General features: G+C 43.3%; 2 protein-coding genes across 2 annotated transcripts; one reads left to right on the top strand and one right to left on the bottom strand.

Annotated features, from left to right (window-relative positions):
* Positions 1-2,593: 2,593 nt before the first annotated feature.
* T265_06136 (hypothetical protein) lies at positions 2,594-2,995 on the top strand (the record flags this gene model as incomplete). Its single annotated transcript, XM_009171329.1, has 1 exon — positions 2,594-2,995. One exon carries the CDS (start codon positions 2,594-2,596, stop codon positions 2,993-2,995), a length of 402 nt encoding a protein of 133 aa, XP_009169593.1.
* An 11,233-nt stretch (positions 2,996-14,228) lies between these two features.
* Positions 14,229-33,144, bottom strand: T265_06135 (hypothetical protein; the record flags this gene model as incomplete). Its single annotated transcript, XM_009171328.1, has 4 exons — positions 14,229-14,470; positions 19,018-19,237; positions 22,478-24,168; positions 33,087-33,144. 3 exons carry the CDS (start codon positions 23,288-23,290, stop codon positions 14,433-14,435), a joined length of 1,071 nt encoding a protein of 356 aa, XP_009169592.1.
* Positions 33,145-72,089: the final 38,945 nt, after the last annotated feature.

Raw genomic sequence — 72,089 nt, 5'->3', positions numbered from 1 at the left:
CCTTGATTTACCTTGATTTACCTTGATTTACCTTGATTTACCTTGATTTACCTTGATTTACCTTGATTTACCTTGATTTACCTTGATTTACCTTGATTTACCTTGATTTACCTTGATTTACCTTGATTTACCTTGATTTACCTTGATTTACCTTGATTTACCTTGATTTACGCACATTCTAAGCTATCTTGATGATGGACGTCAGGAGGAATATATGGATACCTTTACCAGGTGTTCAAAACAATACCGTGGCAAGCTAGTTCAGTTTTGGATGCCGAACTGTGGTGATACTCAACTGAAGATTCGCAGCTATTGCTATATCTGTTGTGGAGATGGGGGCGTCTGTATTGATATGTTGTCAGTATAGTGTCCATTTGAGTTAGTATAAAAGTGCAATTTATTCCCAGCCAGGACTGAACCAAGCTGTCGTTTCTCAAAACCCGGATTAGCTCACTTCTTGAACCAGAACTTCTAACACAGAGTAGTCTGTACACTTTGTAAGAAGCCTAGTTCAAGTCAATGAGTGGTTAGTTGGTTGTCCGAGTATGCGGTGTCAAAGTGGCTGCGCAGAACAAGCCTACATGTCTGGAACACGTAAACAGATAGGCTTCTGATAAATCTACAGGTTCCTTTACCCTTCATTGAGGCAAATCATTCAAGCACAGATAGCCGAGTAAGTAAACAATAAAATCTTCTGTCTTACATATGATTATATAGTCATCTGAAAACAGCGAGCTACTAGGTGAATAACCTTCTAAACCGCAATTCGGTGGAAGTTCAAGTAGAAAACATTACGAAAAGCAATGACTTATACACTCATCTGCATACAAATTTGGTTTTGACGGCATATTCAGCTGAATCTGTTGTTTATGCTGTTCTAAATCAACTGAATATGCTACAACCGACTGCCTCATGTTTCATTTGGTAAGATATTTGGGTTCAAATAAGTCGTGAGGGTGACAGATACCCGGGAACTGAACCTATCTGATGAGCCCCAGGAGGGGCGAAACTGGTCGCGGGCTGTCGGAGAGTTTCCAGCAACCTTATGAGTAGTGTATTACTTCCAAACTTCTAACAACGAATCCTACTTGATAACCAAAACTTAGTTCATTCCATCGATAAGTAAGAGATTTATGGTGAAAGGAGTGGATGATTTCATAAGTGTCTCAGATGTGAAAGAAACAATACAGTTCTACAAGATTCGGGTGTTGAAACATTTGTAGATAATCAACTCTTTTTCATGACAGCAATGGCCTAACCCTCTTCCGCCTTTGCAATCACTATGTTGTTCACCTGTTTCAGTGTGTAATATTTGGAACATGGGGCTGCTGAGACTGTGACCAGCAGCACCCATAGCTTCTCTGCCTCCATTGGCGGAAGTTTTGGAACACAGAAACAGCGCCGGGGATAATTCATTCCGCCCCTGTTACCCATTTGCTTGCCACAAAATTCGAGCACTTCTCTAACAGACACCGTTCTTCCTCACTTAGCGGTTGCTTTGATAAATTTGCCACGCTACAGCCACTAGGCGGCTCACGCATCGTTATGAGCCTACTAGAAATCCGAGTGTTAGAAAACGAATTTTTGAACTTACATATTTGTTTTCCTTAGATGACCTTCACTTCTGTGGCTTAGGTTTTGCGTAACTGGAAATTCGCGGGAAGGTGTACGGTCTGAAGATCTTCGTTGAGCCCACATGCATCGTGACTGACATCAGATAGGCACCGAGTAGTCGAGTAGAGCCTCTGTTTGAGGATTGACTTGACCGCTGAGAGTGCTATTCGAGCAGAAGCAGGCGACGTGTCAGGTGGCCTAACCACTAAATATACGGGGATTAAGTCATACTCCAAGCATCTTTTATTGAATACGTGGTGGTTTGCCTCTAACCTCGCCATTCGGAATTAGTCACATACCAAACCGGAAGATCAAAGAAACAAACTCAATAAAAAATAAGTTGAGATTCTCTCAACCCACCAGCTGTGAGGTTTAGGCAACAACACTAACTGACAAGACCCTTTAACTGACACCCAACAATGATCTAACGTGCTACTCGGAGGAGGTTTTGCTAAGTGGTTCTTCGTCTGCGCTAAAAACTGGCAAATTTGATGACCTCGCATTCAGCCTGGTGAAGCTTTTGTGTCAAAAGCAAAACGTTGTTCAATTAACACTCGCCAATCCTTCTGAGACGAAACCATAAAATTCAGTGTGTGCTTAGGTTACAACTGAGATTATTCCAGCCCGAAAGAAGACAGCTTATCGGTTTATACTTCTGTTCTTGCCCTCACGTTTGCCTGCAGTAATAAATGTAAATTGGTGGCACGGAATAAAATCTCGTTGACTGAAAGCGACCAGTAACTCTTCTCGATTTTTGTTCCAAATTGAAAATACTGTTCGTTAAAACCTGGGCACTAATGGCGTTTGGTTAGATGGATCATATCGATTTACAGTGTTGGCCCAGACCGCTTGGGGCTGAATGATGCTCACCCATTTTAAAATGACCAACCAATTTCGACTGGTCTAACATGTGATGGATACTTACTTGGACGTACTGGACTGATTAAGATTCTGGTAGTTGGTATAGTCCTTCATCGGAATGGATAATTGTTACCTCTGTGTCCTGCTGCTTGTTGTGATATCAGGCAATATTGTAGATGGCCTATATCGGGCAAACTTGCCTCCGGCAAACCAAAAGAGAGCTTTACCGAATGTCTTCGAATCTGAAAATCATCTAAATCCCAGTTACGAAACCGATGTGTATGCGATGTTTGTGCCACCCATAAGAAAAACCGTGCAGCACATAGCGACCATCCCAGATGAATATGAGAGAATACCTCCAGAACAGAATGGTCCGGCATCCGGAGACTTTGGAAACCTCGTCAAGGTCGAAGACTTGGACAGGAAACAAATGCTCCGTTACCCTTGGGAGGAAGCGGTTGAACGTTCCCATCACTTGGATGACGTTGAGCCAATATTGTCCCCGATTCAGATGTATTGAGCACTTGTGGCTTAAACCGTGTGACAATACAATACAGCTGAATGAGTTTCTGAGGATATATTGTACGTTGACATCGTCCGTTTGGGAGAAATGTTACAACACCACCATTCTGTGACAGTATTTTCAACTTAGGTGGACACTACTCCAAACATGGGTAAGCTCATTATTGCTGTTCAAAATGAATTCGATCATACACCAAACTACTTGGTGGTGTCTCTGTCTCCAAACCTGGGGAAAAAGTAGAGCTGGACGAAACTGTCTATAGGACGTTTTTATGCTACTAGTTTCGGTTGACGTTGAGTAGCGGCAGGTATTCCAGGCAGAAGGGTCATAAAAGCGCTGAATCCTGCAAGATTTTATACTTAACTTCTCTAAACCTTTTGTCTTTCAAATGGTTTTGGGCCCAGGTAGTCCATACTCGAAGTTTCTGACCGTTTATGAATTTTGCTATCAAAATCAGGCGCACCTATGGTATTACATGCACAGGTGATTCGGAAGTACCACTTGATACACGTACTTGAAATTGCACTAGACATCTGTATTGCATTAACTACGAGGGAACTCGGTTATTTCAGTACTGGACTTTAATGACCTGTAGATACGCTGGGTATTTAGGGTTTGAGATATATCTGCTGAATTTTTACTACTGAAAAGCTGATACACAACTAGTACAACTAGTTACTTGCATAAAAAAGGTAGGGGGACTTCCATTCGATTGTGTAAGAGATGATTACTGTTTTTTGACAAAAAAGCTGCGCTTAGGTGACCTGCTGAGGGGGAGAGTAATCGGCGGAATCAATTGGGGGACTTTTTCAGCCTATGTCGAGGTGACTAGCTTTTCTCCCAAACGTGTGCGTAAACCATTACATAATTTTTGAAAATTCCTTACTAGCTAGGACCTTTGGGTACGGGTGAAGGAATGGGGTATTTTGAACCAAATGGAGAGTATTCTGATCCTTGAGTGAATACCCAACGCTATCACTTTTTCCTTTGCGGATGGGGCATTCGGTCTGCAGCTGGTTGGTCTTTGGAACCATTCCCGCTATGTATGTCAGCTTCTCGACCCGATAAGGACGGACACCGTTCCCCGGTCATTCCAAGGTTGGATGACTCAAACGATATTTTCTTAATATTGCGGAAGCACTGCTGACGGTTCACCATAAACGTCAGTTCGAAAAAGATTTTAAAAAAGGAATGGGGTCACGTTTTTTCATCCACCCTGATCTAGTCGAGAGTAAAGGAATGCCTGGATGATACAACGGCTCACTTCTTACGTCTTATTTGCTCGACTGCCTCACATCAGTTTTAGCGGAGTCAAGCGACTCAAGCGACATATCGAACTAAATGGAAGCAAAGCGGACGCTGTTCCCACAACTTTCCACGTCTTTTAAAAAGGTGGCATTTCAGTGAAATATTTCTTGTCTCTTGACAGAGCCCTTCACATCAGTCCCAGAAATGGTCGTTGGCTTGTTCGCTGAGCTGGGCAATTTGGTTGCAAACGTTTCATCACCAATCGAGGTGACATCATCAGTGCGTAGTTGTGCGTAGCGGTGGGTTAGTGGTTGTGCACAATCATCTCGATTGGTGATGAAACGTTTGCAACTTAATTGCCCAGCTCAGAGAACAAGCCAACGACCATCTACGCTACCTGAGCTACCGACATTCTCCTCTATAGAAAGTCCCAGGAATCGTTAGATTCTGTGGAAAGGAACTGATGGCCATTTGAAAAAGAATACAACACACTCAAGCTGCTATTTATCTTGCAATTTTCCAGATTAGTGCATGAGCATTTCAGAGTTCTAAAATTTAAGATGTGCTCCATCAATGAAACGAAAATTTTCCGCCTAATAAGAGAGACAATGTTACCTTGACAAAAACCTCATCTACCCTTTGGAAAAGATTTGAATCCCAAGTTAATATGATCGTTGTGTGCTGGGAAACCTGGATGACTCTCCAAATCTGACGGAAGAAGATATTTGTAAACTTTGCAGTGATATCCAGAATTTCCTTTTGAATGTATATTTCTGACGCCCACATTAATAACAAGGCCATCGACACTAGACTAAATGGATTTCCGCTAGAGGGCAATGGCGTATCAATTGCTATTAAACAGAAAATCAACTAACAAGCAGCCCGTCGGTTCGACGCAGATCTCCCTTTACTGTGGATTGATCATAATAAGCACGTGCCTGGGCATAACACTGTAAGCTGTCAATTGGTTGTTATCCATGGTCACAAGGTGGTAGCCAAACTTCGTCCTAAGGCATGAATAAGGCAGTGAACCAGAGTGAGAGAAACACCAACGCGATGGACGGTTAGATGTATTCAATTTTCCACACAGTTGACCGTATAACATGGGACAGTATGATAGAGTCCCCAGTGCCGGATTTCACTGTCACTGAACCTCACACAGATCCGAAGCTAGGAAGGAGGTCGGTGGGGTCAAATCTGTAGTTGAGACATTGGGCAGCCACAGTCAACAGGACTGTGGAAAACAGCATGTGGGAAGCACAGGCCCAGCTCTAAAACATGTCCCTTTAGGTACAGTATAAGAACGGACATACGGTCAATAAAAGCAAAGTGTAATAATTTGTGGGTCTGAAGGACACGGTTGTATCCTTCATTGTGACCGTTTGGAGTGGCAACCGAGTTAGTGGCTCAATAATTTAGGTGAATTTGGCGGATAAAGAAAACCGTATGCAGATGGAGCAGAGGACGGAAATGATCTGTGAGAGCCAACAGAATATTGGGAGGAAACAACTGGACGCTTACGAATGAACGTAAACCTACAGAATGGACAGAAATACTGCAACCGAGTACCGCGAAGCAAAATGTCACATTTCCAGCGTATGCAGTACCATGTATCGTTACACCTAAAATTTGCGCGAACTGCACCAGTGTCAGGTTGGAAAACAAACGGGCCAGTAGGGAACGACGCGCAGCATGGGACGACCTTAGGTACGTCCGAACCGAGGGGAATGACCTCGGTCACACGGCTTGTGGCCAGGTGGGTAGCGGCTTGAGTTCCTTCATGACCATACACAAGACTAACTTTCCCCTACAGGTGGCCCTCAGCGACAACGACGGCAAAAGTAAACAGTGCTGAACAGACACATGGAGCTGGCAGCGAACTGTTCATGCTATAAACAACCAGTCGAAGTACGCACTGGATACAACAGGGGAACCGGAACAGCAGTGTGCTAACAAAACACGAAGAATCCATACCATTTGCCAGCGGCCTGAGTGACATAAGGTTAAATTTATACCATTGTAACGTGTATTTACGACTGGTGCTGGGAAAGGTTGAAAAACTGCGGAGTATCGAAGGCCAAGGTGATTTTTTAAGCACTCGGTTTTTTGGGAGCTGTATAACCTATTTTTTCCTGCCATCTTGATGAAACCGTGATTTTATTGATCGTTTTTATATCTTCATCTTATTACATTTCAATTATATATTAGGTTAACATAAGTGAGTAGACTGATCTGATCAAATGATACGAACATAATTTACCGAAAAAGAAGTAGTTCTTGTAAAATATGCGGCTGATCATTATCCTGCCACCTAATTAATTCTCCATTCGAAATTCGCCAGTGTTGAAAACCACGGTTCGAATGCATCAGATCATGTTCTGTACCATCACTATAGAGAAAGAAGGAGTAAGAAGTCGTAAGAATCCGACAAAGCCCAAACGAGGAGTAAAACAAACTAATAAATAAGCAGCTCTACTTATGCGAAAAAATTACACGGCTTGTTTGGAGAGAGACCGGCAGCTAACTTGAGGGAGTCCGCAAGGAATGATAATCCAAAATCTTGGGTGCTACGCCGATATATGAATCGACCATGCACTTTCTTCTTTGGGAAGTGTGGGGATACTCATATGTTGTTTCAACTCAACACAAGTTTGACAACACTTAAACTGTTTCATCATTATTCAAAGGTAATCCTTGCGCATCCACACATCATAGGAGGATCCGTAAGTTATAAGGTTTTACGGCAGCCCTGTTGGACTTCTGGAGTGCACTGGCCTTGGAGACTACGACTGACGCTTCATCTTAAGAGCAAGTTAATTAGGTAATATGAAAATCTGTATCTATTGCAGAAATTAAAATTCAGCTGCATACTTTCGCTTATTGAACTATGTTTTGTACGCGCATAACTCTGGTTGTCATTGCTATGAAGTTGAAGCATGTAATAATGTTTGCGGGAACAGCCAATGCAACATCCGCATTCTTATCAAAGAATATAGCATTTGAAAAAGCAGAATTGGTGCACTGACTAATTTGTTTTTCGACATTGTCATTTTTTGAGCTCGTACATAAGAAAAACCAGGAAAAAAACCAGAGGTAGTGAGAATACACTGAAATGCCGAGCAGCACGTGACTACGAAAGGTAAAAATGCAGGATCAGAGATGTTAGAGAGCCCTCGACAATTGAGATCGTTTCGAAGAGCATATGATGAACATCTGGGAGCGAATATAGTTTAATCCCCTTCTAGGGCCACTCGTTACCACAGCACTATATCCTTTTATCATCCATTTGTTTGTACAAATACGCTTTCTGACCCTTTTCATTTATGGGGTCGAGGATATACGGCACCAAAATGCGGCCTATTCCCTCACCAGGACCGCCCATCATTGTGATGGTACTTATGTGTTGCTGGATTTCTCATCAACTATGCCATATATCCTTTTATAGTTTCGGTCAACGTCCGTAATTGGATGTTGACAAACTCGCTTACCGAATTGCCTTTGTTACCAGTTACAGTAACCCCTCGAAGAAAGTCAATACCAAAGGAAGGTCATTTTGGTCACCTCCAAAAAGTTGGCTCATTTCAAAAAGTAATATCTTTGAGCAGCGAAGCAGTTGTGAAGTCCCCCAGGAGTTTTTTTACAAACTTCTGGAAGCAGCATTTGATAACAAATTCGGCCATATGGTGGCAAACTAGGAGTGCGCCAAAATTCTGATAGGTCACTTGTGTTTTGTTACCACTGGGATTAGATGTATGCACCTGGACATAATACAGTGGGTAATTATCGCATGTTTCCAACGTAGTATTACTGCACACTGTGACACAATCCATTTAACGGTAGAATAATGGTACTAGCTTTCCATTTTTTGTGTCTGAGTAAATTGTTGATCTAGGTTGATCAGGTTTAACGGGTTCAAAGCACAAGAGAAGCTAATTACATGTTAGCGTATGCTCAAACACTGACGTCGTTGGGAACTAACTTTCGGCTCTTAAAATATGGAGTTTTTCTGTTAGTTTAACATGAGATTGGATTCTTTGTCTTGTGTGATGGGTGGAATGATAAAAAAATAAGCTAGGAATATTTTAGGGAAGTCAGGGTGGCATCTCCGAAAGTGGAAATTGTAGAAATCGGATGGAGATACCCTCTCAAGAATCTTCTGGGAAAAGGTCTGTTCCCTGCGGGAGGTTTTCCTCTATTCAAACATTCTCGTTCAATCAAACGTATTGGATCAAATAGTTTGGTGTCGGTTGATCCAAAGGTGGGTGGGATAGCTGGATGTGACGTTTTTGCTTGGTTATCTGACATTAGCGGAAGAAAAGACACGGATGTATTGACCGCAGCCACCGTAACATTAACGTAAATGTAACAGATTTTGTCTCCGTATGCGAATAGTGTTTGTCTGCGCAGACAAGAATTAAGCAATACCGCAAAATTGGCAATATGTGCCAGCATATTGTCAACACAGCCCCACGACAATCATCTGGCGCTAAGATTAGAATAGACAAAAAGAAAGGAGGAAAAGACATATACCATTCATATGACTGACTCCAAATGTATATATTATGCGGCTAACGATGGTTGTGCCGACTTGTTTTGTTGTTGCACTGTCACCACATACCTTCTTGGTCATTATACAACCGGTGTTAGGCAGGAATCCACACGGATCCCACTATACCGTACGTGTTTAGGCGCTGCCACGGCCGAGAAGCCTGGCCCGCTCCAGGTTGGCCCAGAATTCGGGACGCCTGCCGGTCCGGCATCAAGACGAGATCTGATTGGTCAACAATCTGGACCCAACAGCCAATCATGACCCAGTATTGGCCAAACGCCGGTTGCCAATGTCGCATCCAGAACGCGTCAGAAATTCCAGAAAGTTATAACCGCTTACGCTATATATACGAAGCGCTGTACAACTGTTCTTGACTTCGTTTTGGGCATTATTAGACCTTGTGCACCTTTGGTGGTTGTTTTGACGTGAACGCTAGCTTGGGAGGCTCAGACCGAGAACTAAGCTGAGGAAAATACCGTTACTACAACCGGCCGCTTGGTTGGCATCACAACAAGCGTCTTTACCGAGGCTGAATCCAGCTCCTCGTTCAACAACAGACGGACGACCTTTCTAATAGCACAATGATAGGTTGCAAAAGGTCACCACTTGCCTGTGTTTGCGTCAGGTTCAGCCCTCAAAATTAAAAGGGAACAAACCAAAACAGCACTGGGGTATCCACTGATCTGGCCATTAGCTCAGTGTCAGAACTTGTGGTCACCTCAAGCCACGATAATGACACTAGGACTTTCGATTTGCGTGCTTCCTTTGGGCGGTATGGCGCCTGGGTACCGAAGGGGTGTTACAGCTAAACGATTTTTTAGATTTAACTTTGTGTTCTGTTCTGTCGTAAAAATGTCCGGACTTCAGCTGCTAGACACACCAGGTATAGCTGAAATTAAACATTAGGACAGAGACCCGACCAAGAAAACCTTGGCTTGATCTGCATTTCAGGACCACTTAGCCGGTCAACAACTAGTTGTCACTTGTTACGAGAATTTATAAAGTCGAAATACAGTGTAGCGGAGTAAGGCATTGCAATCGGACATTTCCGACATGGAGCTCAGGCTCTTCTAACAATGTCCAAGCCCAACTTGGCCAGGAACTCTGCAATTGTTGCTTGATTCATATGACGCTCGCACTAGTGAAAAGGCTGGCTGGTACCTAACACCTTCGCTTCATATTGTACGATGGTGTACTAAACTGTATTTCAGTGCTGTCGCGCTTTCTTCTGCTATTTGACTCAATATATGCTACACTTCCGTAAGAGCTCAGAAGAATTCTTCTCTGTACGAATTCTTTCATTTCAATGAAAAATGGGCATCTACTGGTTGTTGATCAGATGGACAAGCTTGGCAATCGAATAGCAAACGTTTTATCATCATATGAGATGTCAGTGTGTATTTGGGCGAGTACTTCCTGCTTGCCTGCGTGGTTTATATAACATTCGAAGACTACCCGTTATCTCATAATGTGATGTACTAGCTGGGTTACGGAGATTTTCGTGAGTTTATTGATTCATTCGTGAACTTTATTACGTTTCCGTCTGTGTTCCTTTTAGTCGATTGTCTATCCCAATGCCTTCCATTTTCAGCAGTTTATTCTGTCGCTCTGACTCGCTCCATTTGTCGATTTACATTGCGTTGTGGTCTCATCTCGAGATTGATTGGTTGGTTGCACCGCTCTATTGTCTGCAGCGTAAGGACTGGTGTCCCTGCATCCACGGGTTAACTTGGCTATTTGGTTTATTGATTGGGCGCTCAAAGGCACTTCGAATACCTTGAAGAATAACATGTGTACAGTTTCATTTGAAAATTTTCTTGGTGGATTAGGCTCAAACGCAAACATAAGTGAATAGTTATTTCAGTACTGGTGAGTTACATGCTGTTTATCCGCCTTGTGTATTCGGTCCCAAATTAAACAAGTCGGACAGTATCGTGAGGCTAGATAACTGTCAAAACAACTGTCACAGAGGTTTAGACGCTGTGGCTGTTCGTGCAGGAAGTTCTCTAGCCTTTCAGTGAGTGCCTGGTCTGTCGGGATTTGTGGCCGTCACACGAACCGGTTCACTGAATGTTCAAGCTTACTGTAGTGAACGTCAGAAAGTTAGTTTCTTCATCATTAGAGCGCAGACCTAATTGCCCGAAAAACACCACCTCTGGAGCAGAGTCTATCGGAACATGAAGCTCGTTGTCAAAAGATTAAGAGCGTATCCTCATCTGATACCTACACCAGTTTTTTTGTCATTATGGATTGGGTTTTCGACAGAAATTACCGGTGCGCTTGATAAGTTTCGTGCTTTGAGTACTGAGCAGCTTGACATCTATAGTAACAGTCCTTAAATAAGCCCAAAATTTTGTGCATTACGCACCTGGGTGGGACCAAATCACACACTGAATTGTCTGGCACCCGACTGACCCATGATGGAGTAATCCAGTGAGAGACTGGTCCGAAGATGCATTGGTTCGCGATCTAACCGGCTGCGGTGAGTAAATATTGCAATGCCCGTCAAACAAACTCAAAATCATAGCGAGCAATTTGCACCTATGCATTGACGAGCTATACACAGTAGTTCCATAGTGGAATGCCATTGCACAGGTATATTTGCTGGTGCACTGCTGATGATTCCTGATGAAGATGAAACTGCTTCTCGGCCTTTCAGCATAAACTGGCTTCGCTGGAAGGACGAAATCTCAACAGAAAAGCAAAGTGATTGAAGGTTGTTCGAGAAAACTGCTTCCGGCCTTTCAGCATAAACTGGCTTCGCTGGAAGGACGAAATCTCAACAGAAAAGCAAAGTGATTGAAGGTTGTTCGAGAATGCCTAAATCTCCTCACGCTACCAGAAAGGCTTGACTGCCTCACAAGCTACTTGTGGCCAGCTGTTGCCCCAAACGTCATTACTACTTATCAAATACCGTTAGATGTGTTTAGGAAAATGGGCTCACAGGTTGACGCGATTACCTGTAGATAATCAATGGGGAACCCGAGGAGTAGTTTACATGATAATGGACAGCCGCCACCCGCGCTCTTCGATGATGAATACCGTAAAAGGGAGAGTCGACAAGACAAGCTAATACTCTGCCCGGTAATCCTGACGTGAATTCACCTCAAAACTGAGAATTGATTCGCAGTAAACTAAAGTCCTGTTTGGCTCCAGCTGGTAATGCACGTGTCTCACACAATAGTGCTATTCACTCGCCAGGCGCTGTATGGTGTCTGGGTGCGACCGGTATAATGGCACTGGGTCAAATACTAGGCTGATTGGTTACCTTAGATTTTACGGTTGGAATGACAAAAGACTGGGCGGAAGCCTGTACCACCGTAAGGTGGAAAACCGTTAATTAACTGTTGAGAGTAAGTCACAGAGAAACTATGTTGATCCTTCGCACTAATCTGCGGATACTTTCTCGCGTGCACCTACGCCGAATTCGGAATTATTGATTGTGAAACAGTAATACGAAAGTTTGTATCGCCTACTCGACACACCATAATCGTATTAAAACGTGGGAAAGACGAAATATCACACCGATCAGTTCGAGTGCTTCATCGTTCAGAGATTCCTTGACCCGGTTTCGTTTTTCGAAGATTGAACCGATTCGACTCAGTGTGGAGCGCGAAGTAACAAAATGCCCCTGAGCTCCTTTCGGTATCAGTATCTCGATTCGGTCAACTGCATTACGTGTTCTGTTGCAGCGGGCGGTTCTCTGAAGCCCAAATGAAATAATCTGTAACCACGATTCTGGCTATCTGGACCAGACTACTACGCGTATACACACGTAATGACTATCAGCCTAAGGTTTTCTGCGTTGGCTGGAAACTAAGACATAACGGGAAATTATGTAAAAGAACACTCGCTTTCAACTTACCACGATATTGGCGGGAAACTAAACTGAATCACTAGTTGTTTTTCCTCTCTAACTGAATTTGGTACACAAAGAGCGCCTCCTGTTCCGATTGGAACGATGTAAGCTGCCATTTTATTTACTTCATGAACTCCCAGACTTCTACTTTTTGCGACCAAGTCCTCGAATCAACAAAAACACAAACCCAGTTTTCAGCACCTGGTGTCGTGGCTTATTTAATTGGTTCACCTAGGTGTTCTGACGGGAATGTCTTTCGACATGGTGAACCGACTGCACCTTTCGTGGCGTCAAAATCGAGATAGATCGGTAGCTACTTTTTCGCGTTCACAGTAGGTAGAAAAAAAGAACAATGACATTTTGAAAAATGTTAAGCAGTGATCAACAGAATCCGAAAATACCACACGGACAACCCACATAATCCCATTTATAGTTCTTGATGCGAACCACGGCTGAGAATCATATTCTAGAAGACGCACCGGCCGAGTTTTGACAAATCACCTACATTATGTTTACCTCCATTTACACCGGTAGGGGGGGGGTTCCCGAAAAAAAAACGTGTAAATTACAAAAGTCCTCGGCGTGGTGCTTCATTGGTATGCGTATCCGCAGTTCCGTTCAGCTGTAGCACCCTTTCGGTGCCTAGCTGCCATGCCACCCGAAGGTTGGGATACTACCAGGTTGCCCAAGCCTAGACAGGGGAGGTCGAGAGGCAGAGACCGGTAGTTCACCATATTCTAATCAAGTTTTCCCGAGAAAATCAAACTGAACGGATAGCAAAAAGGTAAATCCGACACTCCTCGTCGATTAGAGCTCCGGCAACACAGATTCATGATAAAACTTCCCCAGTGAAGAAAACTTCCCCGGGTAATTAGAAAAGCCGCGATTTGTGTAAACCAGGAGATTCCGAAAAATCTACTCGATAAAGCAAAGTTGATGAAAATTTCATAGCAAGAAACCAGTTAGACGAACAGAAGACTTCTCTATTTAGGCTCAAGGGCTTGCAAGTATTCCGAGGTCCTTTGTGTTAGCATCATATGAAAACTAGGAAGTCTTCTTCACTTACCGGAAGGTAGGCATAGCAAAAGGTCAAGTGAGAGGGTCGCACTTTTTTGGAGACAGTATCAGAGAGTAATACAGGGATCGCATGTAGGATTAGATAGCGAATGACTTTTAGGCTAAAGCGTCAGCCATGCTAGCGAGAAAGCGGTGTTTAGATTATCATATTCTCTTCACTTAGAATTGCGGAGTCTAATCCGATCTATGTCAAGTACAAATGCAAGCATTCCAACAATATTGAAAAATAACTATTCCTAGCGAGTGGCCCTCTGCCATCACTATCCCGCCACGCATCGGTGTGCTTCACTACGAAAGAAATTTGCCTTCCACTTTATATTGCCTTTCAGCTACCCATTCAAAAATGCAACTCAGCAGTAACTTTTTAGGGCGATTGGGGTTTGATTTTATCCTGAATCGTCGTCCAGATAGAGCACCAGCAAGAGGACGAAGCTTTCAATCTCCAATAGGGATTAACCACCCGAACAAACAGACAGAAAGAATAATTATTAGACATGAGTATATGTTCAACAGTACAGGTTATGGAAAAAAGCGGGCCACCCTGTGGAGAGGTTGCAGGGCACCTTGGCAGACACCAAGATTTTGGCATTGGGAAGACGGTATGGAACAAAGAGGAGTGTTAGCAAGGGCGACAGCTGGCTAACACACTCCCAACTAGCACGGATATCAGAAGGGAGTGCTGATCAGGTAGTAAGTTCAACTCAAACGGATCGGTTGGGCGAAGCAGTTTTTAGTGGATCTGGAATGAAGTACATTTAAAAAGAAGGCACAAGTTGAGAAAACGGCAAAAAAAAACGAGTGGATTAGCACACTGACGTGCACACAGCAACGGAGCTTATCAGCGAAAAAAAGTACTTTATTCACCTACTTATTATCGAAGCGTGTGTTACCAGAAGTAATTGAGTCTAGACATGTGCTTAAGCGTGACAATAAAGAAACACCTTGTTACAGTCCCATTTGTAGGCGGAAAATTCCCTTAAAATCTTCGCCCAAATCATCCCCATCCAGCCATTATACCTGACCTCTTCACGCTATTTTTGCTAGTCCCCTTTTGTTGTTGACGAATTCATCCCAGAGTGTTTATCGGTTCAATCACTAGTCACACGTGTATGCCGATCCGACCCTGGACCGATGGGTCCCCATGAGCCAATGACCTCGTGCGACCCATCTCATCCCTTGTGTGTTCTAACCATCAACTACTGGCCTTCTTTGTTTTTCTCTCATTGGTTCGTTGGCATTCACGGTACTACCGGCCGTTCCTGTGTTATTTTCGTTCACGATCGCCCTTCGCATGCATTGATTTGTTGGGCTGTTTCGAAGACCGTTGGACCCATACTATCATAGCACCGCGGAATTTAGGTCGGCTAGTATTGATTCGACTCGAGCCACTTGTCTACGCGTTAGTCGGTACCGATAACACACCTGATCTAAAGGGACCATCGTGCTAGACAAGCCAAAGTATGCGCACTTAGTGAATTACCGGGGACTGAAATGATAAACCACCACATCGATTAAAAAACAAATGCAAAAGTATATAAATGAAGTGGCGAAAATGAGTGGAAAGTTGAAAACACGGATGACCACAGGAAATCATTGCATCCTTCCTGTTTGGCTTCTGGCAACCACTAAGTAGTAAGTTGTTATGCATTACTTGTAGGACGTAATCTCGGGTGCTGCTGGAGGACAAAAAAGATTGACGGGGTCCACGGCATCATACGAATACACAGTGCATGACATCACCGCAAATTAAGGGTACAAAAGGTCAGGAATAAGAAGTATCACAGAGAACATCCGTACATTTCGATGTTTGCTTAGTCGCTTGATGTGCCACTGTGCTGAACACAAGACTGAGGCAGTTGAAACGCTCAGTCCGTTACCGTGCCAGAATACCTAAGCCCTTCACAGGAGCTAGTCTAATATAAACAAACAGCCGTCACGCTTATCATGAGCTGTTTCGTCTCCACGAGATATGAATCCAGCAGACCTCAGGTATATAAACCTCCGAACATTCACTCAGAAAATCTGGACAGAAAGTGAGAACATAAACGCAGCTTGCAACATACCACAGGGATGATCATAAGGACCGCACGTTTGGAGCTTAACAACCTGGGCAGTACACCGAGCATCATAGGACCGACTAGAAAACATAAAACTGTAAAAATGACTGAAGCAACCGTCAGCTCAGTGGTTAAGGCATGAACATACTATCTGGAAGGTCCGTTGTTCGAGCCTGACCCTTACATCTTGACTGTCCCAATGTGTGGGCTTGGGTATATCAACTCTCATGCTTACTTCGGGTGGCGTGACAGCTGATCAACCATTAACACTACTATCAGCGAAAGTGCTACCGAACGTTGGACAACGTGAACAGTGTAACTATGCATACTGCATCGATTTTACACAGTTTACGCATTGTATCTGTCCCTCTAAATGAGGACCAAACGTGAAACACCAAGTGCGCAGTGACCTAAATATACGGGATCCGGCGAAGTATGGCTACTATTTCAGTCTGTAGTGAAAAACGTATCGCCAGAATACAGCCTGCGAGCATATGGTTTTGATGGCGTCCCTTTGGAACAGGATTATAAATCCGTCGAAGGCCTTACAAAGGTTTCAAACAAGGGTACTATCTGATTAGTTTGTTTGGGATTAGTGGACCAAGGCGGTCCCAGGACCTTCAAGTGTCTTTTTTGGTGAAACGGCCATGGATCAAATGGCCGAACAGTAATTGCCTAAGACATTTCCAATGCTCACTGATGCTCGGCTTTAGAACGATTTGAAGGCAATCAGGAAATGTGTCAGAACGATTCCGCCGGATTGATCTGGTGGTTGGTATCGATCAGATGAGCAACGATTGCACTAATCACGTGTCTGACCAGTCCAGTTCTCAAGCGGCTCTATTTGGGCTCACGAATTCTCTTGGATAGGCGCGGAGTCGCGCGAACCACATAGTTTGCTGAACGTTGGCAAACAAACGAATAAACCACCATTGGTTAGTCACGGACGGGCAATCTATCCTTGAGGTTGGTGCTGATCAGTAGACTGTTGCTGAAGTGTATCTCTAACTGGGCTACAATAAACGCCAGTTCAAGGCAGTGGAGTCAGACGACCGGTCAATTCTTCGGGATCCATGTCGTCTCTAAACAGAAGGCGAATGGAGATGGTTATGTATTGCGACTGATGGGCTTCTTTGGGTTCTGGATTAAGCATTGAAGTACCTCCTTACGAACTGCTCCGGATGTCCGTTTTCCATAAGGATAATAAAAATATGCTAGCGCCAAGCGACAGCTTGTACATAGGCTATGGTCTGTTGCGCTGAAGATCTAAGTGGGAAAACGAGAGCCAGTTTGATACTGTCTTTCGAAAGGCCAATGTGACACGAAAACGGGAAGTACATTGCATCAAACGGCTTAGACACCTAATGAAGTTCGTAGATTTACCACCGCCAGAGCGATTCCATACCAAGTGTGACAGCAACTTACTCCAGGCGAAAACCCAGTAAAACGCTTACAGACTTTGATATTAAACCAGGTCCTTGATGGGAATGACATATTTAGCAGCATAGAAATACGAGACGTTTCTGTCACTGTTGGGGTAACAATGGGGTGATACAGGGGGATCATTTCGCTACACTAGATGACACTTTATGGGCATTCACCAATCGGTCGGTGTACCCCATTGGCAGACAAGCCTGAAGGACCTGGTCACTAAATTATGCAAGGCGTAGCTAGTCGCCTTCGTACTAGTCACAAGCTATTGGTTAGGTCCAGCACGTTATCTATTCACGGGAGCTGTAGTTGGTAATGCCCATCCACTCGTAATCCCACGGGTCTTGACTATCACTAGTATCTGCTGGTCCACAAGTGAGACTAATATCTGCAAACTGCCGATTGAGCAGTCATCAAACTTGGTTATCACTTAGTTCTTTTGCCTTACTCTCAGCCCCGGCGGGTTCCTGAGTATGCAACAAAGTGAGCTTTTTTAACACATCCTCACATCCTCAGTACTGATCAGCGCTGACCATTGCGTTTGCGAGACGTCATACTTAATTAGAACACTCACTGGTGGAGCTGTCAAGGGCGATATCATTAAGATATGACCATTAAATAGCTGTCCGTCTAACTGACAGCGCTGAAATCATGGGTAATCTGATTAAAAGAAATACCTTGGCAATGTCTATCGACTCCGCTTCATCTAACGGCAAAAGTTTCTTCTGGTGGAAGCACCACGACAGATAGTTTGGTACCGTCCTGATAGTAGTGATGTAGATGGTAGGTAACAGATAGATGCCATCGACAGGTAATTTTGATTCATATATGCAGTTAGCGCATAAACATCCGGTAACGAATTGAGTTACCGTCAAAATATGAGGCCTACATCTGAAGTTCTGTGGTGGTTATCAAGGGGTTAATTGAGCCAGCCGTTACCGACAATGACTGCTTGATGTGATTCTTGTTATTTAGGTTTTTTCCTACTCATCTGAAGGTTTCAAGTACCAAGCCGATCGATCTGTTGATCGGCTCTTCGGCCTCGAGCTACGTTTAGCTGTGTCTCTTGGAGAGAGCACTGGAACCAAATTTCTTGCTTAAACCCTTACTTCTTGATGCGTGCGATTCTCAGGTCTTTCAAAGCCAGGTTACTCTTACGACCAAATGCAGAATCGGGATGTGATGTCAGTAAAGTAGCCTGCAATGAAATCATTTCTCCCGCCACATCGACGCATGGAATAAGATTCCCAATTACTGAAACATCTATTTCAATCGCGACAGGTCCAAGACCCGGCACGCTTGAAACCAAGTAGGACGAGGTAAAAAGTCGAGTTACCGTCGCAATCAAGACGGTACCTCCAAGTGAGACGAAATATCTGGCAAAATGAAACCGAGGGTTGGTTTTTATACGGCGCTGTTATTGTGAAAAGTTTGCTCACAAAAACGTACAAACAAACAAACATCCGCACGCTCACGTTCAAGCACGTGAGCCACCGGCTCTTGCACAAAGGCAGCCACAAGGTCAACTAAAGGAAGATAGAACAAACTAACATGTGGAAAAAGAGAAACATGTGGAGACGAAAAAAGGGGAAATGACAGTATCTGAACAAAGGACAACACGACATTTGGTGGCTTGAAGAGATTATTTGTGTTGCCTTCCACTGAGAAGCGAATCTCGCTTCGCAGGGCAACTATAGTCAATATTTTAATCATAGCGATTGCTGAGACACCTCAGAGGGATAACGAGCAATTCAGTTGCTCGCACACAAACAAGCTTCAGAGCCAATAATATGTTTACCTGTGGAAGGTTGAGGCTGACTCGTTTCTGATGCCGCATGTACCTCAGAAAACAGATCACATGAAGCCTCCCTCCGCTGCCGAGAATAATGTTCTTTCACTGAGTCAATACGCGATACAACTGTTTGATAGAACTTTGTAGCAGCTTCAGGTGACTGCATCACGATCAAATAGGCGCTGACTTCTGGCGTAACTGCTGAGCTGTCATCACCCTTGTAACCCTTGGATTGTGTAAAAAGATAGAGTATACGAGATGTGTTACATAGTGTACAATCACGTGGAAAACCTTATCTACATACTACTGAAATCATACTACTGGACACCCGCTGCATGACCGATCGCACAACTCTAGGTTTTAGGGGGGTTGTGAACAACAATAGGCCACACCCAATGGTGTTATTATCCGTTTTTGACGCAAAAGAACAGGTGAAAAGTTCACACTGGTCCTTGATAGCCCAGCATTGCGAATCAGATGAGAGGAAGTGCCGCACTTGGCCTCCACGCATACCGATCTGAATTTTAAGACAATATCGATATATCACATGCTGAGTTCATGTTTGACAACGCAATGGCTTACCATTTTACGAAAATCTTCCAGCGGAACCGTGCAAATGAAATAAGAAAATGTTTGGATGCTACGAGCTAATACAGGTCGGTCGCATGTGGACCGATTACCTGTTTAGTTTTCATCATTAGAGGAACGGTCTTCAGGTACTGTAACGTAGGCGTCAAGAAAGCAGAGTACGATGTGCGGAGACCGTTGGGAAATACACTATGGGATGGAATGACAGCCAGAACTGGTGCAGAACCCAGAAAAAAATATGCAAGCGGTCGATCGTATGTATGGCAAAGACCATCTGTCAGCTGAACTCACTGCCCGAGAGAATAAAAAAAGCGAACCGGTTCCGCTCTACACCTCTTGGTGTGATCTTCAAGTCACTACAGAAAACAAACTGTTCTCGGTGTAATCGAAATCCCTCTCTTTCATTGAAATAACCGACCAAAACTCGACCCCCCCCAAAGCATATTAAGCTTTTCCCTTCAATCATGATCACAATCAGTAGGAAAGAATTACACTTTATGACGTCTCGAGTACTTGTTCACAAGATTTTCAAGCCAAACACAAGTGATGGTACCAACAAACGACAGCACTATCGGAATCGACGACACTGGGAATGCAGCAAGGCTCCTAAGTCCCACTTGGTTTCCAAGTTCCTCTAGAATGCCTCGCCTGACTCAGCCATTTCCAATAAGCGGAATACTACAGCCCAGTCATGTTCGGAGTATGATATCCCTAGTTCACTTCAATCAGTCGAGTTAATGATGAAATTTCGTCGCAAGAAGATTGAGACTTATCGTGATGCGACGTTTTGCGTACCTAGCTACGCAGTAGGTTATACTAGAGGATTCCCAGCCAACATCAAACAAGGTGTTCTTTCACGTAATCTACGTACCTTGTCGAAAGACGTTTGCTGTGTTCCTGAAGCTCGAAAACGGGATCCAAATACTGCACCTTCTCTACATGAACGCCGTTTATTGCGAACTTTGGGTGATCCTTCAGCTGTGGTGCACCCCCCTCCGTTGTTGGTGTCTCTCGTGCGAAACTCAAGGCGACCAACCAATTGGATATCATCAGCACTTAGTCCACCTACCTGATCGTTCATTTTACTAGAAACCACAACTATGTGTGAGCTTTAGGTCCGCTGTAAAAAACACCTATGGCATCATAGAAACTGTCCTTGGCTGAATCAGAGCTACAGTCTGCCGAGGTGTAAGCAGATAGAATAAGCAGGAAGCGAAGGACTCTATTTTCTTGAGATTCTTTTACGGACGTTGCCAAACGAACTGCACATAAGCGACTGTGGACGGGTATCCATTTACGTAGAGGCGCTTCCGCTCGACCGCTGGAACCCCGGTATATCCAGCTGCAGCGGCGACCACATCACTATAGCCGCGCAGCCGGAACCTGGAAGAGAGTGAAGGGGCAGTCGGTTCAATTACAATACTTGCGTCCTGGATCCCGCTCCCAAGAGAGCATACATAGAGAATCCAGCGTACAAGAGCTGCCCGTTGTCCTGTCTACTTCAGTGTGTGAACATTAAAGGCAGCCAAGTAGACCTGATTTCGGGGTTTCAAAACAGACCTCCAGGTTTGTAAGATTGTTCGTGAAGTCGGACGCATAGAAGCTGCACTTGAGCGTGATGCATGCCGAAAGAAGCAGTCAGTCCTAGTGCTGGGACCTGCGGAAAAAGCATTCAAATTGAGGTGGAGAAGGGTAGAAGAAGGAATACGTGAAATTGCAAGAAGAGAGGCGTCAGAACTGGCTTGTTTTCGCTCACTTCCCATGCTGCATGTGGCAAGTAATGCAGTCCGACTGATTGAACTACGCGACGGCCGATGTGGTATGAGATTATTCGTAAGTGTGCAGTTCTGGGTTGTACGTGGGCTGGGATACTGCTACTACGACAATTTTCAGAAAAGAGCGGTAGAAAAGCCTCAGGAAACATAGCAAAGCCTGCTTTGCAATGTATTGCAGGCGGCTTACTCGGAAGAAACTGACCATAACTGACATAAAATAACCACAACTATGAGTGACCTCGAGAACCCCTATTGTGGTGTTTCCGAGCGCGTACACGGGAACCACTGAATACCAGAATGGTCACCATGACTCCTTAATATGGTATTTCCTATTTCTTCGGACTCAAAGTACTATTCGGACAGACGGTTGGTCAGAGGACGGTTCAAACGTAGCCTGCATATGGACAGAGGCGTGGTGGAACGAGAACGTTCAAGAAATGGAGGAGGCCAGTGAGGTTTGGACTGCTTGAAGGAAGCTACAACTAATTGCGAAACAGGGACTAAAATCAGTACCAGCAAGTCAAATATCATGTAAGAAACCTAATATACATTACGGGCTGAAGCGTAGATCGCTGGGTGGAGTATTTTTAGTTATGTTAGTTAGCCCTCCGCTCCTATGCCTAGTTCTTTCACTAGACACAATCATCTTGAGCTGTGGTTTGTGAGCTAATGTCCCAAATGCAGTTTTTGGAGCACTAATATGTCACGCAGACCCCATTGGGCTATTGGGCAAGGTGAGCTTCCTCAGCGCTGTTCAGAGATTGAGGAAATCTGTGTTCGGCCTTGGTTAGATTGTTCGTATGCAATGGGGACCAGGAACGTGTTCCAGAAATCTGAGGCCAACTGGTGGTCGTACCCACGTTTAAACGGACTGTTTTGGGCATATTTTGCTTAATTATACACACATTTAAACTTATTTTCGGATGGGTATTCTACAGGTGTCACCAATATGCAGGAGCACTCAGCGTACCGGCCCTACCAATAACAGATGTGATTGCAATCTCTTTAGTCTTTTTAATCTACAATGAAAGATCCCATATATTCACTAATTTCTCCAGTTTACATAAAAAGGCGCAATATCTGGATTGGATGTGGATACTTACCGGCATCGCCGTAATCAGCTGGACAACACGCTCATCTACCAAGCAGGCAGTCGTACCAGACCAAACAGGAATTGCCGTTAACAAGTTGTGGGTCCCAGCCGTATTAATAGTCAAAAAGGATTGAGCAGGTATGGTGGTATTTCGCGGATTGTCGTCAGCGCAACTGGACAGGGAAGCTGATTCAGATGATACATCTATGACACATATATCGACAGCTCCACGTTGCAGCCAGTCGCGTTTTTCCTCATCGAAAGAATAAAGTTGACAATTCAACTCTAGAGCGATATATCCATCTTCTGGGTCAATAACCTGTGGCGAACGCGAGAAATCCAGGAAATTCTGGGAACGAAATTTGCGGAATTGTTCAACAACGGTATTGACCGTGCTGACAAGGGTTGATTTACACGGTGGTTTGACCGAATCATCGGAAACCTTGGCTGGAGTTCCACCTGCTGGGACATCCGGTTCATCTGTATTTGGGGTAAAAACGGATTGAGGGAAATGGGCAGTAGTATGGTCGTTGGAATCGGGTTGGGAACACCGGATATCCGAAGCAGTGGAGTTTCGAGTTGCTAGCTTGGGACTTGGACCACCTGCCGGTACGTCAGCAGAACGTTTATGGCCTATTGTGTTGGGAGGCGATTCGACTTTCTTGAGCGGTTCGACTTTCTCCTTGCGAACAGAGAGTAAATCAAATAATGTACACGCCAGTTCATCCGAAGAAAACGTGAAGAGATAACTTCGAATATGTCCCCCATCTTCACTGATTGCGCCTATTCGAAGATTTCGAGAATTGACAAGGGCCACTGGCATGTCTGCCCATATAGGGCTATTTATTATCACTCGCCTAGTCGAGGCTAAACGCACCACTATACGCGATCGAAAACCAGATTGGTCTGGTAGCCCCTCTGGCCTGGAGTCATTTAAATGAAAGTGACTTCCACCCAAACCATTCCATTTCTGCTTCTCCGTATCAAATATGTACGCACGGCAATGTTGTCGAAATATGGGGAGTTCATCTTCTTCTCCAGTAACTGGGTCAATTTCCGATAAGTTCAAAGCCGAATGTTTTTGGTCTTCCGTTATCTTGTTCACAGAATCAGCAAGCGTTTTGGAGTTAGACTCAATGGGTTTTGAGGAAACAGCTTTAGCTAATTCGGTGAATACAGAGGAGGAGGACTGGTCGGAGGTCACAGTTAGGAGGCTAGAAGAGGCCCCGTGAGTAGTGTCAGCATTCACAACACGAGAAGAAATGTTAGAACCAAACACATAGTCGCTAGGCACTGATTTTTCGACGTTGGGTACGGGTTGTGGATCGACTCCATGTATAGTCGTCGCTGGCTCAAAGGACTGGTCGAGGTCACAGTTAGGAGGCTAGAAGAGGCCCCGTGAGTAGTGTCAGCATTCACAACACGAGAAGAAATGTTAGAACCAAACACATAGTCGCTAGGCACTGATTTTTCGACGTTGGGTACGGGTTGTGGATCGACTCCATGTATAGTCGTCGCTGGCTCAATAATGGGAAGTGCAGTTGTCTGATGACCTGTCGCATCTCCAGCTCCTGTGGACAAGCCATTTGCCGGGTGAGAAAAATCAGAGGTGACCGTAAGTATAGAAGGTCGGAAAAGAGAGGTGGCACCGGTCACTGATCCACCAGTTGGGTTTGACATGGGTCAAACAAGGCCTAAAAGCTGAAAAGAGAGGGCGGGGAATTAGACTAGTTGTGGCCAACCAAAAGTCAGTAGCAAGCTAGTGAATGATACGGAGGAAACAAGAACAGGTAATCGTGATCTTGACAGTCTGTTTAAATGGTGGATGGAATGTATCACCTGAAAAGCCCAGTAAAACTTCAAACGAAACAAAAACTTTGGGAAAAAATCCGAGCTAAGAAAGTCAACTGCCAGACAGTTCACTATAGGAATTATATTTGGAGAGGTCGTCCCTACTTCTCTGCGAGAATTTACATCATTTTGCTCTGTCAGATCTTGCCTCTGTAAAAAAAAACCGAAGCGACGAAAGTAGCGGGAAACGAATAACTTATTGAGAGCTGTTGAAGAGTAGGTGCGCGAATATCAGGGAACAATTTAAGCAGGCAAGCGTCTATTCCGATAAAACTACTGAGACAGGCCAGTAAAATATGAGAAATGAAAATAACTCGGGAACCACATCAAATGAATTTGGACATTTTGTCATGGTTCTCGAAGTGTTAAAGCAGCTAACCTGTACCTAAGAGTAACTGATTTGGACAGGGTGAAAGAAATCCCTTCCGCAATATGGCAGCCACGATAATAGCGCTCTTCAACTATCGTACGCCATCATTTGGGTCAAACTTCGCCGGATAGATAATGAGTCTTTATTAGATGGTCTGATAAATCGGCGGGCAATAAAGGAGAAAAGGGAAATAAGCAAGTGAACAAGAAGCCTTGGGACAACAGTTGAAATGCTTTTGGCATTTTTTCCTCCGCTGAATTCAACTTTTTGTCCTTTGCTCATTCTTCTCTTGGTTATAAGTAACATGACGGGAGGGCCATTCAGAGGTTTGCGTTTGGCCATATCGTCTCCAAAAATGAAGACTCAGCATCTCAGTTCCGTCCGGCTTTTCAAGCACAAACAGTGGGAAATCCAACATTGGTTCGGGTTGTCACAGCATATAGACGCTGAGGTTGCAAGATAGTAAGAGGGATAAACGAAGGTGCAGAGAGGACGCTAAAAATATCCAGGCTTCCACCACTCTGAGTTGGACATGGCAAACAGTACTCCCATCGGCAACCGATGGTTCGGCATATGCAACACATGTCCCAACCTACGCAGCTTCTGATTCTGGACACATTCTTTAATGGAAGTACCCATTAAGCAACCGAAAAGCCGCTTCGTAATTGCTTCGTTACGGATTCACCGATACCAACACACACAAGCTATGGTTCTGAGACAACGATTGTCGAACATTTGAAGACATCTCATTTCCGCTGCTCCAACAGGCCAAGTCTCACAGTCATACAACAGAACAGCCCGTACTGTAGCTTGATACACACGTCCCTTCAGATTCAGAGATGAACCACTCTGACGCCATACGGGTCTCAAGTTAGCAAACGCGACCCGAGTCTTGCATATTCGTACATTCACCTTATCTGTCACACTACAATCAGAACTAACACAACTTCCAAGATAAGTAAAATGCTCCACAACTTCCAGTGTCTCTCCCTGGATCGTAAGTGGCGTGTTCAGTGACTGCATGTCCACGAGCATGACCTTACAATTTGTGGGTACAAAGTGCATTCCAGAGAACGGGATGACTTTAGTCAGTTCACCCAAAAACACTTACTCTTTCTTCTCCTCTTCGAAGATGAGAACGATGTTGTGTGGGTACTCCAGATCGACAGGGTTTTCTTCTCAGGCTGTTTGAACACAAGGGTTCTGGAGACCCTCTAATGTTCATCTCATTAGTTCATTGATCACGAAGTTAAAAAGGAAGAGAGTGAGTGGGCATCCCTGATGGACACCGTTTTGTGTACGGAAGCTTTTGGAGAGCTCCCCGTACACTTCACACGTCCGGAAGTGTGAAAACACAAAGCTTATTAAGTTCGCGAAATTCCGGGGCATTCCTTGGTGGGCAAGCGTGTCAAGTAGAACAAACCGGTCAACCGATTCGAATGCACCTCGGAAATCCAGGAATACTAGAATTGAGTCGCTTATACGTATGGCGTTGTTCTAGCACCTGACGGAGTGTGAAAATTTGGTCAACGCAACACCTACCAGGCTGGAATCCTGCTTGCTGCTCTCGAGTCAGTGTCTTACGAGCCACCGTAAGGCAACGAAGCACAAGTGACACCAACAGTCTCGTTATGATCATGGTCCAGCTGATCCCCCTGTGGTCACCACACTCACTACGCGCCCCTTTTTTGAAAATGGGGACTATTACCGACCCTCCCCAGTTGCCTGGGACAGACTTCCCTTCCCAAAAGCAAGAAAACAGATCTGAACAGTGCGGGTAGTAAGTCATCCAGAGCAGGAGCTCGATGCCGCTTGACATATGCGGTAGTAAACCTCCGAGCCGTAGATTGTTCCACGTTCATCATCTGGGGTTCAAGCTCACCTGTGGGCTCTAGATGAGTGCCAGCTGCTAGCCACGACATTTGTTGTTCGAAGTATCCAGTCCACCGGTCGAGGCGTTCTACTTTATTCGAGATGGTCGTTCCATTTTGATGCTTTATGGTTTCACTCAGAGGTAGTTTCCGGGGTGGAGTCACACGGATCAACTGAAATAATCTTTGGGCATTACCGGCTATTCAGGGCCTCTTCAACCTCCTTGGACTCATGTATTCACCACACTTCACTTGACCTCTGATAATTCGTTGCGTCAAGTTATGTTCGGGATCGGCTGGGGATATTTCTCCCAGATTTAAGCAATGCCACTCTTTCGGTATGATATCCAGTGCTTGAGAGTGCCCGGTGGTGCCGTGCCACAGGTAAAACTCCCAACACTGCACAAATAGGCGGCACTCTCGTCCCAATATGAGTTCACATCTGATAGTGGAGGATTTGGAAGACTCTAGGAGACTATTCTGGTAAGTTGACCGAACATCCGGATCTGCCAGTCTCTCAGTTGCTAAGCTATTTGTCCGCAACTTACACGATCCTGGAAAACGTAGGGAGAAGCGACTCCGGACGAGTGTGCGGTCAGAATACACAAATTTGTTCCAAAACGACCGGAAGTCAGTTATCGATCCGCACCATCGGTAACTGATGGCAATGTGGTCGATTTGAGTTTGTGGTCGGCCTGCCGTTGGAGGGCACCATGTGGCCAGATGACTTCGGCTGTTTTGGAGGTAAGTACTGTATAAAAGCGGCTTGCGATCCGCACATAGCTGAAGCAATCATTCACCAATGTCCGTACGTACCGAGTACAATAAATGTCGTCCTCCTATTTGAATCTCAGATGAGCAAAGCCTGTTTAATTTTGCATTCAGATCTCCGGCAACCACAACAATATTTGAGCTTTTAACTTGCCACAAAAGGACATTCAGTGCATCGTAAAACCTGTCGTTGAATGCGTCGGAGCTACAGTCAGTTGGGCGTAAGCAGACACGATAAGCAGATATCGATCAACTTCCCGCTTGTGAGACTCCTTCATAGACGTTCCCAGACGAACCGCACGGAGGCGACTATCAAAAGGTATTCAGTCAAACAAGGATACTTCCACCAGGTGACTTATGACGATCCCCCCTCTTGCATACCCTGCCGCAGCAGCCTCTGGATCAGCAGAGAGCAAGAAAAAGATCTGAACAGTGCGGGTAGTAAGCCACCCAGAGCAGGAGCTCGATGCCGCTTGACATATGCGGTAGTAAACCTCCGAGCCGTAGATTGTTCCACGTTCATCATCTGGGGTTCAAGCTCACCTGTGGGCTCTAGATGAGTGCCAGCTGCTAGCCACGACATTTGTTGTTCGAAGTATCCAGTCCACCGGTCGAGGCGTTCTACTTTATTCGAGATGGTCGTTCCATTTTGATGCTTTATGGTTTCACTCAGAGGTAGTTTCCGGGGTGGAGTCACACGGATCAACTGAAATAATCTTTGGGCATTACCGGCTATTCAGGGCCTCTTCAACCTCCTTGGACTCATGTATTCACCACACTTCACTTGACCTCTGATAATTCGTTGCGTCAAGTTATGTTCGGGATCGGCTGGGGATATTTCTCCCAGATTTAAGCAATGCCACTCTTTCGGTATGATATCCAGTGCTTGAGAGTGCCCGGTGGTGCCGTGCCACAGGTAAAACTCCCAACACTGCACAAATAGGCGGCACTCTCGTCCCAATATGAGTTCACATCTGATAGTGGAGGATTTGGAAGACTCTAGGAGACTATTCTGGTAAGTTGACCGAACATCCGGATCTGCCAGTCTCTCAGTTGCTAAGCTATTTGTCCGCAACTTACACGATCCTGGAAAACGTAGGGAGAAGCGACTCCGGACGAGTGTGCGGTCAGAATACACAAATTTGTTCCAAAACGACCGGAAGTCAGTTATCGATCCGCACCATCGGTAACTGATGGCAATGTGGTCGATTTGAGTTTGTGGTCGGCCTGCCGTTGGAGGGCACCATGTGGCCAGATGACTTCGGCTATTTTGGAGGTAAGTACTGTATAAAAGCGGCTTGCGATCCGCACATAGCTGAAGCAATCATCCACCAATGTCCGTACGTACCGAGTACAATAAATGTCGTCCTCCTATTTGAATCTCAGATGAGCAAAGCCTGTCTAATTTTGCATTCAGATCTCCGGCAACCACAACAATATTTGAGCTTTTAACTTGCCACAAAAGGGCATTCAGTGCATCGTAAAACCTGTCTTTGACGGCGTCGGAGCTACAGTCAGTTGGGCGTAAGCAGACACGATAAGCAGATATCGATCAACTTCCCGCTTGTGAGACTCCTTCATAGACGTTCCCAGACGAACCGCACGGAGGCGACTATCAAAAGGTATTCAGTCAAACAAGGATACTTCCACCAGGTGACTTATGACGATACCACCTCTTGCATATCCTGCCGCAGCAGCCTCTGGATCAGCAGAGGGGCGTAACCGGAAGCAAGTGGAGACTGATGGGGCGGTTAGCCCAGCCACTGTGCTTGCATCTTGATTTCTTGTTTCTGATACACAAGGCACATCAATGCTGAGCGAGTCGTGTGGGAGCAAGAAAAATTATGTGAAAGAGAAAGAAGGGAGGCGTTAGCGGCAGCCTGTTTTCCCTTGCCCGCCCTGCTGTATGTAGCAAATAAGGCGACCAGGCTGGTGGCACCACGCGACGGTCGATGTGGCATGAAAGTATTTTTAGTTGTGAATGTCATGGTTGTAGGAGGGGTGAGATACTGCCAGGGCACCCACACCTAGACAGGAGGACGATTGGGGTCCTCCACCAAAGCCCAAAGGCCTAGCCACAAGGCAGCTGTGTTTGGCGGGAAATGCAAACGCACTACCATTTCTACGGAACAAGTCGTCACATGTTCCAACCCCCAACCTGGAGGGTCAGGAGATTGTGCTTGTCAGGCCTCTAATCGTTGACCATCCTGTTATAAGAGGCTCTGTGAGTGTAAGGGGACACTCCTCAATATAATTCAATGAGGTGCGCAAACCGTCACACCACGGTAAGGTCGTCTCTTCGTGACGGAAACACACAAGACTCCGGCTCGGTCAACCATTCCAAACCACCCGCGACGAATTTAGATTTCTCACACCTTATTCTTCAGGTGTCCCGCGATCCTGACGCAGTGGCTCATGGTGTCTGTTTAGCCCCAGGGTTGAATGTGCCTTACTGGAGTGGATTCCAGTGAACAGTCATCTTTGCGCTGTTAGGTTGACTGGATCAGTCAAGATCAATGCATTTCGATGTGGCAAACGGTGTTGTTTGTTGTGCCAGCGTACGCTCTGGTACACAGCAGCTCTGAGGCTCAGAAAGACATCCCCTACAGAGGTTTGTCACGATTACTCCAGCCAGCGAGATGCACAGATATCGTGATTCTGGCAGGTTGGCCAACTGAGTCCTGACGAAGCCCATCTTGGCGGCGGACTCGGGGTTGTTGTTCGTCGCACAGGTAGTTGGAAACGGCTAGTCCAATTATGTTCTAAATACCATCTACTTCTGGCCAGCACAAAATTGCAGCACAAGTGCTCACACCGTGTGACTTGGAGGCCATCAACTCCGTACTAGCCGTGGATGTATTTGGACCACACGGCAATCAGTTACCGGTTGCCGATAGAAAATTTTCGTTTGCTTTGGAGTGCACCTCTGAACTTCAATCACGGCGACCCCTTCTGTTTCTTTTCGGGACGCACCGCTTGATGCGAATGCATTTAGCTCACCACCTGAAAAGCGTCTCTGTAGCTCATAAATATCGAGTTGAGTTGGCTGAGATGCTCCCAGAACTTGATGGGCACAATGGAGAGAGGTGAAAGAAGCCATAATAACATAATCTGAAACCGTCTACCCGAGGACATTGGCACACCCCAATGAACGCTAAATCTCGCCACCAATAGTAGGTCTAATGGAAGCCATGAAAACTGCATCAGTAACAAATAACTGCGATAGCGCGCGCAGAACCCTCAATGGTCAAATAAAGAAGAAGGCAAGGATTGAACGAGAGCGCTGGTGCATCGCAAAAGCCCTGGAAACGGATAAGGCTTTTGTCAACGGGAACAATCGTATCCTGTTCCAGATAATCTAGTCAACCGGTCTGAGGGTGGAACCTCAATCAATTCAGAAAGACGTCGTCTTGAACGATGAGCTGAACACTTTGGAGAACGGTCCCGATGGGCCCCGCCAACACAACTTCTGGAATGACCGGGTCCAATTAGGGTGTCGATATCAGTCCGCCATCGACGACGGAAGTTCAGCGTGCAACCTCACTTCTTCACCGCAACAAAGCACATGTACCAGACGCTTTGCACCCTGCACTCTTCAACGAAGGTGGCGAGTCCGTTGTGGATAACCTAACAAGCTCACTAAAAATCTCTGGAATATGGAGGAACTTCCGATAGAACGGGGTGCCTCGATGGTGATTCTCATATTCGAGAAGAATGAAAGGACATCGTGCAAAAACCACCTGGGTGCCAGCTACTGGCTATAGCTTCCAAGGTGTACCCTGGCATCACCTTGCACAGGTTGATCCATCAAGAAAAATAGATTGGCGAGAATCTAGGTTTCGTTCTGAACGGGGTTGCATTGGTCATATTTTCACCTTGCGGCAACTTTCTGAACTCCACCACTCCTTCTGAAGACCAAATCAACGGTCGTATTCCTCGATCACAAATATGCTTTTGACTCAGTTGATCGTCAGAAACTGTGACAGTGTCTGGTGATGTGGGGCATACCGTCTTAATCCTTACCTCTTATAGAGGCATAAGTGTCTACAGCAGATTCTCCCGAGTTCGCCACATCGACTGGTTGCCGGCAAGGATGTCCTATCGCCGTTTTGCTTCAACTTAGTAATCCATAGGCCGCTTAAATCTCCTTTGCCTACCTGTAACACCACGGGGATGGGAATACTACCAGGTGTTTCGTTCATGGACGTTGAGTACGCTGGCGATATTACTCGCCTTGGATCAAACCCCTTAGAAATAAGCTACTCTAGAAAACCTAATATTTCTACCACACAGCTCGGGATGTGCCTTGCATCTGTAAAGTGCTGCTGCGTGCGGAGGTTCCGTTTGACCATAGGTGCCTTCGAAGCATTGTGCGAGTCTAGTGGAAAAAAATCGTTCAGCTATAGCACCCTTCCGGTGCCTAACTGCCATCGTACCCGAAGGAAGCACGAGGGCTGGGATAATGCCAGGTTGTCCAAGCCTAGAAAGGGGAAATAGAGAGGCAGAGTTCGGGTTCCGAACCAAGACCTTCCAGTCAGTAAATTCGCGATCTAACCACTTGGGCCATCTCGCCCAAGATCAGTCACGCTAAAGTACAACAGACTGTTTTGGAGAGGGTTCAGTCTTCCTCGATAGATCAGCTGGCCACACTCCAGAGGCTACATTGGTTAGGCCATGTGCTTCGTATACCACAACACCGTTCGCGTCGTAGAGTCCTCTTCGCCCAGCCTTGGAGACGACCCAGGGACTGCCACTTTACGACCTGTCAACGAAGCATGAAAGATCTCATCAGTTAACTCAGTTGCGCTAGAAAATCCCACCCCCTCGAATGGGAACCGTAGGACAAGACAAACGGTCAGTGAACCTGACAGATATGATTGTCACGCAGCCGATGGTGGCTTGCTTCAAGGCCATTGCTATAGTTCTCCATCTCTGCCACATTGATTGGGCCATCGGATGGCTCTCGTTCACTTATCCTTCTAACCTTCGGTGAATGAAGCTGAGACACCTGGAGCCATTGCATTTCGATGTACGGTTTGTGAGCTGAAAAATTAGCTGACAACTTGTGTCTGATATCATATGTACAAGATACGAAAAGACCTGCCAGTTCGGACAACTACCTCGTGAGTATTTCACAATCAGTACAGTGTGACCTGAGATTTACTGAGCCTGGTGAGTGAGACAATTTTGGTTTCGGTGTTCGGGGCGATTAGTTGAAAAATCAACGGAAATTACCAGAATCGACGACGACAACCATCCTTAGGAGGCCTACGTGGGAGTCGCTGTGCGATCTTACCAAAGCTGAGGTTTTTCGTCTTCATTGGCAGGATGAAGTTGGAGTAGCGAATCTCGTCTAAGACATGGTCCTGTCTCAAGTCGATTGTGCCAAGTCTTCTGAACAAGTCACACACGTAAGGCACTGTTTTTAGGCTTTAGCTTAGCGAATGAAATCCCTTGGCGACGTCTGGACCACGTATCGATGATCAGATCCACATCAGTTTCACTATGAGGCCCTTGCTACCGACGACGCAGTCGACGGAATCCGGTTACTGGATTCTGGAGAAAAGTGTCATACTTTCTATCAGCCGTATTTGTATCGTTTTGGACTAGATATATTTTTCAGACAGCATTTCCTTCAAGGTTTCAGCAACTATCATCATTTTGGGCAGATCCGAATGTCACCAGTTCAGATTGCCGTGGCTGCAAACCCCAGCCCCAAAACCTTAGCGGCGAAAAAGACACCAACATTAACTCACAAGCCTTGTTACCAACAAGTGGGTACGAAACTACAAGGGGCGTCACGTTAATGAGAAGGGATTTCCGAAACATTTCGGCCACCGTGGGATGGCTCCGGTTTCGTTGGTACGACGAGCCTGACACCACAGCTAGTGAACTTCTCTCATTGGCTGACTGAACGTCCAATCACGAATTCAGGGCTTGTCACAAGCATAGAGGTTTTCACGGTTCACGGATTCACGGATTGATACACAGGATCGAGGCTTTTGTCCAAGTTTTCCGTGTCGGTGTTGAGATTTTCGGTCGGTGGCTGTCGTTCACCTGAAGGGCAGAAGTGCAAAAGGGTGTAGCACTGCTCTTTATGTTCTCAGAGTGGGGCAGTATGCTTGCCAGCGCGAGGTTTCGCATAAATAAATGTCCAATAGTGCTTTAAACTGGGTTCTAGAAGGAGCGTGGACAACCGTTGGAGGAAGGTCATTATAAGCAGCTACTACCCGAAATGAGAAAAAGTTTTGTCTAATGATTGTGTGCGTTCTGAGCTTGAAAATTTTCTTACCATGTCCCCGCCGCGTGTTTGTTGGGTCAGTGGTGAAAAACCTGTTAGCCAAGCTTTGTTCAAGCAGGCGTAAGGAAGAACTAGGTTCCCTCGGAGACAACGATACTCCAGGGGAAAGAGATCAGGCATTTCGAGAGGCGTTTCGTAGCCCAGCGGCTCGCTGAACACGCTCATTTAGGGTGTCCTTTCTGCGTCCGGTGTGGACAACTTGGTCGGCGCACTCCAGGAGCGGTCTGGCGCAGGCCCCATTGAGTACTTGGAAGTCCATGCGAGTAATGTGTGCACAGGTGGTGGTAGCCATACTACAAAACAGAGGGTGAATTTGCACTAATAGAAGTTTTTAACATGGTTGCGACACGTATAAAAATGAATACAATGCGAACTGGGAGCAAGTCAAAAAGGAACTTATCGTACCCTTGGTGAAAGTCCGGACGGCGGTAACGTGTTTTCTCCGCAGTTTGGCTGCTACACGTGTTCCATGATCGTCCGTGGACTTGTGGAGAGGTTGACGTCCTGCTCCCTGCGCGCGCGCGCGACTGTCTTGACTGTTTTCGGTTTGCCTTTATGTAGGTCCCAGTGCGTGTATGTGGGCACGTCGGCACATGAGTGGTTGCTACGCTGACTAGGCGGTGCAGACAATCGATGTCCGATGTGTCAGCTTAATGCGACGTGTTTGTGCGTATGAGAAAAAAGACAAGCCTCGTGATCCAGTGAGCGATTGAGTTTAACAGTCAAGTATGTGGGTGACTGGGTCCCTGCAAATGCGGGAGAAGGCTCGTCGGATTATCCGTAAAATGGCGAATGCCTTTTGGGCCGATCTCCCATGATGCAGTGAGAAGGACAGGTTTGAGGACACTCAGATGCCTAAATCCTTTTTGGCGTCTATTCTCATGATGTTTTCCGGTTCTTTCCCACCATGCATAACAAAAGCATTCACTGAGTCTCCTCCAAACGACATATGGACGCACTTTTCGTCATTCAGAGGAGGGTGCCAGTCCAACGACCACTGCTTGGCAGCGTCTACATCCATTTGGAGAGCACTGACATTGGAACTCCAGGATTTCAAGTTGTCCGCAAAAAGTAGACATGGACTTGCAAGAATATCTGGGAGGTCGTTGACGTAGATCAGAAACAGCAATTGTGTCAGAACGGAGCCTTGTTCGCACAGGTTCCCCGGGTGTGGTTTGTCCTTATCATTCAGCAACTGACGTTCACCCCAAAGGCATAAGCGGAAAAAGGTTTAGCTCGATGAGGGTTACACTCGTTTTGCATCCTAAGTAGATATCTTGGCTGGCATGTTCGGTGAGCGGTCTAGTGTGGGCTGAAAGAACATCTGGAAGTTTAAAGGCCAATTGGATAACGGAGGAAATGAACCGCTGGTTTAGAGACCATAGACATTAGACGTCTCTTGGAACTCGTTAATGTAGCTTGAATAGGCCCTTTTAAACGCAAAGACTTGGGAGCGTGCTCCAGTATAACCGATGCTCTAGAAGCACCAAACACAATCTTGTGTCCCCTTAGGCACTTGATACAGTTAAATAAAAAATTACATTGGACAACCTGTTCACGTTCTGTTTGTGGATACAGAATCTTATTGAAATCAGAAGGCTCTGGAGTCGGGGAAAACCAATACAGCCGGAAGTGCTATGTTCTCTTTTGCCTGATATAAAAACACGACTTTTGCGGAGATAATCAGAAATGGTACTAAAAATTTACCGTACGACAACAGGCAGTGTCTAGATCACTTGAATGAACATTTTTGACGTTATTTAACGCACCCCCGCTTCGTAACCACCTATTAGATTGTATCCGCTCAACTTGAGTTGTGATCTGCTAGCCTGGGCCCTCATAGGCTCCGAGTTAATAATTGATTCTTTCAATTAAAATGTCTGATTTAGGGAGTGGTGAAGTTCTACTAAGTACGGCGGCACAACACCATGGCCTTGAGTTTGACTTGTGCCCGACCGAATTAAGCCAAACTATCATTAAAGCTTCGCAAAACAATAAGCACAGTGACTACAACGAAGTTAAAAGCATGGCTTGCATGCCAGCAGGAACATGGTTACTAGCTTCCATGCTACTGTTGTGCCTGCCTACATCAGGAAAGCCGCAAATTCAGAGGTGTGTATTGAGACTTAGGCAGGGGTTGCATTGAACACCGCTTTACCTTACCTCAAGATCTTGAACCACCCATATCATTAATCAGTTATGGGGATTTCCCTGGCTCTAAAATGCAGCCGACCCCGGAGTAAATGTTACCATTCTGTATTTGGAATGGAAAAGTTTCGTATTAGGTCAATAGTAATGATACGTTTATTATCCAACATCTAGGGAGCATGTCCATCGGGGCACGATCGGACCGTTGCAGTCTGAGCGCTGCGGACAGCACAAAGTGGAGAAAAGTGAAACCAGGGGAAACGATTATTACGCGATAGGTTGTCGCAGTTGCGGAACCAAAAAACCTGGAACGATGGGGCATGAGTTACTAATGGTTCAACGATGAGGCTGGCTGACCAGAACTAAAACCTGAAAACCTTTGCTGGCCATCAGTGGCCTTGGGCGGTTGAATAAATCGTCAGGGTCACGAAAAGCAAAAATGGAGATAAAGAGAATTCACCTCAAAAATATGGTTTACATTAAATCTAAGTAGACCCAATTGTGTCACGGCTGAGGGAAAGGTCAGGTGTAAAGGATATTTTCGATGGGCAGATAACGTTAATATGTATGGCCAGACGGTCACCGTAAATAAAATAGCTGAAGTTGCAGAAAGGGCCGACCAAAATTGCAGCGGAAGACCGAGATGTTTAATCCAAACGAATGGTTCAATGGTTAAGGCAAACTCATTCGGGGGTGTTGGGAGCTGCGAGACCACTTTGTTCGTAATCACAATTACATGCCCTAGTGGGCGAGAGGTTACAATCGAAAGAAGAAAGGTAATAGTGGCGAGAGAACAGTCACACTTGGTATAGCAGTGCGGTGCCAGCATTGCGCTGACATACTTCGCTTTCTGGACAGCCCGCAATGGACGTCAAGCCTGCGGTAATCAGACAGGGGACGCACATTCCCGTGACAACTGGATCTACTTCAGACGAGGATATGGCACAGGTAGAAGCAGACTGACGTGAAGCCACGAAGCAATGGTGACTGAGTTGGAGAACCATTTGGTTGTGAGCCTGAGACCAGCCAAAGTGAATGAATGATGGTCAATTGGGTGCTTTCGGAGCAACTAATGCCGTAATTTGACTCTTAGGCAAAGCGGGGAATAGAATGAGATTATTAGCGTCCGGTGAGTGCCTGGAGGTATCAGACGAAACGGTGTCAAATGGAAAAATCCACAAGGGAGTGACAGCAAGCCATATGAACCTACTATAGAGTGGATTTTGGCTGGCTGAGCTAGCAATCTGGGACTAGCTGAGGTTGCCGTAATAGCGTAAGGGCAAGACAAATCGCTACCGGTTTGCAGTATATTGAGATTCGGAGACTACCACTGTTGATAAGAGTTGTGCCTCGTATCTTGAACTAAGCGTCGGTTAATCAGAAAGCGCAAGGCCAAGGAGAGCAGCTGCATAATTTGGAGGACGACAACCTAGCTGCTGGTGTAGTGGTCAGAGGCTGGCCGTTGGACTAGTCGGAAAGAGCGATAACGTAGTGAGTTAGACCGGAGGCGATAGTGGCTTTCACCTCAGTTGATGAATCCATTAAGAGAGCTTCCGTTGTGCCGGCAAGGTTAATGTGAAGAGGGCCAGAGGACAGAAAATGATTGATCGACAGAACTTCCAAGAAATGAAGGGGGCTTTAGGTTGACTGGAGCTACTATGTGAACTAAACGGATAGATAAGTTTACGGTTTGCCATGCAATGAGTCGCTGCCGTCGTTTGCAAGCAACGGAATGTGCATGGAAAGATGACCATTAGGTGCTATCCGTGACTCCTGGTATTCAGGGAGTGATGAGATATTTATATTTTACATATATGTGGTCGCTTCTGGGAACAAGTGGGAACAGCGTTTGTGTTGTATTTGGCTGATGAGGTGGTCTTGGGGTGGGGTAAACCCAGTTAAGAAGAAGGTGGCAGCAACCTTGCACGTCGACGTACTTACTTTATTTCACGTTGCACGGCAGCTACCCGCTAAACGGTTTAAACACTAGAACACTTATTTCCACACATCATCTAACCCTATTGGCTATGATGCTAATTCATCCCCGAAATACTGTTCGACGATAAATTCTCTTTCAAATCCTTCTGGAGCGACTCGATATGTTTTTGGTGATGATACTTTATATGACCACATAACTTCGCCGTCATGTAAGATCGTTTGCTGTACACCCGGCTTACGTTCGGATTTCGTGAAAGTCTGTAGCCAACGGTGGTTTGCGGCTCCAGCCCTAGGGTGCTTGTACCTCACAGCTTTGAAGGTCCATATCTTCATATGCCTCCTTCAATTCACTCCAAGTGAAAGCTTTCCATCTTGCCCACATTAAAGTTTTGTTTCCTCCTGGAATCTGCCTGTTCGGAGGTTCGTTTTATCCGGATATACGGGCTAGGTAATCGAGTACTTTGCAGACGGGGTGTGTGGACCGGTCAACCATGCTAGTGCATCCAACACAACACACTAGTTTGTTTCTGAATACCATTTGCCAAGCCTAAGCATTCTTACTCCGATGCTCCCACGGTGTATGCTTCAAATACTTGATGGTCACAGTCAAGAAACCGTCTTTCGCTTCTGTTTAAAGCACCCAGACCCCGAAGCCCTAAAGCCACACTGAAATCACTGCGGTGGTGTTGCCCTACCTTCCACCAACGAACTAATATAATTTCCACCTCGGGGTGCCTTAACTTAGGAGAGACAGAGCGAGTTTAGCAATTCTTGCACTAGTTTCGAATGCACTGCCGATAACCGTCATAACTGCTTAAGTAGGTAAATTTGCCCGACGTTTCACTTACAAATTTTGGGGCTACTGCCAAATTTGATGACGCACCTGTCCAGCCTTGTTGTAACAGCGCTTTGTACTTTGAAGGTGCAGAGCACACATCAAATATGATTGAAATCGTTTAGTGATTTTTGGCCACATGGAGTGTGTAAACAAATAACAGAATACCGTTCACTTAATTTGGAGCTCCACAACAGAGATAGAAGACAGGCAACATCTCTCCGATAATTAATTCAGTCACGATGTCGGAAATAAAAAATGACAAAGAGCAGCCAAGTCGGACATAACTTTTAGTGAACTCGGAAGGACATAAACCGTAGACCCACGAGCCTATGAGTGTCATGATATAATGGTAGGAGTTTGACAAAAAGGCTCAGCAAGCCCACAACAAACAGATATAGCTGTCAGCTGAGCTAAATACCAACGTGTCTCCCGGTTTTCTTGATGTACCTCTCGATGACTTCACCTGACCACCTGACCTCTTTAGTGTCACATTGTGTTCAATATGGTATTACATTGTCATTATTACTCGTATTCATCCAGCAGGTTACCAGTGCAAGAAATTGTTGCTATTGTTTGACTGCCACACGTGACTGTTGTTGTGGACGTTTCGCCCCTATTCAAGTTGACAAAACTAGGGCAGGATATTTCTCACCTGCTTGTGTGAACACCACCTGATAGCTATTGCCTTGGGTAATCAATTGGAACACAAAAATCTGTGAATCCCATTGGCACTTTTTGTATTGTTCTGCAACGTGGTTTACGTTACTTTTTCTCGATCGGTTGTTATTAGATTCTGTCCGAGGAATTTTGATCCTGTTTTCACTGGTAGGTTCCCACATGCGCCAATGATATGTTTTGTCCTCTCTTCAAACGATTGACATCTGCGAAAGTTTTCGTTCTTTCATGATGAATTCCCTTCTACTTAGATAGTCTATTCTGGAAAACTAACGCTTTGCAATGGGAGTCTTAAGCGGAGCTTTGACTCTGCTACTTTCTTCCTTGTTCGAAAAGAGTTTATCGAGGCTGATTGTTTTTCCACGTCCGTATGCCTCAGGAGCTTCTCTGTTCTGTGTTCGATTTTGTTTTCTGATTTGCAGTGTATTTTGGCAAGCTTTGTTATCCCCTTGGAGGTGAATCCGATTGCTCCTTTTATGCACGCCTCCTCAGGATTGTTGTACAGTCCGGATCCTTGTGCCCTTGGAAGTCTTTCAACCCTTGTATCTGGTAGATCTAATCAATCTTGGGATGACCATCGGTGGCAGTTTTGGTCCATTACCACGATTTCATAAATTTACGTTCTTTTCTAGTTCGTAATTGGTTTGTATCATTCGAATCCGTGGGGATTCCGGCCTTTTGAACAAAGACGACTAGGGACTGGTCAGGCATCGTGAAATCAAATTTGTGTTTGAGTAGCTTGGTTAAAGGCTTCTTTTTTGTTAACGCGGTATTTTTTTTTACAAAGTTTTACACAAAATCCTATGTAGTTTGTTTGTTTTCTTCATTATGTCCTTTGTTCATTTATCATTCGACAATGCCATTCGCTATATGCACTCCGTTTTGTAGGCTACTTTAGTATTATGCCGCCATTTATGTTATACGCCTTGTGTGATAATTAGAATAGTGGTAGGTATCTTAACAACCGAATGTACGCGTAGTATAGAAGTATGACTATGGGCGAATGAATATCGTATAATCTCGTATATCGCGGGCGTACTATTAATCGCATCGTAAAATAAAGGCATGTAAAAATACACTAAACAGAATGAATAGAATAGAGTCAATGTTCACCACACCTTGTTTCAATCGTGTTCCAAGTAACATGCTTCCTACAAGCTAGACAATAAGACAGTTATCATTATTCTAGGTGTTTTTAAGATGCAAATGAGCTGAACATAAGCTCTCTCTGTGCGTTTGAGTTGGTTCAGTTTGGTGTTCTGAGGTTTCGACACGAAGTTTTTTGGAACTCCACCTCTCTGAAGAAATGTGTGACGTTGATTCCCCCGTTAAACCTAGCCTATTTTGCAATTCACTGCGTTTCAGTTGATTTGAGCAGACTAGGACTTGTTTGTTTGCGGTTGTTTGGGTGATTGCGGCGGTCAACAAATATTTTACCCGTGTGTGTTGCTTTACTATACTCTTTCCTCTTTAGCTGTTCGTTTCGAAACTCGTGACAGGAATATTAAGTAACGTCAGTTTTTCACCATTTTTCACTTTCATCTTGAAGCATTTGCCATTGGAAACGTCGTCCATTATATGTCTTGCTCACTATAGTTGATACCATCTGATGGTAACAAAAGTATCATCTATCCGGCGGATCCACACTGAGATTAATATCTAGCAGCACAGTTCATTCAATTCTTTGCAACAGTCTCTGTAACAGGCCCTGAAAGACAAGACCCTGGGATTGCTTATCATATTTGTTCACAAAGCTCCCAACCAAATCCGAAATGCATTGTCAGGCAAATGGTCAGTTATTTTTATGGGTCTTTTATTTCCATGTGTCCATTTGGTACGCCGCGTCTGTCCGACACTTCTGTGACAGTTTCTGTTGGCGGAGGTTAGGTGCACGGACGCGAACCATGAACTCACATCCAAGGAGATAGTTTTTTCATTTCCGTCAACATTAATATTCTTCATAGGAGATGCTAGGCAGGTGCCTCAAAATCATCAAACAGATTATTGCTTAGCCTCAGAAAGCAAGAGTTTTTTTTTTGTGGATTACACGTAGGCTCAGTTGAAGACGCCTGGATCTCGTTTCCGTTGCAACAACGCTTTGTTTTAACATCTGAGTTACTATGTAACGGTTCTCCTGTACAAAAACCCTGCAATAAGCCAAAGGCTGTTTCACCGCACAGAAATGAGTGAAAGTGAACCCGATCAGTGGTGTTTATACTTTATTTTCGTAATGGGATCTAAACAATACTTGGGTAAGCCGTGCGTAGTGAAAGTTTTTGTTAAGTACCTGAAGCCCCACTGCCTGATGACAAAACATCAGTGAGATAATTCCACACAACTATAGTTTCCCATTTCGGAATCGCAAATCAGAAAAGTTAACCGTCCAGAGAAAAATACATTGCAACATGAATAAATTAATCACTTAAATTTCATAGGTAAGGGGAAAGTTTGTTGATGCGGTTTTGGTGGTGCGAGTTAAAAATCTTCCCTCACTGAATGAATACGTTCGGTTTTGAGTTCCCCACGTTTAAGAAAAAAAACGTTGGCTTCTGTAGCGGCGTGTTTATACCTTGTTGTCTGTAGTTGGTAGCTCATCCATTCACCGTTTGTACATGTTCACACTACACTAACTATTTTGTTTGAAAATGTGAAAATCCTGGTTTCGCCCTTTTTCTAAGAATCCTTCCTTGATTGATGTTAATAAGGCTTATTCACGTGTGTCCTTCTCGGGTGGAACCCATTTTAAGGCATTGTTTAGACACGAAACTGCCCTCTTTCCTGTCAGGAGACTTGGGTTTATTAGCTTGAATATGTAAGTAGAGTTGGACCCATATTATTTGCGTCATGTTTTGGTGCTGTTTCTAATTGCTCTAGTTTGAATGCTAGGGTGTACACTACTGTCTACTGAGCTCCAAGATATGGATGTTTTTGTGTTTCTTATAGATGGCTTTGAAATCAACCAGATGAACTCTTTGCTGCGTCTCCAACCTACCAAAAGATGCCATTTAGTCAAGAAATCCTGACATCTTGAGGAACATTCTCTGGGATTTTAGCAGCATCTGAATCTGGGATAATTAGTCTATAAACTACTCGTGATATCTCAGTTTCGTATTAAATAAATCTGATCAAGCATCGGTTGATGGATGCAGAACATTGTTCTTGTGTGTCGAACATCTTTGGATCATCACTATCCGTTTGCAAATGGGACACTAAGAGAGATTATATCACTATAAGTAAAGAATTTGGATGCCATTGACTAAATAGTATTTTTCTTGCCCATGGTGATAATCCACAAAACGTCCCCCTCTGCTTTACTGGTTACCTCTTTTTGGACGAGGTTTGCTTCTCAGTCGAAGGAAACATTCATTCTGTTCATACATTGACGTCTGGTAGTACCAAAATTGTGGCTGTCCTTGGTGATGAAATGTTATTGTGACTTAGAACACGGTGATACTTTGCCCCACGGGAAGTTCTTACCGCGATGCCCTGTTACTACAATATTCAGTTGCCGCTTGGATCTCACTATCGCTCATGATGAACTGTAAGGTGAAGTTTATACCAGGGTCACTGCGATAGTTGCAATAGTTGGTAACGGAGGAAGATGAAAGGATGAACATAGAGAGAAGAAAGCCCAATAGACATCGCTGCAAAGCCCCTTTTTGTATGTCACATATTTAATGGACTCACTACCCTGGCCACTGAAAAATGTGTATGTTCGTAGCCGCGGACAAAACCCAGCACCGAATACTGTTTTATCAGCAGTAACTGGCCTCAAAAGCTTTCTTCGCTCTATATACGCGTATCTCTATCTAATCATCTCTATCCAATGCTTTCGGAAAAAGTATTTTAAATGCTATATGCAGGACTTTTCCGCCTTAAAATGATTTGATCTCTCGCCCAAAATGTGGGTACCTCCATTTTGAGGAAAGTTGAAACCAACATTAAAGAAAGATTTCTTAGTCAAGGAGTTAGTGACCCTAGCCACTGATAGAAATAGGATTGAGATAAGCCATCGACGTAACATATATATATATATATATATATGTATATACATAATATGACACCAATAGCGTTGTAGCCTCGGTTTGCACACATTATACGGCCTACTGCGGTCCAAACTTGTGCTGGCATCTTTTGTTCCAGGCAGCACCATTACTTATTATGAATTTTTCTCCGCCCTCCAGGCGCCTGGAAAATTAACACCGGCCACCTGCTTCTATAGTAGTCTAGTTTAACTTGATCAGGTCATTGCAAGTGTTCCTTTTGGGCAGAAAAGGCGTGTCACTCATTTTTCAGCTAACTGGTTTTACGGTGTCAAAGAAATTTCAGAGGGAATTTTTTGGAGGATTTTTCTGGGGTTGACTGTCAACCTACAACATTCCACAATTGGAACATCTCTTTGGTGTGCCTCTTTGCAATCATTCATACACCGTGCAGCTACCACAAATGCATTCCGAAAATTCGTTATTCTGATAGAAAAGTCCCACTAACTACCTGATCCTGGTATAAAATTATTGATATGTAATTTATAAAATTATTTACTCACGGTAATAAAATGATAGAAATAGTTCCTCAGTAAAAGACTATCTGCTGATAATAAAATGATAGAAATAATTCCTCAGTAAAAGACTATCTGCTGATAAAACCACTTTCGAACTCAGGTGACAAACGATGAGGCTCGACAGATGACTGCATCCGAACAAAAGTTTCATGTCTTGCTGGTAAACGCCACTTGAAATTTTTTGACTAGTTACAATAGATCACCCTGTCATAGAACCGGAAAAAATGGAGACAAAAACCAACAGAACAACTCCGACCAACGGTAGAGTAACATTACATTTGCTTTTGACTACTTAAAAGTCCAAAGTAGTTCAGATGTAATAGACCTGGTATTTCAATACAAACTTTATCCATTCTGAAAACACCTTTTTATTTCAAACCGTTCCCATACTTTCCTAACGGATTCTTTTATTTTCTACCAAGGGCAAACACTCTATGACCCTTTGGTGGACTATCAAAATACAGGAAGTCAAAATTCAGACACCGCTCCCCCAAGGTCCGAACCGTATATTTGAGCAACAGGAGGAAAACGGGTGCAAATCTTAGCACAGATACAAGCAAACGTAGGACAAACATATCAAGCAAAGCTTTGAGGATCTACGCACATACAAACAAGAAGTCCGAACACCCTGACGGAAACAATTAACGTTCTGAAAAACAAACGAGACTTTGAATGTTTGGGGAGGAATTCGGTTCAGAGCCATTGTAAGAAGTCGTGAATCAACGTGTAACGTGTCTGTACCTGCGGCCAGCCAAATACTGTTGCAGCACCATCTTATGTAACCCTGAAAAATTGTACACTTGAGGCTTCATATCAATCAGGTAACCTAAAAGCGGAAAATACCGACTCATGTTGTATCTGAAAACCGAATTCCCAGAGCTGTTCCAAGATAACTCAACAACAGAAGTCTGTCCAGAAGAGTGATGAACCCAAAATCATGTAGAACCAACCAAGAAGCTTCTGTGTGATCACTTTGTTTCCAGAGAAACAACGCTGGGAACGGCTGGATGCCAACAGTGGATTTCAACTAAACTGCCTAGGAGGTCTGTCAGGCCAGCGGTATTAAAGTCAAGTTTCCCACAGTAAAAAAGGGGGGAAACTAAGTACTGGGAAGGTAGGAATGTCAGACACAGACAATAAGAGGCTAGGATAAGGTTGGGCTCATCCATTACCATGAGTCTAACCACCACTTTACCTTTGTTTCTTCCAATAGTCTAGGCTTGTGCGTGATTCACCGGCTGCCGACATGTTGGTAGTTTCGTAATGGTCTCCGGAGGAATCGTAACTGTCCGTTGCACGAAGGCTTGTGGAAAGGCAAAACTATTTCTGTGGCTAGCTGTTTTGAGTGTAAGATGCTGAAACTGTTCTCAGTTTTTTGGCTTCATATCTCATTAGTGAGCTTTATCACTCAATCAGCATAGCAACTGAAATATGTGAAAATGAAAGATGACGAAACAAGTGTCTAATTTGATGGGGGCTTGTCGTCCATATCTATGGACGTCCGTTCCGCGAAGACAGCAGTCATTGAACTATTGGATAGTAGTAAATTCCCAACGATTCTTGAGAGAACTGAGAGATTTGCAAAGTCCAACCGCTATGAGTTGACCTCATCCAATAAACTTGTATCCCATCTATTCTATTTCGATAATTCTTCCTCTGGATAATTTCGGATAGTTCAGGTCAGCGTGATAAAAGCTTACAACCACTGCCTTTATCACTGCTGAGTAAGGTTCTAAGTTAGAGTAAACGTTCATTTTGGAAGCCTTGCCACATTCGGAATCTTAGAATAAGGAGAGGAGTATTTTATTTGGGAGCCATTCTCACCTCGTCAGCTGTATTTTTAACTTTAGAGTCTTTGTTTTATATGACGGTGAACAGGCAAAAAGTAGGAAACAAAAGGAAAAAAATGAGATGGTCATAATTTTTTCCAGCTTTTGGACGCCAATTAGTGTAAAACCATCCCGTTTAAATATAAGACAAACACTGCCTCGACTTGTCAAGAGGAAAGAGTCGTTTCAAACAGGCGGTAATTCTGGTTCAACGTACTTGTTTTTAAAACTTCACTTCTTCGTGTTAATAAACCTTTCTATAAGTGCGATTTGCCTCGGTTATTTATACACAATCTCCTGTCATACTCCGTCCATGTTGATCAATTTTCACTGGAATTAAACGAAGTATTATGGTTGCCAAGGCATTTCCTACCTATTTTTATCTGAGTGGTGTTTTACGCAGTTTCAACCTACATCGTCGTTTTCATCTGTCAGAAAGTGCATAGTGAATCTCCGTCACATGACTACTACCAACGTGTAGGCTCGTTTTCACGCTAGCTAGCAGATAATTTCCTTGCCAAGTCCTTGCTGAGGGCATGCAGAAATTATGCAAAGGTGTAACGCGTTCAGTACACACAGCAGTGGGTCAGTGAGTATGCAAACGTATAGTTCCACCAAAAGCCTTCGTAAGGTAATCAAAACGGGCTGATATTTCATCACACCGTAGAAACTGTTTTAGTAGTAAGAATACTTTTTCGATGTCCTTTGCAACTGAGCAAAAGGCACAAACGCCATTCCCCCAGAAGTTCATCGAAGAATGTTTTGTTAGTCACCTCTGGAGTGAAGGACGTGTATACCCAGTGCTCTGTGTCCATGATGAAGGTGTTTATTGATCATAGTGTAATTGAATACCACGCACCTTTGTTGCCTTACTATTCATGCACATAATCTGGACTGAGGTGGTTTCCCGTACGAAGTCAGTGAATTTTTCAGAGGATAAGAGATCATGCCACGGTATGTTTGTCAATAACGTAAGGCTGCTGATGTAAAGCTGCTTTGACTAAGTACGGACTTGCTAAAACCATGTGAAAACCGATTGCTATGTGCTGAGTTTGATTTTCGAGGCTTTACAGTAGCTTGAAGGAATGTTCACTGACTTGGTCATGCCATCGTAGCGAATGAATTTCCGGTGTCGCTGGCCCAAAGCTGTCGTACTAAATAAATGATACTTGTGTGGATGGATGGTTGTGGATGAATTTTTATCTGATATGTCTGGAATTCGACATGATTTTGCCTGTCAACATTGACTGAACCCAGAAGCCAATCCACGGGCAATGATGATTCATTGGATGACAACCTAAGTTCCTTGATGCACAGAGCTCGAAAAGTACGCTAGAAAATTTATACCTTTCTGTCACCCCAGACGGTTCCATGGATGCTAAGTAGAAGCAAATCTTGCTCAGTCCGTTACAGGTGACATGATATTCAGGATGGTTTGGACGTTTTGTCATATCGTTTGAAAACCCAGAAAGGTAAAAATTTGTTTCTACCGTATAAAGGCGCGTCTAAATCACTTAACAGCTTGAGGCAAATTCAGTAATAGAATTATGGTCCCGAATGCACAGCACCTATCTGATCCCCGCTGATGATCAGAAATTAACTTTTTCTAAGGCATTCCTCACCTTCCCACATTGGTGTGTCAGAATTCTTGTTCATGAACGGTCGTGATGACATTGTGTATCTACACAAATATCAATAGCTCAAAATGCCATTTTACTGTGAGTATAGTTGAACTTATAATATGTCAGAGCATCTGCCTCCTGGATCTGGTGAACTCGGTGCATTCCCTCAAAACAAAACCTCTGAATATCTGCTCATTCCGGTCGATTATGGCATGCAGATCATGGCAATCATACAACGACTGATAACATGAACACTTGTCAAGTGGATCATAGAAAAATCTTATGCTGATAGCGTCCGAATGGCAAGTTGATGGCTACGAAAGTTTCAGAGTGGAGCTATCCTCAAAATACAGTACGGAAGCTGAAAACGTAGAAATGGCAAAGTCCCTGATGACAAATACCTAATTAGACGTCTTAAGAAAATTTGGCACCGCCCGTCAGCAATGCACATCTCATAAACATGCAGTCGGTTTTGCCTCTTGTTGCTAGTTGAACAGTCTATGCTTCAGCTTTAGCTGGGTGATCAACAATGTGATTCACTGATGCTCGGGCCGGAAGTGATATGATTCACTCCTCACATAGCCCGTCCCTTGATCTGCTAGTAGCTGTCTCCTTGTTCGTATTCAAGCTTGAAACTTCATTGTATTTTAATCAAGAAAAGAAAGACAAGGAAGGTATATGTCGCACATTCTGAAGCGTTTTACTCAAAGACCACTCGTTTCCCCAATAACTAATTGATTCCAGCAGGATACTTTTGGCAAGTAGTTGGTCTTACTATGATGAGTAACGCAAAGAGGGAATATGTAAGAGTTCACGAGTCACATGTCAACTATCTTCCTTGTATTGAAAAGTCTGCTTTGATTATGTCCAAAGTTGTTACAGGCCACGGGAAACGACCCATAACAAGACGGTGTGTCATCATACAAGTTTTCCTTGAAAGGACAAACACAATCACGTTAACAAGCGGTTGATACATTTTCCGTCCCCGTTTTTATCACGTTGGCCTAAGTCAAAGGAGAAAGTATGGTCCCATACGGTAACACAAAATTAAATGAGGATACTAGCATATCGGTAAGAAGCATGCAGTGTTTTTATCGTTTCTAGCATACCGAACGTATATTCTCCCCTGCGACGTTTTGGGGCTGTCCCCACCAGACTGAATTTGTAGTTTCTGCTTTTATTGTTTCTATGAGCTTATTGAATTGACAATTTGCAGGCCATGTACCGGCCGATCAAGTATTTTCGCGTCACCTCAAGGAAATGGTGACCACCTTACAGAAGCATATACCACGAGAAATTAATTGTGAAGCAGAGGGTGCTGCCGTTAATAAAAAAAGGCTCGGGTTTTGCTAATGTATAAAGGGTGTCGCAAAAAATAGAAGACCTAAATTCGAGGAACACACTCATTCGTTCCTGAGAACATCATAAACGAGAGATTCAGCTGGATTCTGGGCGACTTCTTTCAAAACCAAATTGATTTGCAAATGAATGTATTTGTAAAAATCTGTCTAAGTTGGGCTCAGGTAGAAGCAAACTCAGGTACTGCGTCTACCTGATGAGCCCAAAGAAGCGTAAAACCGGTCGTGGGCTGTGGAAGACTTCTCAGAAACCTCATAAGTAGTGTATCACACCTATAGAAAACCTGAATGTTTTTGTCTTGTTTCTAAATGGAGTTCTAATTTCGCACACCTTTTGGAGCACGCTATAAAGCTGAGAATCTAAATTTCGAGATACAGTAATGTCCCATGTCATACGTATCAAGTTGTAGAAAGCGTGTTCTTTCAGGGAGTAGTGATTAGAATTTCTCAGATCATATGCGATATCACGTGTTCTGAATGAGCGTGACCAAGCTGGGGGACATATTCAGTTCAAATCCCTCCAGGTGCAACCTCTTGAGCTACAGTATACGTTTCGCAGCGATTTGGTTTGTAACTAGTTTGTCCAAAACTGGTAATCGTTGCAGTTCTCAAGACTGCTTCATGTTCGTGGGGAATTTGCATAGCTGAATGACAATCGAAAATCTAAATCCCTCAGCTAACTAGTACAGCTGTTGAGTTAAGAAATTAAGCCTAAATCGACGTGAAAAGGACCAAAGCCTTTTGAATGATATTATACTAAGTAGTTAAAATATACACACCCAAATCATTCTTTAGTGTTTATCAGATAGATCTATCAAAGAAATAATGAAATAGGGAGAAGTAGCATTTGAACTATCTTCTATTGCGCCCAGTTATGAGAGACACAAATGCGCTGAGTGAGGATTTCATTTTGGGCTTCTCAGAAAAGTGGCTTGCCATCAGTGGGGACTGGTTCGAGGAAATTGCTGTAGATTTTAAGGTGCGCTAACACTTTTGGACTCATAAAAATCTGGAATCTTACGATCAAACATCTGTAGCCCAAATACCATTTCCATGCTGATCAAGACATCTCTGGAGTCACTTTTGTACAGAATTTAATGCAGCTAAGGTTGTTTATTCTGTCGGAGAAATAAAGTTGGAACAAATTCACTATTACGGTAGAAGTTGTGTATCACCACAGGGCAGCACGCTACTACAGCCAGCACCGGATGGACTGGACAAACACATTCTCTATGAAGGGTTCAACTCCGAGTTGTTTCATATATTAGCGACACCCTTAGATTGGTACCTCACACCAAGCAAAGGAACAACATTTCTGGCCAGGAAGCTCTGAATCTATTCATGCTTCACTCACAAGAGACATGAACAATCGCAGGAACCTAGTGACGTCAGCTGTAGATGGGACACCACTTTTACAACATGGTGCAGGAAGGTTTCTCTTGACTGATGACGGATAGGATGGAGATGTTATAGTTGCTTGTTTATGGGTTATCTGATGAGTAGCAGATCCAAAGCGCCTAGTCCTGCAAGCAAACAATGGCCACCATAAGACAATTAGGGTTTTCGGAAGCAGGATGTGAGTAATGATGTTTTATCAGTTTATCAAAGACGGATTTCATATAAGTGGAGCATCAGATTGTGTAATGTATGAATTTCGCAAACTGCTTCACGTTGTATGTGGAGATGGGCTAAGTAGGCGCAGTTACTATAGCTTATCAGTTCAGCGTTGGTAGCGCAGACCTGATTTATGTGATATCTGTAAAATCTCTTGTTAACTGTTAGCAACTGATGAAACAGCAAGCAATTTTCCAGGGTATAGCCACTGACAGCCATTCACCAATTATGTGATCTAGTCACATATAGCAGTTAAACCTACGGTTTCGAGGATACATGCATCACGTTGGTTATTGCCACTGGTTTAATCCAAAAACATTTCATCCAATAACTTCAATTTGGAAGAATGAGGTCAACCCAATGAATCAGTAAATAAAATCATAGGCTTCGTTTCAAATCGAACAATACGTCCATATATCCTGCCCGGTCCGTCACAATGAACTCTGTTATGACCTACTTATCTCGGTTTACTTTCAAAATTGCATCATACGAATCGCATGATGCATGAGAGCGCTTTTGAGTAGTGAGTTCTGATTGTCAAAAATTGAAAAAACTCTAGTGGATTAGACGTGAAACAAATGGTCACAAAATTCGTATGTTTGATCACCGGTTATTTTTGTGGAACGATTGTGCCGCAATTGATGGTCTTGTCTACCGAGAACAGGTTCTGATTATTTAAGTGTACTCAGCACGACAACGTTAGCACTAGGCTGGAAAAGGGCTTTCGACTCAATATTTGGCATAATAGATGATGCAAGCGCGGTTGGATTACTGGTTGAGAATCAGATCACCAAACAATGGCATACCCACACTTTTTGCCTTTGATCAACACTGTTCAAGATTCTTGTGCAAAAATGCACGTAAAAGCATCGGCAAGAAGCTAGCAAGTTTGTTCGGTCAAATTACTTATAGTCATCTGAAGGGTTTATAATAACATTCTCCACTTCTAGGTAGAGCACTAGTCTTAAAACATAGCTACGGAATTTTACAATAAATCTCATCTGCATGAATAAGACAGAACCCAGGTGACTTATGGTATGTTGTAAGGGACTTATATGAGTGAATATCAAGTACATTATGTCTTTGGTGAAAATACAGGGAGCATAACCAACACATTGATTGGTTTTTGGATGAAAGACGAAATGACTACACTTCACGAGGGGGGTCGTACGAGAATAAAATGTCCATAAATTTGGGCTCCAAATCCCTTCACACGATCAATTCCTCGAATTCCCGGTACTTGTGGACTGTTATCACATTTATTGACAGCTGTTTTCGGAGGTTCCAGTTGCATGAAAATGAAGGTAAGAGATGTTCCGGTTCAAGCCATATCCATAATGCTGGCCTACGAAACAAATAAACAACTTTTTGACCTTCGGAAGATAACGAAACTTTACCGGTACTTTTATCTGTTCATCAACGTTTTGCTTTAACCCAGTTAAGGATACATCATGAATAATGAATTGAAAAGTGCGCAGAATTCTCTATTATTCTTAGGCGACCGATGTGAACCGATGTGTGATAATCCGATATGATATCAGGTAGATCCTAGGCGATTATCTCGTAAAACTCAAATCTGCTTTCAAGTGCACCAGTGCAGGGTTGATTATATTAGACGACAGCGCAGCTGCTCTGCCAAAGCAATTATCTGCACAGCTTCCATCCCAAATTACCGCTCGTTCGTTTGTGCATACATCACATAAGTATTTCCTACAATGGTTCTCAGTAAAGTCTATCCAGAATAACAGCCAAACGAACCGTTTGGAAGCCGTTAAAATATTTGGGCGCAATCTTTAAAGAGCGACGCAGCCTAGTCCCTTTCCTTCAACGCAAAGTTATATCATGTGGCTCTTAGGTTTTTCTCGACTTACTTTGAAAACAATAAAGCTCAGTGATTGGAAGCAACTTTTCTGCAGCCATCGTCAGCAGCAAGGTGGGAAATCACTGCATGATTGTCGTAACGCAAATTAAGGAGGCTGGAGGACAAGATCACTTATGAAGGATGAGTTGAAGGGCTACAAAACTGTATTGCAAATTGTATTGTAAATATAAACAGTTAAGCACTAGACCTGTGAATTATAGAAAAGGGGTTGTTCTTCAACCGACAGGTTTTTTAATGGTAGGTGAAGTTGCTGAGGCAGTGCTAAACAGTACTATACCAAAGAGCTGTCAAAACCAAGGAAGCATCTATTATATGAGGCCGGAGGTACGTTCCTTGAGGGTACCGCATCTCAGAGAAGCCTGACAAAGTAATCAATTCAGGCATGCTTGAGTGATGGTATAGACTGAGGAGAAGCCTAACCAGGCTTGTCTACTCATCGCAAGAAACACACACCTCAATGAAGTTTAACAGATTCGGCTATGTGGATTACTTTGGAAACGCTAACCACTCAATTCGGCTGAACAGAAGAAAACAGAGGGGATTGAAAGGCAATATGTAAAGGCGTGGTATGAAAAGTTTTGCTAGTTTTAAAGTAATCTTTACAGTAGTCCAGGAAAACTGCCTAAAATAACGTTGCAACCAAAAAGTCCAAGCGTGGTAGTCTACTGGACGTCCTACACAGTAATCAGTCTGCTTTCATTTCAAGAAAGAGGGCAGAACAGTTCCGAGTTTGTTCTAGTACAACCGTTGTTGACTTCATCTGTAGCCTTATGTGGGAGGCTAACGTTGGTGCAGCTAAAGATTACAAACGTTAGGGCTGTCTAGTTTCAAATATAACTGGATATTGACAAACATACTCATTTGCCAATCAAATTAATTAGCAGTTGAGTGTAGTTGTCAAAATCAGTCCATTTTAGTTTAGGTAGAACATTAGATTAACGGAAACCCGGGGACTGCGCCTACCTGATGAGTCCCAAGTAGAGCGAAACCGGTGCTGGGCTGTTGACGAGTTTTCAGTAACCTCGTGAGTAGTTTTCTTTAAGGAAATATAACTGGATATTCTTAGTAGAGTTTTAAATTGACCTTCCACTTCCATGATTTCTCACTAGGTTCAAACTTCAACCAGGCTTATTCTATCAAACTCAATCAGAACTTTTATCGGTTGTTTTACATGGGATATTCGGCATTAGACGGATTTTCCGTTCAGAAATAAACGTTTGGCATAAGTAATGGTTTAGGTTAGTTTGCATACGTTCACAAGAACCAGACTAGCGGCGAAGTTCTTGAGCCAGAAAGAACCATTGGATCGGTTTGCACTTCTGGGATGATATCCGCCATCAAGAGCTTTTACTGCAATGAGGATGGGATTTACTTTCTACTGCGAGGAATTTATGAAGAAGTCTGCAAGCTTCGAAAAATGAACCGGCATGCACACGAGGTAACATGGATAAAATTGTTCATTAATAGATACAGCTATGAGCATAGTTGCGTTACTTATCAGTTCAGACTGTTAGAAATATTTCTCCACATTTTCCTGAAATTTTACTGATTGGTTAATTTGTTTTCTCAAAGCATGCTTTCTCAGTTCACGATGTAATCAGTGAACGAGGATGTTCACGTTTTACCTCCAGATAAAAGAAGATCGATTACGTAACCGGTCTTGCTATAAGTTTTCTAAGTGCTACGGCAAAATATGCTGAAACAACAAATACCCTACTAAGTAGGCTCCAGTAAAGATAAAGTAAAGATAAGTAAGTAAAGTAAGTAGAGGTAAAGTAAAGATAGCCCTCTCAAAACCAAACAGCCTGCAAGAAAGAGATGTTTTTTAAAGTACAAAAGTTTTGACGGTCCCCCAACGAGAGTTTTCCGGAGTTTGCATTATGGAGCGATGGTACACGGTTCTTCTAGTGTTAACGAACCGGAAGTTCCATGTGCAATCAGAAGCGGCCTTTACTTCATTATTTCCGCATATGTGCTCAACATGATCTGGTGTGCACCTCTCCATTAAGATGTTATTTCACTAATTTCGGCTACTGATTTGCAAATTTTAAATTGGTCAGCAAACTATCATAATGATGTTATATCCATATTTGAAAAACTCTTATAATTGGACGATAGAATAGGCGGAAATTTTCCGTTATGCACAATGCTTTCAGATAAACCTAAGAAACATTTTCAACTCGTCCTAGATCGAAGGCATTCTTTCTTTTGATAACATACTCAAAAGACACCCAGGGGGTGCTTCATACTTCATGTGAGTAAGGATGATTCTAGTAAGGTTAGATGGAAACATTCTACTAGGTGCAAAACTGAAAAAGAATCTGGATGAGATGGAAGAGCAGTTGAGTATTTGGGGTCGGCCGGTCAACTGAAATTTTCGTACATGAACATCTGAATGGTTCACTTGTGATACGGTGAAGCGTACTTAAGTGCAATGACTTGCAATGTTCTCCGTAATCGGGTGTTTGAAGCTTAGCCACCTGTCCCCCAAGAAAGCGACTTCTAGCCGGTTTGTAAGCAAGACTTATGTCGGTATCCGATGGTTTCATCTGGCTTGTATGGCGTGAACCTACGTAAGCAAACAGAATTACCTCGGTACCGTCATTCGTTCTACAAGTAATTATTAGCTGTAAGTAATCACCTCTTCTGGAGTTTTTCGAAACCCCAGAAAACAAATAAATCGTCCAGTTACTTTTGAGTCGTCCTGCCTCTTCTCAGTAGCGATTAAACTTGTATGTGATTCATAGGTGATTTGTTCCATGGTCACCACCTCGTGCTCGTGTGCGATGCTGTACGGCATGGTGACTGTTCTGATGTTAGTCTTCAGAACTACGACTTTTACACGCATTCCTCGGAATATGCATTGATCGTTCATGTTCGTTACAGGGCTGGTGTACACTACAGATCATTCGTCACTATGATACGTGGTGTATAAAAGTGAACATTCTAAATACAGTACCATGCATATTGTGGCTAGCACGGCCTACTTGCCTAGGTTAAATTGTTGAAGGTTTGGGGAGATTTGGAAATCTGAGATATACCATATATAAATCCTGCCTAAGTGTGAGTTAATCACACTGCTGCTTAGTCGCCCGTGGTCAGAAGAATAATTGTTGCAACCATTTATATACCACTATAAATCCTGCCTAAGTGTGAGTTAATCACACTGCTGCTTAGTCGCCCGTGGTCAGAAGAATAATTGTTGCAACCATTAGCCAGGATGTCGGGGTGTAGAAACTCTAGAAGTTCATGAATTCCATACTGCTAATTTTCCCCAATATTGATGAAACGGCTATATAGGGCTTCCCGTCTTCTCAGCATAGGATAGCTTTACTTATGGAACGGAATCTTAACAAAGAAACTTGTTTTGGCTAACATAATGATTGTTTTGTAAGCTAACTAGAAGAACCAAGATATCAACCGAGAAGAATAAGGGAAAGCTACGAAGGATGACTGGTGTCTTCATTTCACCACCAGTTGTAAATGAACTAACCCTAGGATTCACAGGTGCAGGAGCCGAGACAGTGAGGTCATGAAAATTGCGTTGTCAAAAGTAAGCATTTTTAGTAGTTGCAGAACGCTGTGGAACTGCAGGGGTATCAGGATTTTAGAACAGCGGAAACCGTCCCGTTGTTTAAAGTAATCCTGGTGAAGGCCTTATGTTTCTCTTGGCTCAAAAATTCTGCTCGCTTCACCATCTTCCAAACATGTGGTGAAATTTGAGCAAGGTAATGTGAACAAAAATATGCGGGATTGATTTACTGTGTACGCGCAATTACTCTGCAGAACATGTTAAACTGAAGTAGAGACACGACGGGACCAATTCACAAAACCATCCGTCCCGTTCTCTTAAGCGAATTTCCCTCAGATTTGAGGGAATACGCAAAAACGACCTCAGATATTATGTTTTATCAGCTTCAGTGGGAAGTGCTATTGCTAGAAATCAATTTTGAAGTCTACCAGTAGTGTTGCCCACACTACAACCGAAGTAAAATGCAAACATTAACTAGCCTAATTCAGGGGACACATCCAAGGTTTTTCGAGAACAAAGACTGATATAGCGCAAACTTGCCTACCTTAAGCGAGTGTTTGTGCTGCAACATTTTATATCAAAATTTTGTTTTATCAAAGAACACAGAAAAGCCTTGCGGCAGCTAAAAAGGAGTCAAGATACCGCTTTACTGAAAGGAATTAGGAGAGTAGGAGCTGTAATTCTCCATTTCAAATAAAAGGCAGGGAAAAATACTCAAAAGTTGTTGAGAAACGTCTTGAGAAACCACGATTGGTTTTGTCCTCCTTAGATCTCATCAGCTAGGTAAAGCCTTCATCTTCTTGTGCCTGCCTGTTTATAGAAAGGCAGTTTATTCGTGTGTTACAGGTTCATTCATTATATTGCTTAATTTCTCAGATTGACCTTACTGTGTTTGTACCCGTCAGTTTTAAAAGTGCTTCAAATTTATGGTCTCCCAAAGACTCATGATCTCATTGAGCCCATGCTGAAACTTTGGCCATGATTTTTCCAGCGTGTCATCAGTTAGATGGATGGTTAGTGGTTATTCTATAAACAGCCGGTAAGTAGTGTTTTATAACAATTACGTGCTGTTATCTCATTAACAAGCATTAGGATCTTTCAGAAAATCGTGTCCGTTTGATATGCAGTCATTCCTTACCAATCTGCTCATTGGGTGCTTGAGTTTCCCAGGCGATTATCTGGAGACTGTTCGAGGTGAACTGAGTCCTCCTACAACTCAATCTACTATGTAGTAAGAATTTTAGCTTGCATGTTCAAGGCGCTAGCTATACAGCAGTTGACGGTGCCCCAATGTGGGGTTTTTTGGGACCAACCCCGGCTAACATTTTATGCCCAAAAAGTAACAATCGGCAGAATATGTGTATATGTATATATGTATATAATGTTTCGCTCATCAAAAACAGTTAGAGACAGACTGACACCTTTTTTATGCTTTCTGAATACTATCCACCAGAACATTTCAGTTGCGCGTGAATTTAAAAAGGCAGTAAACTTCAGTTTGTTGTTGATCTTCAGAATTACAGGCAATACTTTGTGGCCCTATCTAAACCACGATAGCCCACATAGCCTACTACATCCCACATAGACTAGACAAGAGATGATCTTTGCAGTTTCTGGGCACTCCAGCACAAATTTGTGTTAGTTTTTATAGTGATCCCTGGAGCTCGATAGACTTGCAATTTATGCTGGCCGAGTAAATTAGACTTTCCACAGATGCACTGTTATCAGGTGGCTACCCTTGCTGCTTCACCGAAGAACACTTCACTCAGAAAGCCCCACTACCAGTTAAATTAAAACGGAACCAATCTCCGCGACAGAATTACAACGCGGAGTAATTTTGTGCAGAAGCGCATACATTTACTGTTTAGCGGAATGACAATGCCAGTGGTATTCATCACTCACTGTATTTACCATTTTACTCACAGTCGCGATGATAAGTATACAGGTGGAGCCTACAACAGGCTTGAAATGCGAGCGAAGGAACAGGCAGTCGAAAAGTTCCGAACCGTGTGAGCAAACCCGACTGTAACTTTGATAGAATTCAGAGTCAAATAGTTCAGTTTCAGGCATCCAACCAACAAAACAATGGGACTACACGACTAGTCACGTTGGAGTTATGGAGGCTCTGTTAATTTATTGCTGTAACCATTTAAGCTCACTCACAAGTTTAACTGATCATTTAATTACATGAGCTGCAAAACAGGCTAATTAGAAGCTTGATAACATGTAAAGTTATTTGCACGTCTCAGCGTATACAGTCCAACTTAGTTGGTGGTACTCTCTGGACCATATCGGTCGGACGAACACCGACAAGGTGGAAATCTATAGTGGGTTGCGAAAAAGGCTTTTAACAGCACTAAAAGAAGTGTGGTATTTAAGCGTAGTTAGCTGGAATAAGCACGAACCTTTCGCGTCAACTTGACAAAATAAGGTGGCACAAACTAAAAATGAAATCAACTGGCGGCTTGTTTTCTTATGTTCTCTTGTTCTCTTGTTCTCATATGCAGTGTGGGAAAGAATTCATGTAAGAAACACCCCGTGGATTCCATGAGTTTTTCGGCATCTGGAAATGCATCTTTACAGCTGCACCAAGACGCGCAGATTCCTGCCAAAAGTAGTTTGGTTTGCTGGAAAACTCGTACGATAAAGAACCGATCAGGTGATTTTTGACAGACAGGCAATGTAGTTCTTCAACACTTTTTCAGTGGTGAATTTCACGTGGCGTACCACCAGTTGAATGATTTGCACGAAGACTGTTTACAGCACGTGTCTAAAGAAGGACAAGCGTTTCCGAAATGCGAAAAAAGGGGAACATTAAAGTGCTTCGGTGAATTTCATAATAACCCGGAAAACAGAATCGTGTACATAAGTGAGGCTTGTACAAGAGAACCTGAATAAAAAGGGAGCAAAATGGAACGTTCAAGTTCAAACATTCTTTCATGTGCATATTTACGGCTTTATGTGCAAAGTAATTCACAGGTACGATATTGGTGTTGCGGTTCATGAGACTATGCTGAAGGTGATTGTACCATGGAAAAAAATCAGTGGCTTGCCAACCTGCAACCAAACGTACACTAGCTGCTTACCAACTTATCTTTCTCCTGACGAGACGTTCGAAAACCAAACTGCCAAGCTATGCGATGAACTAGTAGACGAATACTATCTAAACGGTGCCTTTTTCTTTTTCTTGCCTTTCTTTTTCTTTTTCTTGTCTATTCTTCTTGGAAGTACCTTGTTGCTGACAATAGTGGTACATGCTTGAGTATACATTAGACTAGCAGATTTTTGCACATTGATTCATTCAAGCCTCGTGAATAGGGACCAGAAACGAATAGAGAAGTGGTGTGATTAAGCAGGAAGCGACAGTATTACTTGGACTTATCATATGTTGCCCCATGGACCAAACAATAGCTGGATATTTTAAGAACCTGCGTTATGGTAATTTGCGATCTCTCATCAAGGATGTAAGGCGTACGAGTTTAACTGAAATGTTACTGTGAAATGTAAGTGGGAAAATGCGCAAGCGTGGGATGAACCAGTTCATTTCAGGACTAAAGCCTTGCGTGATAGTGAGGGATTGATTCTTCTCTGTGGTTTGACATGATATAAGCGCCAATTTCGCACCCTATTTGATGTAGCTGGGGTTCGCAGTCCTGAAAGATTAGTAATAAGTAGTTAGAAATAAAATTGTGTGAAAGACTGCAAGGTATTTTACCCCGGATTTGTTGTAAAACAACCAAGAGAGCTGGTCGTTTTTACTACAAATTTTGTTTCTTCGTCGCCAGATTGGATTTAACGCACAGACCGCTGATGAGTAAGGCTGTTAGTGCACGAAAGCGTCGCCTTTACACGAATTCGCGTCATGTACGTTGCACACCAACCTCTGGATGGGCTTCCTCTTCAAATAAATTGACTTGTAGGGATTTGGTCATTGATTATTAGCTGCTGTTGCTTTCCATATATCGCAAATATCTCAGAATAGCTAGTTTTACCAGAATATGTTTGAAAATTTTCTATCTATTGTTATCCAAAATATACTGTTTAGTTTTACTTTGGAATATTTCGTGTTAATCTTGCTTTTTAGCTACGAATAGAATAGTTTCTGAGTGAAAACAATCGGCCTCATCATACCGAAACATTTTGGGTCTGGCACGCCAGGAAGTGGTTTACGTCACGTCCAAAAACCAGTTTGCGAGAGTCTGGAAATACAGAGGCCGTGGTAGTGCCATGACGTGCACAACTTAGTGTTAAGTAAATACCAGTTTTAGATCAATAAAAATCTAATGATAACATGAAGCCTATGCCCTCTGGTGCTCGCCTTATGAAAATCTCATTTTGGTCCCATGAGAATTTTTAAAACACTATACAGCCCGTTGCGAGTATATTTCGTTGTGAAAAATGCTAGCGGCTGGGTTCAACCAGTTTTTATCTGGACAGTGAAATAGACAGATTTCACACCATTTTAGTTTTCCAGTCGCCAATGCCCATATTTTTGCTCTATTCTAGGTTGAAGGGTAAAACCAAGTCTGGCCAAAAGTACATTCATTACCAATTTCATCATGACAGTGTACCAGATGAGGACGTATGTACACACGCTAAAATAATAGCAGTTAAACCTTCACCTCCTAGGTCAATTGCATGGCAATTACGTTTGAGCGAACCACAGAGTTGGAAAATTCGGCCTATAGTGGATGTGGCTTGCTCGTGCATACCAGTCGGCTTATCTAAACTTCCTTTTTGTGTTCGGAGACAGTTCCTGCAGATTTTGCGATCACTTTGGTATACCGCCCGCGTGGAAACTGCGCCACGATTACCTGGATTGGTATCGGGTGTTTGCTACTTACTTAAATTACAACTACACGGCACAACAGTCCTTGTGTGATGTAAGTGTAGTGGCCTAAAGAGAGTGGTGGTCAGTAATAGGTGGCAATGTGGGCTTAGTTTTAAGAAGAAAGCCTTGTTTAGTTGGAGGTAGACGTAATTAGTCATCAATCCTGTTGGTTTATCTCTTCATAACGATTAAATTCCGTCTTCTGAATACAGCTAGCAATATTTTGGCCAAAACGGTGTTGTTCGCATATAGATGCACCGTAAAGAACGGAGGTGCGCGCGTCATCGAAAATGATGCAATGCATACGAAGTCAGCTTAGATGAATTCATGGAAGATCGTTTGCGTGAACAAACGTCAAGGGGCTTGCAGTGACAGCGAGAGCAGAAAATGAGTCCCTCTGCGTCAGTATACAGAACGATTTGACTGCCTGTTCAGTGTGAAAGATGATCCTTTGTGAGTCAAATGTGATCCAATGGAGTTTAATCTACGAATCACTCTTGCCTTCCGAGTATCTTGATTTCCGCCGAGATATATTGTCAACCCAGTACAATAAAGAACTTGATAGTCACTCAAAGCAGCTAAGATGTTGCGTTCGGGAGCTGCTCGGGTATATGGCTGATTTTTTGAACACCAGGAAAAATGATTTAGACCTCATTGGCCGTAAGCACTTTTTAAGCAGCACAAGGGGAGTCACTTCTCACAGTCAGCAAATACTTTTTAATGATCTGCCTTACTGCTCTTAAAATGTTTTAGGTGATGAGAGTGATTCATGCTGTGTTGCACGATAAAGATACGCAAACCGGTGCACGGAGGAACACCACGAAACATCGGTCACCAAAATAGTGGTTTTAATGTAGGAGGGAAAGATCTGGCTTGAACTTATACGGGTAACTGTGTTCACTATTCAAATAGACTTTAAGATTGGCATTCAGAACAAAAATTGGTACCGTAACGAGATTTTGATGAATTTGATAGTACGAAATGAAATGTATAGTAATGAAATGGTATGAAGTGTATAGTACGAAATAGTATGAATTGTGTGTAATACACAACTCACAGGGTCGTTGAAACTCTTCGACGGCCAACGAGCGGTTCCCCTCTTTTTCCGGCTCATCAGGTGAATGTAGTCCCTGAGTTTCCGCTAACCTTGTATTTTATTTGAACGGAAGCGGGACAGCTTTTGACAAATACATTTACATATCAATCATCATATCAATATCATATCATTTACATATCAATTTGGTTTTGATGGAAGACTCACCTAGAACCCAGCTAAATCTCTCTTTTATGGTGTTCCTAAACCAGATTGATATGCAAATGAGTGTCGTCAAAATCTGTCCACTTTGGGTTAAAGTACAACACAAGGTTGACGGAAACCCGAGGAAGGAGTCTAACTGATGAACACTAAGAAGGGCGAAACTGATTGTGCGCTGTCAAAGCGTTTTCACCAACTTTATAAGTAGTGTATTATGTCTGTACAATGTATCCCGATATCTCGAAAATCATATCAACTGAAATATGAGGCGGACTAGTGCAATTCATTCAGTTGCTTAAGAACATCATACACGATGGATTCATCTGGGTTTCAGGCGAGTCTCCGGTCAAAACCAAATTGATATGCAAATGTGTGTATGTGTTGATGAATTCCTCAGAAACCCGCCCACGATATCATCGAACAATATCTGATGATTATGATAACGCATTGCTGACCTTTTGGGGAATTTAATTGGGAACAAAGGCAGCTGAGAGGTTGTTGTGCTTAGATATCGACTGGGTCCCTTACCCTGTAAATTCACAGAGGGTGAATAGTGGCACCACTTGTGACGGACAGGTACAAATCCAAAAATAGCTTCGACGGCGTTGATTTAATACCCAGACATTCGAGAAGTGTCTGAATATCAGCTTTTCTGTCCTCGGTTTGCCTGTTGAAAGTAAATGAGAAGGAATTTGATAAGTCAGACAAGAGGACAACGCCACTTCGCATCATCTATAGATGGGATTTTTCGAATTTCGCTTAACGTGATTGGCTGAAAGATGCAGACCAATTTTTAACCGAAGAACTTTGGGTTTTGACAGGTTATTGACTTCATAATCAGCCACATAGTAGATTATGTTGAAGCAGATTAGTCCCGTTGCTTGTATGAAGGTAGATGAAGGTAGACCGACAATACTGTAGCCCATTAAAGTATCCAGAAGGGTGAAATGTATGTCATTAGTCTTGTATGAAGACAGAACTTCTAAAGATCATCAGTAGATAGGGGAGTTTTCAGAACACGCGAAAGTATATTACACTTTATTTCTTTGTGAGACAGAACAGATTGGCACTGATGCCCACAGACTGGACTGGGTTAGAATGACCTGATAAATGATTATATATTTTCACACTCCCATGAAACGTTGATCGTCAGCATTTCGAGTGATTGCACTTCAACTGGTCCTCACGATGGCCGGGAACACGGTAAGGAACCGAAGGGAGATGTACTGCTCTACGATGCAACCAGTTCACACTGTCTCTTCGGACTATTCCCCATAAGAATAGAGTGGCATATGAAGGGTTGGTGGAATACGCCGTTAAATGTTACGCTATTCAAAAGGTCTACATCAGTCTGCCAGAATGAGTAAAGCAGCAGGAAACCTACAACGTTTTGACAAGTAGACATGTTTCTTTCAAACCTTTGTGTTGTATCTTGTGCTGACCATATTTAGGGGCTCTATTGTCAATAGATGTATCCGTTGATACCACTTATTTGTCCATCCTATTTCGTTTATTGTTAGATTCATCTTTGGATTCACACTGCGATCTACTTTAAGTTTAGGCTTGTAATATTGAACAAATGACCGTGGTGACTGAAGCATAATAGGAAGCCATTAGGCACCGAAAGTTTTCATTATTTCCACCGAGCGCACATCCTGGTACATCCTCTTGACGTAGTACACTGAACTTTAAGTCTTGCAGCCTGTGTTCCCTACTAGAAGTATCCGACTTCACTTGCTTTCAACAGACGTGCCAAACTTTGGCGGACTACTGTGGGGCATCACTTATATTCTTGTATTCGCGTCATCTATGTCATACTGAGCCACCACTCAGCATGTGGAATAAGACACGGCTCAATTGGGTGGCAAATATTTTTAACATAACTGTGATCTCGCATGTCAGGACCGACTAGAATATCCATGTGTGGTATTTTGGTACATACAGCTACAACAACAGCAAGCGTGCCGAAAGCACGCTTAAGCCTTCCGCAAATGTCTAATCCTATTTCGTATCTTAAGGCTGTAAGCAAACCATATTTTTGCAAAACTGTGTTTATCACTTGCTTAGCTCACTGTGGAACACAAGTGTTGTCGACAATGTACCGGCTGTCGTTATTGTGTACTTGGTTCTTACCGAATCTGCTCTCCAGATCTCCCTTACGGTGGGAAATGTGTCCTAAATTTCTGTTTTCAGGTGACTGGTGTGGCATAAATCTAATCGGTGAACAATTCAGATGTTGCACCTACCATTGCATGTTCCAAGAAAGTTTTAAGGAATCACGTGATGTAGCGGAATTTCATTCCCTACATTAGTCTGTCCGTCGAAAAAGTATTCACGTGGCACGTGCCTTCCCCATAAACAATAAAACTGGCAACTGGGACTGACGGTGTTTTGGCAATAACACGGAGGGAAAGAGTAAACAGTACCCACGCTCAGGTGGTTTTACCCACACGCAAGTTTTGTTGCAAAGCCCGAAATTACCATGACAACATCAAGATGCATACGAAAATCAAGAGGACAAAAGGTTACTGACTGTTTCGCTGTGGATCTTTTGTGTGCGATAAATTTTACTGCACGATCGTGTAATGGTTCACTGCTATATGAATGTAAGGATCCAGTGGAACAAAGTGGTTTTAGTAGTTGTATTTGATATGGCAGGATATATGTCACATGGGTGGAATGAATCGTTCGGCGGGTTTAGATATTCATCGTAGAAGTGGGTTAATCGAAGATGACCTGAACAGACAGGCGCTTCACAAGGTCTTCACTATGATTACTTGCATACTCGGGTTGATACCAACTCACCGGACCCAAATATATAGTTGGATAAGTATACTTTATGATCAGACGGTTTCTACCTACGAGCTGCGACGAGTAACCAGTTTACATACAGAAATTAAACATTGTGAGGTATGCGTTCATCTGGATTTATCGTTTATAAAAATAACCAAGCACGTATGTTCTGACTGCATTTTTAGTAATCAAGGCTGTTGTCTTAGTTCACTGCAATCGGTCACGATCAATCGCTTATTCAAGGTCAAATTGATAATGCTGTTAAGTCCGTTTTGCTATGATCAGCGTTAGGAATATCATGATCTCTTTTGTACAAACGTAGTCACGATTATAGTGATGCGATTGTGTATGTTGCATTTTGAATTATATCCTTCCCGTGAAGCCAACTTAAAACTGCTTCACACTTGGTTATACTCAGTACGGGTCTGACGAATCTCAAAGTGGATTCGAGTCTGAAAATTCCGTATGTGAAATGAACATACACTCAGGAGTTGCTGATCATCAGTGCGCCTAACTTGAGCCAACAAAACCTCCTAAAGCGCTTACCGCTTAGCAATATGAGGTCAAGTCAGCGCATCTGGTGAGGACTTCGTAAGAGTCTTTCTTTTCTCGGAATATTACTTATATATTATCAGCAGGGGAGCTACTCTAAAGATATACTGTGGGTTTTCTGAAGGACCTCTTATATATGCATAAAAACGGTGTTCACTCACCGATTGTGTGCTATATTAATAGATCGGGAGACTGATTTGTTTTTTTACTTTTTGATGAAGATGTGGGGAGAATCGGTATGGTTTGGTAGAGATTTCATCCTGTCCGTGAAGTCAATCTATGCTGGAAATCCGAGAAGTCCCGTGCTGCAACAAATCAGTATCAGTCAATAAGTAACTGTGGAGAAGGATAACTTCACCAGATAAGTGGAAATCTCTACTGAGAAGTTATCACCGGAGCAGCCAGTCGACACGTGACCAAATGATGGGGTTTCCGTGATTGAAGGATGAGCGACGCTATGTCAGGCCCAAGTGAGAGCTAATCATACTACAGATCAGCCATTCGTGACCAGACGGTTAAGTGTTCTATCAGCGGCCGGAAGGTCACCGGTGCGTAATTCTCTGAATGTTGTGATAAAGGTAATGCTGATGATCCCAAACAACGATGAGACAGGTGTACAGTACCTGTCGGCTTTTCGAAGTAAATTGATCTCACCGAGAGGATGAAATCTCTACCATATTTCACCTGTACGTCGAAAAGCCTGGGGAGCTCGGAGAATCGGCCGACGGCGAAATGCGTCTACTCCGTTCTAAATGGGAATTAGCAAGCCACATCTCGTAAATTTTGAATCCACGAACACACTCGTTTTCTTGGTGGGTGATCACGTCTGCCCATAAATTTGGTCCAGCGTTGAGTATTCATGTCATCTATTTGGAACAAATCTTACAAATGAAATACCTGTATAAGTGAAAGACTTTTCTACTTGCTTTACACAATCAGTCGGTCTGAACTTACTTTTCATGTTGTTTGACTTCAAATTATATCTTTGAAGTTGACCGGGAATAACTTCAGAAGGGTTATTTGAAGATACGTAAAGCATTCCTTATCATCCATTGTCCTCCAACAATGTGCACGTGACACGCTTAAAGCTTTCTGTTAAGGCTAACGACTCTTGGAATCTGGGAAGTGTGTTACACGGGTATTTTGGGTAATCAAGTCTCTCGCCTGCAGTGGTCACAGCACTGAAAGTATGAAGACCTTCCATTGTTTGCTCCGTTAAACCATGAATTATGAAACTGAACGAGGCCGAGAAATTCAATGAATATGTTGACTGTTATTGAGTGTCTGCAGTGTCTGTGCAGTACTAACTTCCGAAACAACCAGCGCGCTTTTCCACATGGCAGTCTCTTCTCGTATGTGAACCATTTTCAACGCAGATAGACGTTCCCGCCATTAGCCATACGTGGTATGGTTCAATTAATGATTCTCACTTGTTTTGATACACCAATGTGGACTAGCATCATGCGCTCGTTCGTTGATGATTCTCGTTGTGCTTGACCGCCGTTGCAAAAAGCCTTTTTGAACTGCCTATTCCATATCGTATCATAAAGGTGCATGAAAAGAACAGTATGGAGGGTTTTGGCAGGGAAGAGGCTGAGTGGACCACATCTTCACACCGCATAAAGTGTTAGAGCGGTGGTATGCGCATAGATGGTCCTAACTTCAAGATCACGTTCGATTCTGTCGACCGGCTGGCTCACCTCAACACGCTTGCACAACAGAATATACCCCAGAGGTTTTTGAATATCATGTGCCGTTTTTACTGACATACTTGTGGGCGCCTTAGACTGTATGCAGTGGCGGTCAACAAAGGTGTCCACTTTCCATTTTAGTCTAATTTCGTTACTGATAAGAAATGGGGTGAACACTGGAAGCTCTTCAAAATCACAGTGTGCAGATATGTCTCAGCAAGAACTTTGTTGATATAGAATGTGCGGACGACATTTCTGTCATTCTTTAAAATAAGCAGGACACGTTTATTTCATCAACGGGCATGTCGCTTTGTCAGAGTTCACGTAAATCGGACTAATGGCCGCACTACAGTACGGCTGAGAAACTCAGCCACTTCAGGTGGGAATATCCAAGACTTTTTCAGGTCTTCGGGCACCGATATCTTAGAAGTATGGTTGGAAGCGGCTGGGGCCTACGAATTTGGAAGCGGGCTTTGGGTGATGCAAAAGATCCACCCCTAAAATGCATTCAGCGCCGCAAGTTAGGTAGACTGGGTCATATGTCACGCATGTCAAGAAGGGCTTTGCTAACTGTGCCTAATTCAGAGCCGCGGATACACAGAGACGGACGAAATATGATAAAGTGGAATGGAATGGAGGACGTTACGACGTTACGTTGCGTGCCATTGCCCTCTAGCATAGATTTCACATGGCACCTCTTGTACCTGTCTGGATATACTGAAGGTTTTGACAGGTAACCAATATCAGCGGATTCCTCTTCCCATCCAGGTTGTCTGACTGAGTGCTGAAGGTGTGGGCCCCTTGGTTGTGTGTGGTAGGCTAGCCTTATCCCCCTTTCTCTCCTATTTTTTCCTTTCCATCATAAGGCTTTTTTCCCAGATAGACTTCACTGGCTGAAAGGCGGGGAAGCATCAGTCTCCTTATCGAGTGTGTGTTCCAATGGGGATAATGATAAACTTTGTATAAAATGCAACACAAAAGCCGTCTGGGTCACTGCATTAATGTTCGGTCACATGAGTGATGTTTCAAATCAGGATTGCTTAAGTAGGTTGAATTAGGTTTTGTAAATACGGCGAAGAGGAATCTGTCAACAATAATCTAAAACAACCATACCCTGGAGCGTCTTCTCACAGGAAACCTGGATTTGTAATGAAAGTTGGGTCTTTTTGGACCTTTAGGACTGGAATCTATTATATTATGTAAACATCCTTAAACCGGCTTGATTCCCTCAAGTGGTCCGCTATGACCGTAATATTGAAGCATTCCCCACAATTTTACGCAATGGGCTTGCTAAGCTTAGCGAACAAACAAACCAAAATATGCCGTACCTGTGTAACGGTGATACTACTGATGGGAAGGCATGCGAGTAGTGTTTTCTTCGTAAGTCCGCTTTGCGGCTCTCGAAAGGTGAGATCTCTCAGGAACTTGTGGAGTCGCTTTATAGCATTTGCTTTTGTTTAAGCAACAGCCAATGAATATCCAGGAAACTTCAGGAAGACGCGTTCAAGGAGGGATGGATATTTAGTTTTTGTAAACAAGATGCATATGAGAGTTTAGCTTCCCTGTCCAGTAGTCTGTATCTGTTCAGTTGGTATTTTCTAATAAATAACTCTGCAGAGAAGGCCTTCTCTATTAATTTGATCTACGAACATTCTCATCTATAGCAAACAGAGGGCTTCATTAACGGATAAACAAACCATATATTCTAGTTGGCTTTAGTTAAAATGCCTCAGTTTTACAAGGTAGCTCAACACAGTTGTCCAGTTCATTCAGTGCTTCTGTGGAATTTCGTCTCAGCACGAAAACTGTTTGCAATTCAGGTCACCCGAATCAACTGGCAACAAGAATAGGGCCTTCAAACGGTCTCCTATCTGACAAAGGTCATTCAGACTAATTCGAGATTTGGAAAACGAAATACAATTTGAAGTATTCTTCCCGAGTATTTTCACTGCATCCCATGATAGCATAAGTACGATATTTTGAACACTGCTGGAATAAGTATTATTATAGTCGAATATGTCTGAAGCTTGAACATCAAGGACACGAGCTTCTATTCGCCCGAGTGGGCAATGTAAATGGCCAGTTGGTGGTCACATGACCGGCTGAAATGTCATTTTTCTGGGACTGAAGAATGAATGGAGAGGTCGTAAATACATATTTTGATTCGCCATCAAATGCCGGATTGCAATGCTCTATATGTCATCCACCCTTCTCGATTGACGGCATTTCGCTGCTTTGGTTGTATATGTAGGGTTTTACGTTCACTGTTCTCAAGCGGCCATTTGAGTTACTTTACCAATTGGAACAACTACAGCTTACGGTTTTGCAGAACCACAGCGCTATAATCCACACAGCTGAAAATAATGGTTTTATGCTGGTAACACCAGTAGTAATACTATCCAAGTTTCGGAATCGGATGCGATGTGGAAATAATGAGACATCTAAAAACCCTTCCGGTATTTTGAACGAATTGAACGGATTGAGTGCAGCTCTGTTAAGAAAGAAGAGCCTGTTTGTCTACAATGCTCGAGAAGTGAGATAGGACCGTTCAGTGCCAGTGTGGCATTCTGGTGTACATATATGGTACGTGGGTTAATTAAAGCCCGAAACGAATACCTAAAGCCCCATACTGTAATGACATGTCATTACAAGTGAATACAACATTCTATTCGGCCAGTTCTAAATAAAGTGCAATAGGTTCGTTTGTAGTGTCAACAATCTTCTCTGAATGCTTCGACCAAAGCTGAACCAAAGAAAATGGTTGATTGTTCATGATTTTCGTAGATGTGGAGGAATAGTTTCCGATTCAATTTTTTGGTTACTACATCTTAATTGTTGTTGCCACGGGAATGTTGCTACTTTAAGCGATAATGGGCATTCACAATTTTATATATTTATTTTCTGAAACAATGGAGTGGCAGTGTTCGCGCTGCGATCAGACCGTCATATTATTAAACCACTTTTGGCCGGTTATTGAAGTTAAACTGGACAGCAAATTTTCTCTAAGAAGAGGTAGTACTTTGGGACACATTCTTGATTCAGTCCTTAAAACGATTTACTCAATGAACTTAAATTACGGGACACAGTGAAGTACAACTTTAGGGTATGGTGACCCTCCAGGCCCCATGCTGAGACCAGCTGACGACTTCCAAAAGGCCTCTGGGATATCGTCCGTTGATCTCATTCTTTTGGGTGTACATCAGATACCTAGACTTACTCGAATTAGCATATGTTGCTCCGTGCAAGCCCTTTCCGTTATCAGATCTGTGCGTAGGCGTTCGCCGGTTGGTGAAAGCTAACCATTATGGCCGATCACGGACTTCTGAAATCGTCTTATATGCATCGAAATAATACTAAGCTTAGGCTTGAAAAAAGCAGACCCGTTTTTGTAAATTGTGAACAGTGGACAGTCGGAGATAGTTAGGTGGACCAGTTCCAAAACTTGGATTCCCAGATGACAGACCTTACGAACGCAAAGCACTAGCCATCTCTACTCAGATAAGTATATTCAAAGGTAATCGACCATGTGATTTATCACAATCTAAAAAGGTAATGAAACTGACTGACCAAGTGAGGTTTCCCTCCTAAGACTGATTTCGTTTTGAAGGGAAACAACTCAGATGGGCCAAAAATATGCGAAGTATATCACTGCGGGAACACAATTTGTTTCTATTTATTGTGCATATCTTCCTCTCCGAATGTCTTGTAGTTTACTGTTCGTTCAACCTAATACACGGAACATCAAGATACGACAATGGCTACGGTGTAATAATAGGTGAGATTCTAACGCGTAGAGGAAGAGTTGCTAATCTATGTTGAGGTTTCACTACTTCAGTCCAATATACCGTTCATGGTGCAAATGGATACACTAACCAGTGAGCTCACATGAAAGAACTGTTTGCCTTGCCTTGCAAAAGTAATATTCCCTATATTCGCAACTTCAGAAGATACAGGTAATGGCTTTCTCGCATAAGGGGTTTTCGCCTATTTTGTGACGGATCACGATTAAAATAATCAGCGGAGTTATTTTTTGGTTTAACTGTGAATTCCGAATTTCCAAATGTTTTAAAACACCAGCCGAAAGTGGCCTCTCAACAGGACTGGTCTATATATATATATATATATATATATATATATATATATATATATATATATATATATATATATATATATATATATATATATATATATATATATATATATATATATATATATATATATATATATATATATATATATATATATATATATATATATATATATATATATATATATATATATATATATATATATATATATATATATATATATATATATATATATATATATATATATATATATATATATATATATATATATATATATATATATATATATACGCGCCTGTAGGACACCTCAAGGGGGACATGACACACTGGTGCTGACACAACGGCGATTCCGGAAAACAGACGTTGCATCCAACCTGGGGTGTCGTAAATCGGATTTTTCATTTCTAATATTCGTTTCTTTCATCGTCATACATGTCGCATCGGACAGGATTTGTTCGATTTGGTAATGCTTTGGGCAAACTGTGCCCCATTTTTCTAGCACCATTTGCACCCCGACTCCATTTACTGTAAATCACCCATGACATTTGTTTATAAAGGATTCCATGTGGTGATTAAATCTCCGAAATAGTTTACACTTTATTCATTTGGTTGGAATCGAGAGCAATATTGTGGTCCAGTGTTCTGGTATGGTTCACAGAGGCACAAACGAAAATGAGTTATGAGATCAGCATTCGCCTGTGTGCGCAGATTTATGCTACTGTCGTCTTTTTCTCTCTGATTGTGCTAGAGCACCGTTGTTGTACTAAAAATAGCGGAATCAAGTTAAAATGAACGGGCACACACCACAGTGAATAGAACTGATTAGCGGCTGCTAATTTATAAACTATAACGGTAGGTTGGTGTGCGCTTATTCGGTGGCATGGCATTGCATTTACTCACTAAAACTTGGTCGATTATCAAGCTTCCTGGGATTTCTCTTCCTCAGCTCCTTGAGGAATCACATTCTAGTTTCAGGAGTTGCTAGATATAAACCCCACACACGCAAGGCGTGTGGGCAGCGCTCCTTGTGGAAGCATATCCAATTCGGGGCACCTTAAATCCCAAAGCGAACTGGCTTTGAAAGCAGCACTATATACTTGGCAATACCCCATGCATACACATTTGAAGGAAAGAGACTACCGGTCACTAAGACATGGTGCAGAATTTTCATGCAAGAACAAACTTACAGTTTCTTGTTGGTGTTGAAATTAACACGGATCCTTCAAGGGCTACCAAGATCGAGAAAGCAAT

The sequence above is a fragment of the Opisthorchis viverrini genome, assembly GCF_000715545.1.
Source record: "Opisthorchis viverrini unplaced genomic scaffold opera_v5_122, whole genome shotgun sequence".
In the NCBI taxonomy this organism is placed as follows: Eukaryota; Metazoa; Platyhelminthes; class Trematoda; order Opisthorchiida; family Opisthorchiidae; genus Opisthorchis; species Opisthorchis viverrini.
The sequence above is the reverse complement of the archived record's forward strand: the minus strand, read 5'-3'. Positions and strand labels throughout refer to the sequence as shown.